The 65,690-nt window shown below is 44.9% G+C and overlaps 2 protein-coding genes across 2 annotated transcripts; both read right to left on the reverse strand.

Annotated features, from left to right (window-relative positions):
• Positions 1-3,325: 3,325 nt before the first annotated feature.
• On the reverse strand, positions 3,326-34,123 carry grin1b (glutamate receptor, ionotropic, N-methyl D-aspartate 1b; the record flags this gene model as incomplete). The annotated part of the gene is made up of 21 exons (XM_079161469.1): positions 3,326-3,391; positions 8,115-8,260; positions 8,344-8,453; positions 10,319-10,480; positions 10,564-10,721; positions 11,081-11,229; positions 11,316-11,428; positions 11,519-11,637; positions 12,487-12,651; positions 13,295-13,422; positions 13,622-13,757; positions 15,280-15,366; positions 15,764-15,914; positions 17,111-17,285; positions 22,154-22,275; positions 23,723-23,820; positions 24,595-24,654; positions 29,148-29,324; positions 30,561-30,695; positions 33,683-33,939; positions 34,099-34,123. 21 exons carry the CDS (start codon positions 34,121-34,123, stop codon positions 3,326-3,328), a joined length of 2,739 nt encoding a protein of 912 aa, XP_079017595.1.
• Positions 34,124-46,153: 12,030 nt separating this feature from the next.
• On the reverse strand, positions 46,154-57,416 carry dok2 (docking protein 2). Its single transcript, XM_079161724.1, has 8 exons — positions 56,887-57,416; positions 55,919-56,044; positions 54,399-54,566; positions 52,799-52,907; positions 50,953-51,122; positions 50,394-50,672; positions 49,858-49,965; positions 46,154-48,448 (listed from the first exon to the last, which is right to left on the reverse strand). Exons 1-8 carry the CDS (start codon positions 56,944-56,946, stop codon positions 47,636-47,638), a joined length of 1,833 nt encoding a protein of 610 aa, XP_079017850.1. The 5' UTR covers positions 56,947-57,416; the 3' UTR covers positions 46,154-47,635.
• Positions 57,417-65,690: the final 8,274 nt, after the last annotated feature.

Genomic DNA, 65,690 nt, shown 5'->3' on the forward strand with positions numbered 1-65,690 from the left:
GATCGTCATCACGTCAGCTGATCGTCATCACGTCAGCTGATCGTCATCACGTCAGCTGATCGTCAGCTGATCGTCATCACGTCAGCTGATCTCACACTGAAATCAATATTAAAAATGGATCGTCTCTGTCTGAACCGACCCGCAGAGTTCAGTGAAAGTCTCTCTGGAGGATGAAAACGCTCCAATAAACCGAAAGAACAGAGAAACTGTTTATTCTGCTCCGTGGTGTTCACAGGAAATATCATTTCATTTCAAAATAAAAGTCCTCAGGTGATGAAAACTCTCTTTCTTAAACTCTGCTACTTAGTTATTATCAATATTATTATTGTGTGATAATATGACTCGATACGAAGAAGAAAAACAAATACATTTCAGAGTAATGATTCACATCTAGCTACAGTTAGCATTTAAGCTTCTTTAGCATTAGCATCATAAATAACCTCATTACTATATTTTAGTGATGGGAAACAAACGTTTAGCCTCATCTTGGTCTTTAGCATTAGCATCAGCGTTAGATTGTTCTCATGTATATGAATGCTGTTAGTTATTTTTTGTACAACAGTGCTGCTCAATAAAATGCAGAAAGTATAAATGTGGTTCACCTACACGTTAGCCTGTTAGCCTTATCCGGTACTTAGCATTAGAAGTGTTGGTCTTACCCAAAACCTTGTTATCATTGCCGTTTTAAACATTAACTTGTTAGAATCTGGTACACAGGATTAGCATTAGCTGTGTTATCTCTGTAGTAAATTACAACTACAGTTAGCCTTAGCTGCTACAGTAGTAGGCTACTAGCATTAGCCGGGTTGGTCTTCATCAATTTAGCAAAAACAAAAAAAGATTTGACTAGCTTGTTAGCGTTAGCTGCTATCTGAGCATTAGTGTTAGCCAGTAGGTCTAATTATATCTTAACTGTCATTCAGAGACAGCTAACAAATTACTAGCTGGTTAGCGTTAGCTGCTATCTGAGCATTAACCACGTTGATTTTCAGTCTCGTTTTTTGGGATATTTCCATATTTTTGAGTGTTTTTCTTTCACATTATAATGTTACTGTCTGTAAATAAACTGTTGATTATGTCATCATGATGATAAAGAACCTTTGACTAAAGATACGGCCGTATAGTTCGTCTGTTCCAGCACTTTAAAATGACTCATATTTACGTTTCTGGCTCGGCAGAGACCTCTAGTGGTCGTAGCGATTATGACGGGATGAAAAGAGGAAGTCAGGTGACATAAAGAGAGCCGGACTCTGCAGGGTCGGGGTCAAACAAACACAGGACCTTCACCCAGGAGACAAACTCAACGTCCTCTTAAACGAGCCGTTAAAGCTCCTGAAGACATTTTCTTTGTTCTCACTTTAATGAATGTTTCATACACGTGTGTTTGTTTGATTTTTTACAGAACAACCTTATTTATATATAAACTTTAAAGAGACTTCTGCAGCGTGAAAAGCTCTGAACTCCACCAGGTCTGTGAGGAGTTGGGAGGTTTTCACAGGACATCAGCGTCTGTTATTGGTGGGTTCATCAGCAGGGACTACATGTCCCATCATGCCCTGGGGTTGTCGGGGGACGGTGGGCGGAGCCTTTGGTGCAGGGAGTATTTTCTTAATGTAAAATTCAGATTATCATAAATATAAATTTACTATATAAAACAATTCAGTTAAATACAAATTAAATATTCATGTCATTAAAATGAATAAATAAAGAGGAAAAAACGTTAATAATATAATAATAAATAAAAATGTATTATTACACCAAATGAATTTACTGTTCCTTTCAAAATAAATGTGTAACTTTACAAATTCAAAACAAAAGTCATTATTAAAATAAAAACAACTGAAAGAAGTTCATTTTTAACTGATGAATTTAAAATATAAATATCTAAATATCATTGTCGTGATTTTTAAGCGTTAATGAGTTAATTAAACCGTTTTCTACATTAAATATCTGGTTCTGATCTTCAGTGAAGTTTAATAACTCATTTATTGTTTTCATGCCAAACAGCATTAACAGCACCAGTGTGGTGATTAGTCCTGATTATTGACTATTGATTATTGATTATTGACTATTGATTATTGATTATTGATTATTGATTATTGATCATTGATTATTGACTGTTCATTGGTCTTGTATAATAAGTATATTTGATCTTATAGATATTATTGTAACTAGTTGAACACATCAATTACTTTTATACACAATAATGAAAACATAAATGAAACTATAATAACAATTAAAATCTTTTGTTTAAATAAATAAGAAAGTTAAAATATAAAACTGGGATTAATTCCTTCATAATAATACTCTATGAATACGCTGCTCTCTATTTAACATTTATAAGCAGTATAACACTTAATAAAGTGTTTATAACACAACAGATGTGAGGACTTTATAACTCAAAGTCTACTTTCTCTGCCAGAGCTTTCAGCTGCATCTCATGGCTTTCATCAGCAGACGGAGTTTTGCTCAGTGAAGAAGAAATACTCGATGATACTCGATCGATAAAAGAAACGTCCTCACGTCTGCAGAAATCCCTGTGTTATAAACATTTACTAATTCTTCTTATGCTCCTCATAAATGATAAACACTTCTAGTTCCTACATTACCCATGAGCCTCGGCTGCACGGTAAAGAAAGTACTTCCTGTCCCAGAGGCCCGGCCCACCCGCTGCTCTCTAACGAGCGACCGGGTCCCCAATCGACCGACGGGTTCCCGATCGACCAACAAGATCCTGATCGATCACGAAGGTTCCCGATCGATCGGCAGGTGATCGGAGCGCTTCAGGAGCTCGAGTTCAACGCCACGCGATTCAGAGGAGATCGAGATCAATCGACCAATCGATCAGCGAGACGGACAATAACACCGCACGACATCAAAGACATCTACCAAAATAAAAGCAACAGCTCTTTCAAATTAAAAGACCTTCTCTGGTTGGAGGAGGCCGACGGCTACAAGCAGAGCAAGGCCAATGTGTGTGTGTGTGTATGTGTGTGTGTGTGTGTGTGCGCGCAGTGGGTTTAGGATGACAGATGGTGTGTGTGTGTGTGTGTGTGTGTGTGAGTGTGTCACAGTGTGATGCTGTCCTAAAGTCCTGATACCATCAAATTCTACTTCCTGTCTCAGAGGACGCTCAGTCCGTCCATCTGTGTGTTTAATGTGTGTGTGTGTGTTTAATGTGTGTGTGTTTAATGTGTGTGTGTGTGTGTGTGTGTGTGTGTGTGTGTGTGTGTGTGTGTGTGTGTGTGTGTGTGTGTGTGTGTGTGTGTGTGTGTGTGTGTGTGTGTGTGTGTGGCTCAGCAGCAGCAGTGTAGCTCTCTCCCTCTCAGACGACGGTGCTGACGGAGGGATCTGATAGGTTGAGCTGCCCGGTGATGTCAGTCGGGTACGGCTGCAGAGAAACAGAGGAAACACACACACACACACACACACACACACACACACACGGGTTATTAATACACACACACACACTGAGGAGCTCAGATGGTGGACGTCGGATTCAGATTTATTGATCAGTGTTGAAGACTTTAATGTCTCGCTGTAACTCAAATATTATGAATAAAACAGAATTAAACTGTAATTTAAAAGACACTAATATGACTTCAAACTGGGTTTCATCATGACATCATCTTCTATCATGTGACATCATCGTCTATCATGTGACATCATCATCTATCATGTGATCTGACCTCAGAGCTGCCACTCAGCATCAAACTGAGCAGCACTGACGAGGTCGCGGGTTCAAGTCCCCGACGGACCGGCTCATGGAATTCATTACGGAACAAAGGACTTTATTTATTTATTTAAAAATGTATTATTTTAAACCAAACTATGATGATTTACTTTGAAGTTTAGTTCAGATTTACAACGTTAGGAGGAAATATGTAATAAAATACGTAATAAAGAATAATAGTTTATTTGTAAGTGAAGCTGTTTAAATGGTTAATTATTCTCTTTTTATTGATTTGTTTGAAGCTGTAAACATGAAATGTGAAACGAAATGAAATGAATTGATCAGTGGATCGATCGATCAGTGAACTGAATGTTTTTAGGTTTACTTAGTGACCCTCTGAAATACCACCTTAACCCTCTGAAATACCACCTTAACCCTCTGAAATACCAGCAATGAAACACGACAATCTCACTTTTTACGATGTTGGACCTTTAAAAACAGACTAAAAGAATAACTGGAGCTGCAGAAGACTAGAAGAAAACTTATAAAGAGCTGCAACTATCCACAGGGCGAGCTGTGCTAACAGTGGCTAACAGTGGCTAACAGTAGCTAACCGTGGCTAACAGTGGCTAACCGTGGCTAACAGTGGCTAGCTAACGGAGGATATACACGTTGTATTCTGGCATCAAACAGTGACCGTCCAATCACAGCCGAGCATTTCTTCACATGTTAAAGGTGTTAATGGAGCTGAATACTAAAGTCTACGACCGGCTACTGTTAGCAGGTTTGTGCTAATCGTCCTCCGCTAGCTAACTACTACTACGTTGTACTTGTATCTCATACTACTACTACGTTGTACTTGTATCTCATAGTACTACGTTGTACTTGTATCTCATACTACTACGTTGTACTTGTATCTCATAGTACTACTACGTTGTACTTGTATCTCATAGTACTGCGTTGTACTTGTATCTCATAGTACTGCGTTGTACTGGTATCTCATAGTACTGCGTTGTACTTGTATCTCATAGTACTGCGTTGTACTTGTATCTCATAGTACTGCGTTGTACTTGTATCTCATAGTACTACATTGTACTGGTATCTCATAGTACTGCGTTGTACTTGTATCTCATAGTACTGCGTTGTACTTGTATCTCATAGTACTGCGTTGTACTTGTATCTCATAGTACTGCGTTGTACTGGTATCTCATAGTACTGCGTTGTACTGGTATCTCATAGTACTGCGTTGTACTAGTATCTCATAGTACTGCATTGTACTGGTATCTCATAGTACTGCGTTGTACTTGTATCTCATAGTACTGCGTTGTACTGGTATCTCATAGTACTGCGTTGTACTGGTATCTCATAGTACTGCGTTGTACTTGTATCTCATAGTACTGCGTTGTACTTGTATCTCATAGTACTGCGTTGTACTGGTATCTCATAGTACTGCGTTGTACTGGTATCTCATAGTACTGCGTTGTACTTGTATCTCATAGTACTGCGTTGTACTTGTATCTCATAGTACTGCATTGTACTGGTATCTCATAGTACTGCATTGTACTAGTATCTCATAGTACTGCGTTGTACTGGTATCTCATAGTACTGCGTTGTGCTAGTATCTCATAGTACTGCGTTGTACTGGTATCTCATAGTACTGCATTGTACTAGTATCTCATAGTACTGCGTTGTACTGGTATCTCATAGTACTGCGTTGTACTTGTATCTCATAGTACTGCGTTGTACTGGTATCTCATAGTACTGCGTTGTACTGGTATCTCATAGTACTGCGTTGTACTGGTATCTCATAGTACTGCATTGTACTAGTATCTCATAGTACTGCGTTGTACTTGTATCTCATAGTACTGCGTTGTACTGGTATCTCATAGTACTGCGTTGTACTAGTATCTCATAGTACTGCGTTGTACTTGTATCTCATAGTACTGCGTTGTACTTGTATCTCATAGTACTGCGTTGTACTGGTATCTCATAGTACTGCATTGTACTAGTATCTCATAGTACTGCGTTGTACTGGTATCTCATAGTACTGCGTTGTACTAGAATCTCATAGTACTGCGTTGTACTGGTATCTCATAGTACTGCATTGTACTAGTATCTCATAGTACTGCGTTGTACTGGTATCTCATAGTACTGCGTTGTACTTGTATCTCATAGTACTGCGTTGTACTGGTATCTCATAGTACTGCGTTGTACTGGTATCTCATAGTACTGCGTTGTACTGGTATCTCATAGTACTGCATTGTACTAGTATCTCATAGTACTGCATTGTACTTGTATCTCATAGTACTGCGTTGTACTTGTATCTCATAGTACTGCGTTGTACTGGTATCTCATAGTACTGCGTTGTACTGGTATCTCATAGTACTGCGTTGTACTGGTATCTCATAGTACTGCATTGTACTAGTATCTCATAGTACTGCGTTGTACTTGTATCTCATAGTACTGCGTTGTACTGGTATCTCATAGTACTGCGTTGTACTCGTATCTCATAGTACTGCGTTGTACTAGTATCTCATAGTACTGCGTTGTACTGGTATCTCATAGTACTGCGTTGTACTAGTATCTCGTAGTACTGCGTTGTACTTGTATCTCATAGTACTGCGTTGTACTGGTATCTCATAGTACTGCGTTGTACTGGTATCTCATAGTACTGCGTTGTACTAGTATCTCGTAGTACTGCGTTGTACTTGTATTTCATAGTACTGCGTTGTACTGGTATCTCATAGTACTGCGTTGTACTGGTATCTCATAGTACTGCGTTGTACTGGTATCTCATAGTACTGCGTTGTACTAGTATCTCGTAGTACTGCGTTGTACTTGTATCTCATAGTACTGCGTTGTACTGGTATCTCATAGTACTGCGTTGTACTGGTATCTCATAGTACTGCGTTGTACTAGTATCTCATAGTACTGCGTTGTACTTGTATCTCATAGTACTGCGTTGTACTGGTATCTCATAGTACTGCGTTGTACTGGTATCTCATAGTACTGCGTTGTACTAGTATCTCATAGTACTGCGTTGTACTGGTATCTCATAGTACTGCGTTGTACTGGTATCTCATAGTACTGCGTTGTACTAGTATCTCGTAGTACTGCGTTGTACTTGTATCTCATAGTACTGCGTTGTACTGGTATCTCATAGTACTGCGTTGTACTGGTATCTCATAGTACTGCGTTGTACTGGTATCTCGTAGTACTGCGTTGTACTGGGGTGTTCTCTGGTCTTCTCACTGATCTCAGACCAGACAACAGAAACTCATTCAAGTTTAATGAGAAACACAGAAATGAATTTGTGAGTTTCTTCTTCTTCAGTCAGCATGTCTGAGATCAGCTGTCTCATGAATATTCATGAGACCTCTGGAGCCTCGGCACGTTTTACATCTGTAGGTTACAATCAAATTGTTTTTTTGTTCGATTTATGACACGAGGACCCAATTCATCCCAAAATATTCTGTTCTTTAATAAAATATGAATAAACATGAGCAGTAAACACGCGTTTTTAAATTAAAATCCTCTGACTCGTTCCTCTGCTGCTGAATGTCTGATGTCTTCAGATCGGACCCGTGTGCAAACTAACCGTCCTGTAACTCTACAAGCAAAGTCTGACTTTGATAAAGTGAAGCAGAACAAAGTCAGAGAGGTTTTAGTACACAGAGGTCAGGCGAGGTCACCAGCTGTTCCATTGTAATTTGATCTACTCTAGAACTATTAGTGTCTGTGATCCACGGAGCTTTCTCGTCTGACTGCAGTTTCTCTGAGTCTCTGCAGACGTTGGTCGAGTGAAGCGATCGACGCCTCGTTGGACTCGTTGGAGTCGAGAGAATTCATTCAACACGTGGATGAGAGTGAACCGTCAGCCAGTCAGCATCCAAAACACGCCGTCCCTCGCCAAGCGGAAAATCCAATACGCCGAAAGTCAGATCGTCGCCCCCTCGTCCCCCGATTTATAAAAAAAAACTGTCTTCACGGAAACAGTTCAGTGACACAGGATACACGTAGAACAGATGTTTCAGCTCCAGAACCGGGAGAGTTCTGCCGTTGTCTACATGAAAACAGCGTAAAGGTGACGAGCGTTTCTGATAATTATCACTACAGCGGTTAGTGGTTCTGGTGCTTGTTGGCTGTATCTCTGTAACGGTTTCACGGAGAGAAACATTGAAGATATCTCTGGAATCTGTGTCGAGTTCTCTTGCTTTTTGCTATCTCGGTTGTCTGCGTTAGCCTTTAGCTTTGTGTTGGTAGCTCGGAGTGGAGTGCTTCGCCGGCTGACTCGTGGCGAAATATACGTGATACTAAACTTTCTCCGTAAAATCGAGAGCCCCCCACCTGGGGTGTGTTCGGGCTAGAAAGGCTACTTAGAGTAGAATACAGTAGAGTTAGAGTAGAGTAGAGTAGAGTCCAGTAGAGTAGAGTCTCGTACCTGTAGGTTCTTCCTCCACACGTTCACAGCAGCGAAGGCCAGTTGCATCTGTTTCCTTCGAGCGTCTTTGTGTCGTTTGTAAGCGATCTCGATGAAGATGAGGAAGATCCCGGCGACGATGCCCCCGGCAACCAGCATGAACACACCTGAGGAGGACAGAACAGGTCCTCACCATCCGTTCACAACCACGCGTTCCGGTCTCACACCTGTCTGAAGGTCCGGTTCCTACCTGCCATGTTCTCAAAGGTGAGGGTAGCGGGGGCGTTGCTCCTGGAGTCACACTCCTGGTATCGAACCCACGTCTTGTCTAGATCCTCCATGAAGCCATTCTCATGAGAGCTGAGGAGAGACAACCAAACGGGATGGGGTATCAGTAGGGTACCACAAGGGTTATAGAGGGGACACCATGGGGTATCAGTAGGGTACCACAAGGGTTATAGAGGGGACACCGTGGGGTATCAGTAGGGTACCACAAGGGTTATAGAGGGGACACCATGGGGTATCAGTAGGGTACCACAAGGGTTATAGAGGGGGAACGATGGGGTATCAGTAGGGTACCACAAGGGTTATAGAGGGGGAACGATGGGGTATCAGTAGGGTACCACAAGGGTTATAGAGGGGACACCATGGGGTATCAGTAGGGTACCACAAGGGTTATAGAGGGGAAACGATGGGGTATCAGTAGGGTACCACAAGGGTTATAGAGGGGGAACGATGGGGTATCAGTAGGGTACCACAAGGGTTATAGAGGGGACACCATGGGGTATCAGTAGGGTACCACAAGGGTTATAGAGGGGACACCATGGGGTATCAGTAGGGTACCACAAGGGTTATAGAGGGGACACCGTGGGGTATCAGTAGGGTACCACAAGGGTTATAGAGGGGACACCATGGGGTATCAGTAGGGTACCACAAGGGTTATAGAGGGGGAACGATGGGGTATCAGTAGGGTACCACAAGGGTTATAGAGGGGACACCATGGGGTATCAGTAGGGTACCACAAGGGTTATAGAGGGGACACCATGGGGTATCAGTAGGGTACCACAAGGGTTATAGAGGGGACACCGTGGGGTATCAGTAGGGTACCACAAGGGTTATAGAGGGGACACCATGGGGTATCAGTAGGGTACCACAAGGGTTATAGAGGGGGAACGATGGGGTATCAGTAGGGTACCACAAGGGTTATAGAGGGGGAACGATGGGGTATCAGTAGGGTACCACAAGGGTTATAGAGGGGACACCATGGGGTATCAGTAGGGTACCACAAGGGTTATAGAGGGGAAACGATGGGGTATCAGTAGGGTACCACAAGGGTTATAGAGGGGGAACGATGGGGTATCAGTAGGGTACCACAAGGGTTATAGAGGGGACACCATGGGGTATCAGTAGGGTACCACAAGGGTTATAGAGGGGACACCATGGGGTATCAGTAGGGTACCACAAGGGTTATAGAGGGGACACCGTGGGGTATCAGTAGGGTACCACAAGGGTTATAGAGGGGACACCATGGGGTATCAGTAGGGTACCACAAGGGTTATAGAGGGGGAACGATGGGGTATCAGTAGGGTACCACAAGGGTTATAGAGGGGACACCATGGGGTATCAGTAGGGTACCACAAGGGTTATAGAGGGGACACCATGGGGTATCAGTAGGGTACCACAAGGGTTATAGAGGGGACACCGTGGGGTATCAGTAGGGTACCACAAGGGTTATAGAGGGGGAACGATGGGGTATCAGTAGGGTACCACAAGGGTTATAGAGGGGACACCATGGGGTATCAGTAGGGTACCACAAGGGTTATAGAGGGGACACCATGGGGTATCAGTAGGGTACCACAAGGGTTATAGAGGGGACACCGTGGGGTATCAGTAGGGTACCACAAGGGTTATAGAGGGGGAACGATGGGGTATCAGTAGGGTACCACAAGGGTTATAGAGGGGACACCGTGGGGTATCAGTAGGGTACCACAAGGGTTATAGAGGGGACACCGTGGGGTATCAGTAGGGTACCACAAGGGTTATAGAGGGGACACCGTGGGGTATCAGTAGGGTACCACAAGGGTTATAGAGGGGACACCGTGGGGTATCAGTAGGGTACCACAAGGGTTATAGAGGGGACACCGTGGGGTATCAGTAGGGTACCACAATGGTATCAGAGGGGGAACGATGGGGTATCAGTTGGGTCTTCTTGAGGGTATTTTTACCTGAGAATAGCCAGAGAAACGTTCTGTTTCCACGGACTGTCTTTCCTCATTCCAATCCCAAATCCGGAGCGAAAGAAAAGCTCTCCTGTCGTCACCAGATCGCACTTCTGCGATGCCTCGAACTCCAACACAGCGCTGTCCCAGATGAAGGCATGAAGCTTACTGCAGGAATGAGAGGGGGCGCGTTAAGAACCACAGCTGCGGACAGTGACGTACGGTTCTGAGAGACAGCGTGAAGAGCCTACTTGTCTCTGACGGCCTGGATGGCCTCAGCGGCGCTCTCGTAGTTGTGCTTCTCCATGTGCCGGTACATGGTGCTCAGCTCCACCTGCCGTCTGAAGTAGATATCCACCGAGCTCTGCTTCACTGTGGCGTAGATGAACTTATCCGACGGGTTACGCAGCTAAAAAAACAGAGAAGAGGTAACTTTGATCAAACCAGCAGCAGAGTTCAGGAAGCAGCAGGTCACCTGATGATCGACGTCCACCGTCAGACCTCTGGAGGGGACTTACTGGCTGATTGCTCCCGGTGCATTCTGGGTCAGTAATATGGAGCAAATTGGACAATCAAAGACATGAATGATCTCTGAAGCAGCAGGAATAAGTGTTCTCGTGATAAAACTGTATTTTAAAAGGTCTCTGTGAAGCTCTTTGCTTGACTATATGAAGTGCTCTATGAATAATATACTAATGTGGAAACAGTGGAGACATAGAAGACGGAGCAGACGATGAGAGGTACCGATGGTTGTATGACGGATCTCACCCTGGGGTCATTGATGCCAGTGATGCGCTCCTCAGGCCGGTCCAACACAAGGAAGGCTGCCAGGTTGGCAGTATAGGACGCTACGATTATCATAGCGAAACCTGCCCACACCATTCCCAGAATCCTCGCTGAGAAACTCCTGGGAGCTCCTGTCAGACAGACAGACAGAGAGACGGGTGTTAATAGTGGAGCAGGAAGGACTACGGGACAGGAAGTGAGGTCACAGATCACCAACCTTCTCCGATCCCAGAGTTCAACAGAACTCCCCATGAGAACCACATGGCGGAGGACAGGGTGAGGGCGTCTTCTTCTTCTTCTTCACTGTTCACTTTAAACCTTCCAAACGGGCTGCAGACACATCACATATGTGTGTATTTATATTCATATATATATTTATAAACATACATATATACATATATATATAGTACTGAGACCTACCTGAACCGGTCTAATAGGTAAAGCATCACTGCCACCACGTGGACCGACAGACCGACTAACAGCCACAGTGTGCTCTGGAACGGCTGCATGAACGAGTCCAGAGTGCTGCGAGGGATTTCCTAAAGGACACAGAAGGACACCAGTGGAACCAGTGGAACCAGTGGAACCAGTGCAACCAGTGAAACCAGTAAAACCAGTGAAACCAGTAAAACCAGTGGAACCAGTGGAACCAGTGGAACCAGTGGAACCAGTCCAGTCCCGGTCTGAGGACATCTGTACGTTCTGTTTGATTTGAGGTGATGAAGGAGATGTAAACATCACGTTGTACATTATAAAGTGTGGATCCTCTGATTAAATACAACGTGTACATATAATACATAGTACAGTATAACAGTATCATGAAGTACTCGTACTTGTACTAGAATCAAAGAGTTGTTTCTGTATCACAGCAGCAGGCCGATGGAAACTATCGACCGGCTGTGAACTGGGTCAGTCTGACCTCAAACATCCCAAAATACCCTTCAGAGTCCAGCAACATATTGGTCTAGACCTGGAACCCGGTTCAGCTCAGAACCACAACTGGATTCTCAACTGACATTTTATAATATTATATTATTATATATATTATATTATAATAAAAACATGTTCCAGAACGTCCCGAACCTGAGTGTGAAAAACAACAAAACACACTAAAACACAGCAGTAATATCCCATAATGCATCTCTGTAACGTCAATAACAAAGTTCCTCACTTTCACTTTAAATATCAGTCCTGTAGTTTATGAACCCGTTCAGACTTTATGACAGCGACTCACAGTATAATAACAGAGTAAAACTTTATAACGAGAGAAGAAGAAGAAGCAGCAGATTAGACTCATCGTTTAAAGTTACGTACTGTCGCTTTAAGAATCAGTGTTTTACGGTCTGACTCTTCTAACCAATGAGAGCAGAGACCAGGAGTCAGCTGACCTTCTTCACCAGGATGGTGAGGCCCTGGTACTTGAAGGGCTTGGAGAACTCGATGTACTGAGCTCGCTCGTTGTTGATGGTGAGAGGAGCAACGATCATGTCTGCCAGACCGCCCAGCAGCTCCCCCATCATCCCGTTCCACTCCTTCTTATTGCTGTTGTTCACCTGAGGAGGAGACAGTCTGTTAGGAGGAGGAGGAGGAGGAGGAGGTGTCAGAGGAGGTGTTAGAGATGACTTCATGTCTCTGAGCCTCCACAAGGTCACACTGAGGGACGGAGCTCCGGTCTCCATGGCAACAAGCCTCAGTGATGAGCTGGAGGAGAATCAGTAAACAGGTCACATGACCAGAGCTGGTACCATGACATCACTCACAGAGAGACACACACACACACACACACACACACACCCAGACACACACACACACACACTCACACACACACCCAGACACACACACACACACTCACACACACACCCAGACACACACACACACACTCACACACAGACACACACACACACACACACACACACACACAGACACACACACACACACACTCAGACACACACACACACACACACACACCCAGACACACACACACACACTCACACACACAGACACACCCAGACACACACACACTCACACACACACACAGACACACACACACACACACTCAAACACACACACACAAACACACACACACACACACACACTCACAGACACACACACACACACACACACACACTCACACACACACACACTCACACACACACACACAGAAACACACACACACACACACACACACAGACTTACGCGCTCCTGCGTGCCAAATTTCCCATCAGCCACCAGGTGAACCTCGTAGGTGAAGTTCATGCTCATCGCCAGCTTGATGAGCAAGTCGATGCAGAAACCATAGCAACACTGAGGGACGATGGGCTGACCTGGAGACACACACACACACACACACACAGGGTCAGTGGCGTGCACGTTTGTGTGCACCTATCAGTGTGATCTTCTATCCTTGTGAGGACCAACTGAAGTTTTAGACTAAAACTCTTTCCTGTCAGTCAAATACATGAAATATTGATGCAGGAGAAACATTAACTGTGTGTGTGTGTGTGTGTGTGTGTGTGAGAGTACCTGGTGTAGTCCCGTTGGGTCCGGTACAGATCACCTTCTTGATCAGGACTCCGTTGACGGTGAACTCTTCTTTACACGTCCCGTCAGTCTTTGTCGGCTTCACGTAAACAAACGGCTCCTGATGGATCGTCACAATCTGAACACATTTCATTTATTGATGAGAACAACGATACGAGGACACAAATACTAAAGTAGAAGACAAGAACTACATCATGGACCAGAGACAAAGGTCTGCTGCATCAACGACAGCAGAGACAACACTGTTCTTTGCAAGCTGTTGTGACCCGAGGCCTAAATACAGGCTGACACATGACCAAACGAGCACCCTGAACCTTTAACAGCAACAGTAGTCTAACTAGTATCAGCAACAGTAGTTTAAGTAGTATCAGTAACAGTAGTTTAACTAGTATCAGCAACAGTAGTTTAAGTAGTATCAGTAACAGTAGTTTAAGTAGTATCAGTAACAGTAGTTTAACTAGTATCAGCAACAGTAGTTTAAGTAGTATCAGTAACAGTAGTTTAAGTAGTATCAGTAACAGTAGTTTAAGTAGTATCAGTAACAGTAGTTTAAGTAGTATGACTAACAGTAGTTTAAGTAGTATCAGTAACAGTAGTTTAAGTAGTATCAGTAACAGTAGTTTAAGTAGTATGACTAACAGTAGTTTAAGTAGTATCAGTAACAGTAGTTTAAGTAGTATGACTAACAGTAGTTTAAGTAGTATCAGTAACAGTAGTTTAAGTGGTATCAGTAACAGTAGTTTAAGTAGTATCAGTAACAGTAGTTTAAGTAGTATCAGTAACAGTAGTTTAAGTAGTATCAGTAACAGTAGTATAAGTAGTATCAGTAACAGTAGTGTAACTAGTATCAGTAACAGTAGTTTAAGTAGTATGACTAACAGTAGTTTAAGTAGTATCAGTAACAGTAGTTTAAGTAGTATCAGTAACAGTAGTTTAAGTAGTATCAGTAACAGTAGTTTAAGTAGTATCAGTAACAGTAGTTTAAGTAGTATGACTAACAGTAGTTTAAGTAGTATCAGTAACAGTAGTGTAACTAGTATCAGTAACAGTAGTTTAAGTAGTATGACTAACAGTAGTTTAAGTAGTATCAGTAACAGTAGTTTAAGTAGTATCAGTAACAGTAGTTTTAGTAGTATGAGTAAAAGTAGTTAAGATAGTATGAGAAACAGTAGTACTAGTAGTATCAGTAACAGTAGTACTAGTAGTATCAGTAACAGTAGTTTAAGTAGTATCAGTAACAGTAGTTTAAGTAGTATCAGTAACAGTAGTTTTAGTAGTATCAGTAACAGTAGTTTAAGTAGTATCAGTAACAGTAGTTTTAGTAGTATCAGTAACAGTAGTTTTAGTAGTATGAGTAAAAGTAGTTTTAGTAGTATGAGTAAAAGTAGTTAAGATAGTATGAGAAACAGTAGTACTAGTAGTATCAGTAACAGTAGTACTAGTAGTATCAGTAACAGTAGTTTAAGTAGTATCAGTAACAGTAGTTTAAGTAGTATCAGTAACAGTAGTTTTAGTAGTATCAGTAACAGTAGTTTAAGTAGTATCAGTAACAGTAGTACTAGTAGTATCAGTAACAGTAATACTAGTAGTATCAGTAACAGTAGTACTAGTAGTATCAGTAACAGTAGTACTAGTAGTACCTTCAGTTTAGTCGACATCTGGTATCCGACTGGTTTCTCTGTCTCCCCTCCAGGCCAGATGATCTTCCTCTGAGGGTTCATCACAACCTGAACACACACACACACACACACACACACACACACACACACACACACACAGAGGTTGTAATGTAGTTGCAGGTCTCTCTGTGGCAAGCTGACTAAATGACAACATCAATACTTCATCTGTACATCAATAGTTAAGGAGGTAGGAGACCAACACACATGCTGACGTTAAGTGAACAAACCTGTTAGCATTGAGTCATCACAGTGTTCTGAGTCCTCAGAGCTTCACTGACTCACCAGCATAAAGGAGTTATTGTTAGAGAAACAAATTAACAAAGCAGGTGGAAATATCCTGCTTTTAGTCCAATAACCAGCTTTAACCAGCTTTACTGTATAACCAGGTGTTTAACCAGGTGTGTGACCAGGTGTGTGACCAGGTGTGTGACCAGGGGTGCTGTACCTGGGATCCGTTGAAGACTCCGACTTGGACGAGGCGACCTGGCTTCTGCTGGTAGTTCAGGATGCTGTAGGTGGCGAAGCGTCGGTCTCCGTCATCGTTAAACTCGATTCGTCCGGTCAGACCGTCGGGGTACTTGGATGACATCAGCACTCTGGAGATCCAATCAGAGAGCAGGAAGAGCGAGAGCGGTTTAGTATTGATTGTGACCTGAACGTGAAGACGAGGTCCCGTGACCTCGCTGCCCGGGATACTGGACCACATAAACAACAGTGATCCTAACTGGACTCGATGGCGTATGTAGGTCACACATAGAGAAGAGCAGGAGTGACGGGGAGCTTTATTATCATCCCGGTGGAGAAGCCGACTCCAGATCAGACCAGTGGAGCTGAAGGTGGAGGAGACGAGTCCATCCTGATCTCAGTGGACAGCAGAGAGGGTCCGATCCTGTGAGACCAGAGACCGGAGCCCGAGGGCTCCACTGATGGTAGTAAACTCTGACTCCTACTCTCAGTGAAGCTATTTAAATCAAATACAGCTCCATCATTAGTTTGATTCCAGCATGTCAGAGGAACTGGTTTTAAAGATCCAGTAAAATACAGCAGAGCTTTCTCTCTTTTCCTTCTGTAAAATATAACCAATGACTCGTTCTTTATCTGGGTTATCACACTTTCACTCTCCACAGCAGCTGTGGTATTTTGATTAAACACACCTTACGGAGGTCTTCAAACTAGACTTAGACCTTGAGCATCATCATGTCAGAAGATGCTGTGAACAACACCTCCACAGCTACGTGAACTCTAACGACCTCAAACTAACGGCCTGATATCAGACCTGGAGGTTTTGGGGGTTTGTAATCCAGCGTTGGCCAGATGTGTGGAGGTCAGCTCTCTACTGTCTCTGTTGAATACATCGAAGCAATGGTTTGTTAGTTATGAATCTCACTGCTCTTCTTGGTGAGACACGCCCTAGTGAGCTGGTTGAGGCAGAGACGACTAGTTAAGGTTACTTGTTAAGTAGTTTGGGTTCAGGACAGGAGGAGCCGAACAAGATGGGTTACCAGATCCTCAGTGAGCACGAACGTCGAGCCAATCCTGGCAGTGAGATTCATAAAAGCCTCATTTTGAACTGGCACGTTGACAAGATAACGTCACAGGTGATTGGATGAGCCATCTGTCAATCAACCTTCAGTGTTGTTCTGCTCTTCTTTCAATGAAGAAGTGCTCTCTAAGCCCCGCCCCTTAGCTCCTCACAGGACTCTGATTGGTCCGTGCTCTGGCTTACTGGACAGAAACACACGACTTGAAGCCCGGTTGACCTCTGACCACGGCCGCCGGCGGCGGTACTGACCGTTTGAAGAGCGGCCCCGTCCTCCAGATGTTGGTGTTCCCCACGCAGCCCCGCGGAGGCTCCGTGATGTTCTCCTTCTCAAACAGCTCCTGCAGAGACTGAGCCACCACGGCCACGGCGTCCGCGATGTGAGCCGACTCGTTCTTACCGTTAATCAGCTGGAGGCCCAGCAGGCCTGCACCACGCGCAACACACACACACACACACACACACACACACACACACACACACACACACACACACACACACACACACACACACACACACACACACACACACACACACACACACATTCACATGCATGCACACACACACACACACAGACACACACACACAGAAGAGAGAGGTTACACACACACACACAGCAGGAGGCGTAATAGGCTGCAAACTGAAAACTGCCCTCATTCATACAGTTAATTAAACGCTCACACTCACTTTAATTAATCTTACGGATGGAACTAAAAGAGTACTTCAGTGTCAATTAAACACACACTCGGGGTTTCAGGCGTCAGGTCAGTGTTCACTACCACCAAACTGCATGCTGGGAGTTCACTCTGAGAATCACAGCCGTTTGTCTCAGGACAGAAAAAGCCTCACTGAGACGTTATGAACCTTGTTTGGTGTTTTCCTTCAGCAGAAACTCGTCACACTGCAACAACAAGTATCTCCATCTGCCTCCATCTGACTGACTGCAGCTGGCTAACACTGTTAGCATTCCCCAAGCAAACTACTGAGAACAGCTGGCTAACACTGTTAGCATTCCCCAAGCAAACTACTGAGAACAGCTGGCTAACACTGTTAGCATTCCCCAAGCAAACTACTGAGAACAGCTGGCTAACACTGTTAGCATTCCCCAAGCAAACTACTGAGAACAGCTGGCTAACACTGTTAGCATTCCCCAAGCAAACTACTGAGAACAGCTGGCTAACACTGTTAGCATTCCCCAAGCAAACTACTGAGAACAGCTGGCTAACACTGTTAGCATTCCCCAAGCAAACTACTGAGAACAGCTGGCTAACACTGTTAGCATTCCCAAAGCAAACTACTGAGAACAGCTGGCTAACACTGTTAGCATTCCCAAAGCAAACTACTGAGAACAGCTGGCTAACACTGTTAGCATTCCCAAAGCAAACTACTGAGAACAGCTGGCTAACACTGTTAGCATTCCCAAAGCAAACTACTGAGAACAGCTGGCTAACACTGTTAGCATTCCCAAAGCAAACTACTGAGAACAGCTGGCTAACACTGTTAGCATTCCCCAAGCAAACTACTGAGAACAGCTGGCTAATGTTTGGTAATGGATCTAGTAGCTAGCGCTGTAGCTAGATAGTACTGCTAAGCTTCATCTCATTAAACCGAACGTGTTTCACTAAAGCAGAGCTCATCTTTTCTAATGACGGATGCTAACGGCGTTAGCAGACTGTTGCTCCGTTAGCTGAAGCACCAAATGCAGATTTGTTTTCCTCATAATGTGACAAGTGTCTGATGAAGAGAAAAACAACATTAAAATCCATGATGTCACAGTAGTGCTTCATCGGTTTCTTTTCAGGGAATCTTCTCAGAAACAACCTCGGCACCATAGACAGGGGGTGGACACAATAACAGGAACACTTGCACTATCTAATGCAACACAAAGTAGATCTAGTGAGAGGCTGCAGCGTGGTTGTTGTATCGGGTTGTATTGTTCTTCAGCTACAGGTGTTCACGTTATTCTGTATACAAAACCTGGAAAAGTCTTTAAGAACCCTGGAGAACTTTGGGGAGGTGGAACGTTGTGGTCTAAGTATTCTGGTCCAGGTCTACAGGAGCCTCCACCTGGTCTTTCACCATGAGGTGAACACCTGCCTCTAATATCATCATATTATATTATTGTCATGTATATATATATATTATATTATAATGAGGAATCACGTGCACCTGCTCAGGAACAAATTCTGATGGCAAACTGTATTTCAAATAAAAATGTATAATAATAATACAAATAATAATATAAATATAATAATCAGAGCTTAAATTCTGGCTGGTTTTGTTCTGTTTCAGACGAATATCTTGCCTGTAAATTCAAACTTGGTGTAGAAATAACCAACAACAGTCTGATGACATTCTGGCAAAAATAATTCTCAACTCAAGGTCCACGTGATAGATTTCTTCCGGACCTTTCTGCCACGTCTCTTGCCTTCATCAGCCTCCAACGGGATGTGGCTGAAAGCTCTGCAGTAAATGGAGTAAGTGGACCTTTGAGTTAAGAATGAATCTTCCAGTTCAAACCTGGAGATAATTCGTCTGAAAGCCTGAAGCAGGAGATCGCGATAAAGTCTGAAATATGAGCGCTGTGACCCAGGAGAGTTAAAGTCAAGAGTAAAAAGGCTTCAATCTGAAACGCTTTCCCTCAAAAGAAACCTTCAAAGTTCTCCGACAGACAAAAGCAGCTGTGAGGGATATCGTCAGAGTTCGGTCCTGCTGCACTCTTAACATCATGATGGATGATTCTTTGACTCATCGATGGGGAGAGACGGGACGTGTGCAAAAACAACACATCATTTTTAAGAGTGCAGCAGCTGGTGAGGATGTTTATTCTGAGACAAACGGAGCGGGGAGCCGATTACCCAGCAGCCACTGCTGTTACTGGCTCACAGGAAGTCCGAAATTTGGGATCCCAGAGGATCTTTACGTGGCCAAAAGTATGTGGACAGCCTAAGAGTCATGTGACACCAGGTTCATGAATGAGCTGCTCTGATAGGGAGGGGGGGGGGATCAGGTCTGGGTCCCAGTGGGAGGTCTGGCTCAGTAAGAGGACGCTGAGGTCAAACCAGTTCTTTAAGGATCTGCTTTGTGTTGGGGGGACGATCTAAACCAGACCAGGAACCAGACCCTGGCCTCCTCTAGAGGGGCGTCCACATACTTTCATAGTGTAGCTCTGTTTACGTCAAGACGTCGTCTGGCCTGCTGGGTAATCAGCTGACTCAATAAACCCCACCCCCTCCCTGGCAGGCGGGCAGGGCGCCATGTTGCATGTGGGCGGGGCCTCTATTGGCCAATGGGCAAAAGCATCAAGCAGGAAACAGGAAGCAGCGGCGGCATCTTACCAGTGTTTGTTCAGACACACGTCACAGTAACCGTAGCAACACTAGCTGTTATCAAACAACCCCCCCCCCCCCATCGAACCTGAATAAAGCCCCCCCCACCCCCATGTTATAGTACTGAGAGAACGGGCAGACGGGCGGGCGGACGACACACACTATAGAAAATGAAACAAACAAAAAGATGTTAGACACATTTAAAGCCACACAGTTACAATGAGCCAGAAAAGAAAAGAGCGGTTAGGAACCTTTAAACACGTCGTCGGTTCTGCTCTGAATGTTTAAACGTTCAACCGGCAAGTTAGAAGAAAACAGAGAGAGAAAAACACACCAGGACGCTGAGGAGCTAACTGACTGTGATGAGGAGGAGCGTCCTTCATCAGAGACCTACAGCACGAGCAGACAGAGAGAGGCAGAGACAGAGCGGCCATGTTTCCATCCGACCGCCTTGTCGAATGATTGTTTCATAGGGTTTGTTTGTACGCTGGTGGGCTGTGATTGGCTCTCCCTGCCTGAGGCGGGCCTTCCTGTCTGACGAGCCGGGGATCCTGATTGGTTTAAATTGATTGAGCTGTTTTTGATTTCCAACAACTGACTGATAGCGAGGTTTTTATTTACATTTCTTTCAGCCATAGCTCTATTTTTTTAGTTTTATGTATTTTAAAAAATGACCTTGCCCTTCTTCTTTAAACCAGACGCCTGTTCTTTAAGCCAGACGCCTGTTCTTTAAACCAGACGCCTGTTCTTTAAGCCAGACCCCTGTTCTTTAAGCCCGACGCCTGTTCTTTAAGCCAGACGCCTGTTCTTTAAGCCAGACGCCTGTTCTTTAAACCAGATGCCTGTTCTTTAAACTAGTCGCCTGTTCTTTAAACCAGACGCCTGTTCTGTAAACCAGACGCCTGTTCTTTACACCAGACGCCTGTTCTTTACACCAGACGCCTGTTCTTTAAGCCAGACGCCTGTTCTTTACACCAGACGCCTGTTCTTTACACCAGACGCCTGTTCTGTAAACCAGACGCCTGTTCTGTAAACCAGACGCCTGTTCTTTACACCAGATGCCTGTTCTTTAAACCAGACGCCTGTTCTTTAAACCAGACGCCTGTTCTGTAAACCAGACGCCTGTTCTTTAAACCAGACGCCTGTTCTTTAAACCAGACGCCTGTTCTGTAAACCAGACGCCTGTTCTTTAAACCAGACGCCTGTTCTGTAAACCAGACGCCTGTTCTTTAAACCAGACGCCTGTTCTTTAAACCAGACGCCTGTTCTCAGTGAGAATCATCAGCTGATACTGACATCATACCAGCACCAGCGGTGATGAAACCGGTTTACGGAGGCCTTGACTAACAACAGCTCAGTAATCAGCAAACAACACCTAGAAACCAAAGGGATGCCGTAGCAACCATATCCTGATACAACCAAAGCTATTATTAATGACTCTTTGGTGTTTATAATAATATAGTAATAGTAATATCTGGTTAGTGAAGTGTTGCTAAGTCTCTTTTCCTCGTGTAGTTTCTACCAGGTTTGTCTTTACTTCCTATTTCCTGGCTGCCCTTTGCAAAGCGACCTTGTTTACGCGTCGTCTGCATGAATCAAACCTTCAGATGTGCAGCGACATGCTGATGTGTCTGAAGTCAGATCAGTGAGAAAAGCTTAAAGCTGACGGTACAAATATAGAAACAACAGGAGCGCAGCTCTTGAAGACTTTGTGTTTATTCTCTGATGAGCTGCGTCTCGTGATTCGGCGTGTGACGGCCATTTTAAGAGCTTCATCACAGCTAACTGTGACTGATACAAACACCTCCACTCTAATTTGACTTTTTGGCAAAACTGTCAGACTTTGTAGAGAATTATCTTGACAGTCGGATGGAAGCAGAGCTGAGAGACGGAGAGAGAGAGAGAGAGAGTTCCAGAGGAGTGAGGAAGAAGAGAGGTGAGGAAGAGGAGGCACAGGCTGATGTACCATCTGGAGCTTCACTCAGAGCTTTGCCGGTCATCTCTCTCTCTCCGACCAGCCAGACGTAACCAGAGCCGGTCATGTTGAGCTGACGGGCTGCTTTATACACAGCTGCAGCTTCATCCTCACTGCAAACACACACAAACAACCGTTCACACAAACACAGTAGAACTACGAACAATGATTAATACAGCCTGGTGACCCTCTCATGTACCCTAACCCTCTCATGTACCCTAACCCTCTCATGTACCCTAACCCTCTCATGTACCCTAACCCTCTCATGTACCCTAACCCTCTCATGTACCCTAACCCTCTCATGTACCCTAACCCTCTCACATGTACCCTAACCCTCACATGTACCCTAACCCTCTCATGTACCCTAACCCTCTCATGTACCCTAACCCTCTCATGTACCCTAACCCTCTCACATGTACCCTAACCCTCTCACATGTACCCTAACCCTCTCATGTACCCTAACCCTCTCATGTACCCTAACCCTCTCATGTACCCTAACCCTCTCATGTACCCTAACCCTCTCACATGTACCCTAACCCTCTCATGTACCCTAACCCTCTCATGTACCCTAACCCTCTCATGTACCCTAACCCTCTCATGTACCCTAACCCTCTCATGTACCCTAACCCTCTCATGTACCCTAACCCTCTCACATGTACCCTAACCCTCACATGTACCCTAACCCTCACATGTACCCTAACCCTCTCATGTACCCTAACCCTCACATGTACCCTAACCCTCACATGTACCCTAACCCTCTCATGTACCCTAACCCTCTCATGTACCCTAACCCTCTCATGTACCCTAACCCTCTCACATGTACCCTAACCCTCTCATGTACCCTAACCCTCTCATGTACCCTAACCCTCTCATGTACCCTAACCCTCTCATGTACCCTAACCCTCTCATGTACCCTAACCCTCTCATGTACCCTAACCCTCTCATGTACCCTAACCCTCGCATGTACCCTAACCCTCACATGTACCCTAACCCTCTCATGTACCCTAACCCTCTCATGTACCCTAACCCTCTCATGTACCCTAACCCTCTCATGTACCCTAACCCTCTCACATGTACCCTAACCCTCTCATGTACCCTAACCCTCTCACCCTGGTCAACAGGAACCAGCACACACACTAAATATGAGGTAAACATTTAGTAACAAGCGGACGTCCTCAGATATCACTCAGCATGAACAGAATTTAATAACAGTCTTTGTTAAGTTGCATGTCTCTCTGATAATCCTCCACCTTGCATGTGGACGTTCGGTCGCTGCTGCTATCTTGACCCAGAAGGCTGAGTTCTGCTGCAGGCCTGTGCCAGCGATGCCTCCGTGTCCCAGGATGCATTTCTCTGCTGTACCCTCTACACTAACGACCTCATTTCTTCAGCGTCGAGCGCTGCTCCGATAAATGAAGCAGAATAAACGCAACATTGAAGTCACCCCATTAGCTATGCAAGTATACAGCAACAGCCCAGCAAACAGCCCATAATATGGCTGGCTACCTTCCAGATTCACCATGGAAACAACCTGGCAACCAACCAAAACACAGCACAAACCTGGCAGAGAGGATGATGACTCGGGCCTCCAGGGCCTTGGCCTCCAGCAGCAGAGCCGTCAGGTTGGTCTCCGGGCTGAACAGCAGCACCTTCTCCGCCTGGGGGGGGGGGGGGGGGGGGGGGGGCACCACGCAGGGCGACAGGTGGCAGCGCGTCACATCGTGGGACATCGAGAAACACGGCAGAACAAAACACCACAGGACACATCATAGGACACGCATTATTAGCTGTGAACCAACCCCCCCATGACCCCATGACCCCATGACCCCGGCCTCAACCATGCTCCCTCTCCCCACGCCACCATGGGGGGGGGGGGGGGGGGGGGGGGTCTGCTGCTGAACTGAAATAAAAACTCAAAAGTCGAAGCTTGAACACAAAGAAAGGAGGGGCAGAACGGTGTGCGTGGTGTGGTGGCACATGCAGACTGAGGCGCTTTCAACCAACCAACCAACCAATCAGGGACGTGCATGTTGGAGAGCGCTGATGCAACCGCAAATAATAACATAAAGAGAGTTTGAGAGGAGACGAGGAAGAAGGGGGGAGGAGAGAGGTGGATAGGAGGAGGAAGGAGAAAGAAAAAAGGAGGTTTGATGTTGCAGAAGGAGCACGAGGATCCTGGTGGGCGGCGCTTCCTCAGATCTGCATACAGAACCAAGCCTCAGCCTGGCTGCATGCAACGCTCCCCCCCCCTGTGCAGGAGTCATGAGAAATCAAAAGAACGTGAAGAGATGGTGGAGAACAGACGAGCCACCAGGATAAGAGTCTATCTCTGGATCGGATTCTGGGGGGGGGGGGGAGGGGGGGGCGGTGCCACCACTACCGAGCGAGCTCATTGGTTGGGCGGCGTGCATCAGCTGACCATGCATTTATACCTTGGGCGTTCTCCTGAAGTCAAAGTGCTGGTCGAGGTTTTCATAGTTCCTGTTTTTAGTCTGATGGTGAATGTTGCACAGAGAGAATACGCAGACACAAAGATTACAGACAGTCAGAGGAAATGAGGCCACAGAGCACCCAACAAGACCCGGTCCAAGACCTGGTCCAAGACCCGGTCCAAGACCCGGTCCAAGACCTGGTTCAATGTGACGGAACCAGGAGACGCAAACACACCACAGTCTGTCCACCTGTCTGTCTGTCCACCTGTCTGTCTGTCTATTTTTAACCCTAAACATGAAGACGTTGGTTTTTTAAAACAAACTTATTTTTTGTCTCAGACATCAAAATGAAGCTGAAAGTTATTTTTAGAGGCGACGGAGAACAAAGGAACAAAGAAACCAGGAAGCTGTCGACTCAGCGACATCACAGACGCGTTTGATCACGTGACCTCTGGTGACGACGCGTCACGTGACCAGTTTAGTTATTTCTGTCACTCGGCTCCGTGTAGTTTGGTCTCTAGCTAGTTTGAGGCTATACGCCAATAAACAGAGTTAATTATGATGATTATTATTATGAGACACAAGTTCAGGTCCGACACCGGCGGTTTGATTCCCTCTGAACACTCTGATGTTGAGTCACTGTGGTGGAGGAACGTCCCATTAGTCCTCCATTCAATCCGCTCCAGATGTTAATCTCATTAAATATACATCACACACACACACACACACTACCTTTATAAAGCTCTTTACTTCCTGTGTTTCAGGCTGAACCTGTTAATGTGTGAAGGCGGTTCTTTAAAGTTCTCCAGAGCTTCACGTGTTAAAGCTGCATTCTCTCTAGTGTCCACCAGGGGGCGACTCCTCTGGTTGTATAGAAGTCTATGAGAAAATGACTCTACTTCTCTCTTGATTTATTACCTCAGTAAACATTGTAAACATGAGTTTATGGTCTCAATCTCTAGTTTCAAGTCTTCTTCAACACAGCATGATGTTCATTTAGTGAATGATGGTCCATTTAGAGTCACACAGACCATAAAGCAGGGGATGCTTTAGGGGCGGGGCTACACGGTGATTGACAGGTCTCTACGTCGCTCCTCCTCAGTCCAGATAGTCAGACAGACCAGAACCTTCTGTAGCACCTTTGACTGGATTATTTGACCTCATTCAGGCCTCAGATAGGTTGAACCGGGTCTTGAGAGTCCAGCTCTCTCAAGGTGTCACTTGAAGGTGAGATGGTGGTGGATCTCCTGGACAGGATGAGTAAAGGTGGAGGCTTCATCACTCCAGTACGGAAAGCAGAACCGCTAACTCTGGACCACATCAACACTAACCGGTCTTTAATAGTCTTATTGGTTCCCGTTTAGAACCAAGAGTCTCTAGTGATGAAAATCCTCTTCATGTGGTCTCTTGAGCTGGACTGGAGGGTCCTCCTTGATGCTCTTGATGAGGGTGCACATAGTGTAGAGTCTTGGATGTCCCCTCCAGGATCTGGTCTACAGCCTGACCCCTCCATTGTCTCCATTGTCTCATTACTACATTATGAATCAGAGAGATGTTTAATTCACTAACGCTGCGTTGAGCTCAGCAGCTTTAACTAACGCGCTGCAGTATTCATGATCCTCCTCCAACATTCATGAGTCTCACTGAGCAACTTCTTACTTTGATCAACTTTTAACTCGACTGGACTCGTTTGACTTCCTCTGACTTCAGAACGGGAAACTGTTTAAACGTCTTTCAGTTTAAAGACTCAAACATTTAGATTCATGAGACGTCCTCAGCACAAACAATACACCATATAAAGAACAAAGTCATAATGAATCCATTCAAACTCATGAAACTCATTTATATTCTCACGTTTTATCTCATTTATGTTCTACATAAGAAGCACTTTTTCTTTTAGTACTTTAAGTATATTTTGATGATAATACTTTTGTACTTTTACTTGTAATGGAGTATTTCTACATTGTGGTACTTTTATGGCATCAGATCAGAGTATAAATACATTTATTGATCAACGGATCATTCATCACTTTCTTCTGTCGTCTTGACGCATCAGAGGAAATCTGTCTGTCTGTCTGTCTGTCTGTCTGTGTGTCTGTCTGTGTGTCTGTCTGCGCAGACGAGGACAGACAGACAGTGAAGCAGGTCGACAGCTGAGACGTGTTTGACTCCTTCAGTGACGAGGAGGTGAAGAACATGACATCATGGAATACAGTGAAGATGTTGAAACTGAGGCAGAAACTTGATTTAATATCTACAGGTTCTTATTGAGGACCATGAACGTTGTAAATTGTTTAATTGATGTGATTTACTTTGATTGTGATTGTATTGAAACAGGAAGTGCTTTTACTTTGAAGCCAGGAAGTTGCTTGATACGGGCTTCTTCATGCTAATGACGAGAACGATAGTGTGGAAACGTGGATATGTGGAGTTTCTGTTCACATGAACAGTTGTTCTCCTGCAGAGAGAAGTAAAGTGTTCCCTTCAAATCCTCTTTAGAAGCTCCACTACCATGACACACCTGGTCAGTCAGGAGGCTCAGGTCTACTGTCACATGTCTGGAACCAATATACACACATATACACACTATTATCCATCAGTGGAGCCTCTGTCACAGTTCAGATGTCTGAGTAACAAACTACAAAAAAACATTCTTGGTGGAGATCAAAAAACAAAACCAAAGAAGAAGAAAGTGATGAAAGAGAAGCTGCTTTGAAGCCAGAAAGAATATAAAAGCCAGGAGGAGGATGGAGGGATGAAGGATACATGATGGAGGGATGAAGGAGTCATGAAGGAGGGATGAAGGATACATGATGGAGGGATGAAGGAGTCATGAAGGAGGGATGAAGGAGCCATGAAGGAGGGATGAAGGATACATGATGGAGGGATGAAGGAGTTATGAAGGAGGGATGAAGGAGCCATGAAGGAGGGATGAAGGAGTCATGATGGAGGGATGAAGGAGTTATGAAGGAGGGATGAAGGATACATGATGGAGGGATGAAGGAGCCATGAAGGAGGGATGAAGGATACATGATGGAGGGATGAAGGAGTCATGAAGGAGGGATGAAGGAGCCATGAAGGAGGGATGAAGGATACATGATGGAGGGATGAAGGAGTTATGAAGGAGGGATGAAGGAGCCATGAAGGAGGGATGAAGGAGTCATGATGGAGGGATGAAGGAGTTATGAAGGAGGGATGAAGGATACATGATGGAGGGATGAAGGAGTCATGAAGGAGGGATGAAGGAGCTCAAGATGAAGAAGATGAAGGAGGGATGAAGGAGATGAAGAAGAGCAGTTTCAGTTCTACAAACATCTGTTGATGTAAAACATCTCAGGGAACAAAGGAAGGGACTTGTTCACTAAAGGGACCCTGAGACCTGGTTGACCTGGTTTATCTGGGCCAGTAGATCAGGAGACCAAGAGACATTCACTGACCCTTTATGAATCAGCCAGAAAAGAGCTGTAGCACCTTGACCAGGAAAGTGAAACCAAGACCCCCTTCTGGATCCAGACCTGACGGGGAGCTCACCGGGCCCACCACTCGCTGGCATAGGCATTGCGGTAGGATGCAATGTGAGCCGGTTCAAAAGCCAAAAGCAGGGACACGGACTTGCGAACCCCTGGCACCGAAGACTGTCTCTACAGACGTGGACCATCACCTCTCTGGTAGGTTCTATAGACATAGCACTGGTTCTGGAACCAAACCCCTGGAGAGGGGCTGGACTCTAGCCTTTTCCAAAGATGCCCAAGGAAAGAGGTACCAGGCGGTCTGAGGATCCTCACGAGCCCCCGGCCGAGCGACCGCTGTGGGGGAGTTTACCCCGAGGAACCAGAGGGTCTGTGAGCTCTATGAGACCCAGAGCCTCTCAGAGGACGTCTGCTGTTTGGACTTCTGCACTGGACAGCGGCTCAGAGTACCCGGTCTCTTTGGAATCTCTGGGTGGTGTTCTGGATCAAGACTACGGGGCGAGCGTCACGTTGAACTAAAGACGTTTAAACTGCTGGATGTTCATAAAGACACAACAAATACAAACATCCACTCAGCTGTTGTTTCTTTACAACAGTTTCTAGAAGTGAAACCGCCGTCTGATGATGGAGCGAAGTGATGGAACAACACACACACACACACACACACACACACACACACAGTGTGCATTGTCATGCAATGACCAGCAAACACACACCTGGATTAGAAGAAAGCACAGAAACACACATGACGCTCAGCACACACACACTGTGAGCCTGTGTGTGTGTGTGTGTGTGTGTGTGTGTGCTCGTTTAGCTCACCTTGGTCTCCCTCTCCTCCTGTGTGTGTGTGTGTGTGTGTGTGTGTGTGTGTGCTCGTTTAGCCCACCTTGGTCTCCCTCTCCTCCTGTGTGTGTGTGTGTGTGTGTGTGTGTGTGTGTGTGTGTGCTCGTTTAGCTCACCTTGGTCTCCCTCTCCTCCTGTGTGTGTGTGTGTGTGTGTGTGTGTGTGTGTGCTCGTTTAGCCCACCTTGGTCTCCCTCTCCTCCTGTGTGTGTGTGTGTGTGTGTGTGCTCGTTTAGCTCACCTTGGTCTCCCTCTCCTCCAGCAGCGTCTCCAGTCTCTTCTGAGCGGCTCGTCCTTCGTGGTCGTCGCTGACGATGAGGATGATGTGGTTCCACCTGAACTCCCTCATCAGGTCGAACCAGACGTGGGCCTGGTGTGAGTACGGAGGCACCGTCCTCAGGAAGGACAGGTGGATGCTCTGAGGAGAACAGACCAGAGAATGGAGGTGAAACTATCTATACTATGGGTTTAAACACAGGTGAGAGTAACTGAGGAAGCGTGGGCAAGTGAATGACAAAATAAAACAGGAAGTGAAATTAACGAGCGTTAATGCGAGTCGTCACAGTGATGAAGGTAGAAAACAAACAAACATGAAGAATTATGTTTCTGTCTAAAACTGCACGGAGTCAAAAGGTAACGAGTGTGAAATGTTAATATTTGAGTGTTCTAATGAGGACATCATGTTGTCAGAGAACCAGTCAAACCAGTAGAGACCGTTTTAAACCATCAGGAGTAATTCAAACCATCTGATGTGTTTGTGGTTGAACCAGCTCGTAAAAGTCAACCTGCTGCTGGTGTTAGAATCAAACTCGCCCTCACTTCACCTGATAAACATGTACACATTTCATCAGTTAACGGGAGAGTAACTCGAGCGCTGTTCACAGGGAGTGCTCTGATATTCTGGGATGTTCTGGGACTGATGACGCTCTCAATTATTTCATCAATATTCTAAAAAGTGAGAGAGACTCTGAGAGGTTTCCAGTGGAGAATTAGGACGAACTGGGCTGAATATTGAGCATGAAGGCAACACAGGAGAGTCTACATTTATATATGTTATAAACTGTACAAACACCCGGAATATAAACCATAAAGGACGTCTTTATATTCTTAATAACACAACAAAATGAATCTGTTCAACAATAAACAAAATAAATAAGCATGAAGAAGAGAATACAGAAAATAGTCAAACAAAACACCAACAAATGTTCAGTTTGTTACAAAATACTGAAAGAAGAGAGATATAATAGAATATTCTTTAAAATGAGTCCAGACTGTAAATATGTTTCAGAGGAAGATGATGTTATTCTCACTGAATCTCATGTTCAGACTCAAACCAACAACCTTTGAGGCCTTTACACACCGGGGAACTTAATTCATATGTCCGTATACTGTTTCCAGATGTTGTTGTTGCTGCTTTTACCTGCTCTAGAATAGAAACAATGCTTCTTTATTTGAATCTGTTTCACTGCTGGAGGAGTTTCCTTTGCCGGGTCAGTGTTTGGTGGTCGGTAAAGAACGTGAGAGGACCCGGGATGAAGCCCTGAGGAACACCACCATGTAGAAACCCTTCACCTGAACGCACCGTGAAGGTGTGAAACCGTCTCAGGATGTCACAGGTGTTCCTGTGATGCTGTAGAAACAGGGGTCGGGTTACCTTGTCAGAGTAGATGGACATCCGTGTCGTCAGACCGACCACGGGGATCCGGTAGAAACCGGCGGTGTAGGAGACGGGCGTCGGAGTCAGGTGGTCGTTGGACTGAGGAGGGTGGCTGACCAGGATCGCATACACCTGCAAAGGAAGATTGATTTTAGTTATATAATTATATATAATATAATATATATATATAATAATGATATAGTAGTGGAACAAGAACGGAACTAATTATATTAACATAAGTACTAATTAGACTTTTGTCATTTATTTGACAGCTTTAGTTTCTTTACAGATTAAGAATTTAGAAAAGTTCAGCTGAAACCATTAGTAAATCAATTAATTAATAAATGTAAAAATATTGTTATAGTTGGAATGTATCAGTAATAATGTTAAACCTAAAAGCCTCTGCTTGAAAATTGCATTCCCATACTAAAAAGACTGCAATTCTCTAACTACAAGGTCTATTTTAATAATTGTGATGTTATAATAAAGATAACACTTGTGAGATTTGTTCAGATGTGTAAATATCGGTGTATATTTTACTGGTTAGGAGTAAATGAAGATGGCACACAGCTCAAATTTAAGTTTCAGGTTTGCCTGAAAGAAAAGCCCTTTTATTGTTATTATTTCTTTGAAATGAGGCAGTGGTTACCCTAAAACATCTCCCAGATCATAGCACAACATGTCAACAGTCTCTATGCAAACTTTGACTTTGATAAAGTGAAGCAGAAGAAAGTTAGAGAGGTTTTAGTACAGAGAGGTCAGGCGAGGTCAAGCTAAATTGTCATTTTTGAAGCAGCTGTTCCAGCTGTTCCATTGTTTGGCATCATTTTGAGAGCCAGAATCCTCTCTGAGCCTGTGAACCATGGATCCATCCTCGTCTGACTGCAGTTTCCCTGTGTGTATGTGAGGCTATCTCAGCCTATGATTGGTCGATTCCAGTGAATGAGCCCTCCTTCGACGCGTCATAGTCCAGAGAAATGAGTGGGGATAACGTGGGCTTGATTGACAGAATCGTTAGCCAGTCAAAATCAAAAATGCGCCGTGTCTCACCGAGCGTAAAAACGGATACGCCGAAAAGTGAAATCCCTACCCCCCGGTCCCCTAAGCTTGGTTGACCCCCCTTTCTTCAGGAAACAGTTCAGAAACACACAGGATATATGTCAAAGACATATTTCAATCAAAATAAGTGGGGATTTATCCGTTCTCTTCAAGAAAATCAGCTCACGGTGAGGAAGAATTTATGATTTTTTGCGGTGAAGCGGTTTGTTGTTCTGGTGCTCGTTGGCTGTATCTCTCTAATGGTTTCACGGAGAGAAATTCTGAAGATATCTCTGGATTCTGTGTCAAATTGTCTTGCTTTCTGATGTATTGGTTGTCCGTGTTAGCTTTTAGCTTTGTGTTCGTAGCTTTGTCCGGAGTGCATAGCTCGCCGAGTCATGGCGAAAAATACGTGATATTGTGGTACATCTTCTAGATGATTATATTAGTTTGGGTATAATTGTGTTTGGAGTGTGTAACATGGCTGGGATGATATTTTTGCCCAGAATCTCTTCGTTAAGTGGGTATATAACATGTGTGTAACATTCATTACATTAGTTTCTGAGAAGTGCATTCTACGACACTCTCTTCGCTAAACTTTCTCGCTGGATGTATCAGTAATAATGTTAATAATGTTAATGTATCAGTAATAATGTTAATGTATCAGTAATAATGTTAATGTATCAGTAATAATGTTAATGTGTCAGTGATAATGTTAATGTATCAGTAATAATGTTAATGTGTCAGTGATAATGTTAATTATGTTAATGTATCAGTAATAATGTTAATTATGTTAATGTATCAGTAATAATGTTAATGTATCAGTAATAATGTTAATAATGTTAATGTATCAGTAATAATGTTAATGTTCAGTAATAATGTTAATTATGTTAATGTATCAGTAATAATGTTAATGTTCAGTAATAATGTTAATTATGTTAATGTATCAGTAATAATGTTAATTATGTTAATGTATCAGTAATAATGTTAATGTTCAGTAATAATGTTAATTATGTTAATGTATCAGTAATAATGTTAATGTATCAGTAATAATGTTAATGTTCAGTGATAATGTTAATAATGTTAATGTATCAGTAATAATGTTAATGTATCAGTAATAATGTTAATGTATCAGTAATAATGTTAATGTTCAGTGATAATGTTAATAATGTTAATGTATCAGTAATAATGTTAATGTATCAGTAATAATGTTAATGTATCAGTAATAATGTTAATGTTCAGTGATAATGTTAATAATGTTAATGTATCAGTAATAATGTTAATGTATCAGTAATAATGTTAATGTATCAGTAATAATGTTAATGTTCAGTGATAATGTTAATAATGTTAATGTATCAGTAATAAACAAACATTGTGAAAAGTGTCACTTTGGGTAATTCTGATTTCATTTCTCACTATTTTTACAAACCAAATAATAAATCGATTAATAAAGAAAATAATCTGCAGATTATAGTTCAAATTATCTTTTATTACTGTGTGGAATTAGTATGTTATGATTTGATGTACCAGAATAAAACTGTGAAATAATTTCTACATCACATGTAGGGAAACAAAGAGTGTGTGTGTGTGTCTATAATCCCTCATCTCTCCTCTGGGAGGATGGAGGGATTATATCTCACTTTCTGCAGAGAGAGGATGTTAAACGGACGTCCATTTCTGTCTGTCTGTCTCCCTGTCTGTCTGACTGTCTGACTGTCTGTCTGTCTGTCTGTCTCTCTCTCTAGAACAAAGTGTCTGGTCCATTGACGCCATGTTGGCCTAATTTATTCGACAAAGGTAAAACGTTCCTGAATGATGTTGAATGAGAAAATCTTTCTGTTTCTGTGTTTGTTAATATTTCTGTTTTATTGTTGTTATGAAATAACATTTTGGATGTTAAACTACCGTCAGTGAAACTGAACATTTCCTACAAAATAAAAGCCTTGTTGTTAGATCTCCTCTTTAATAGAAGAGACCAGTAAAGACTGACGGGTTTCATGAAGACGTCCTGTGACAGGACGGGTCACGTGACAGGACGGGTCACGTGACAGGACGGGTCACGTGACAGGAGCAGGTCTCACCTGGTTGGAGATGAGGTCCTCACAGACGGACAGGGCCATCTGGATGGCGTTGGGTTTGTGGGTGACGGAGATGGCGTTCATCTTGAACTTGTCCTTCCCGTACAGCGTGTTGGCCTGGGTCACCGCCTCCTTGAACACCTGCTCGTAGCGTTTCTGACTCAGCACGGCGCCGATGTTCACCAGCCGAGGCTCACAGCCGCCGCGAGCGACGGAGCAGCACTGCAGCACGGCGAGGAGGAGCACGCTGCGAAGCTCCACTGAGGAAGACGAGGAGGAGAGGAAGGTCACAATAGACTCCAGTGCTCTGAGCCAAATGCTAACATTAGCATAGCAGGTATGACGTTCAACAACATGAGCTAATGCTCAGTAAACACAGCTGAGGCTCATGGGAAGTCTTTGATGATGAAAGTATTAACACATGAACGTGTTGATGAACCACATCGTAGTTCAGTCGTGATGCTAACGTGACTACAAACATGGAGAAGAAACATCAACACGTGACACAACCAGACCAAAATACAGAATCAACACACAACAGACACGATGTTAGAGCCATGGGTAAAAGTAGATCAATGAAAACAACAACAGAAATGTAAATGTTTGGATCATATTCTGTATACAAGTCGTGGACGTCTCTCGTAGGTTTGTGGACGTTATGTTCGGCGTTTTGTCCATCGCCATCTTGTTTTTTACCAACCAGTGAACAGGAAGTGACCATATGTGGACTGAGGAGGAGTGACGTAGAGACCTGTCAATCACTGTGTAGCCCCGCCCCTAAAGCATCCCCTGCTTTATGGTCTGTGTGACTCTAAATGGACCATCATTTACTAAATGAACATCATGCTGTATTGAAGAAGACTTGAAACTAGAGATTGAGACCATAAACTCATGTTTACAATGTTTACTGAGGTAATAAATCAAGAGAGAAGTAGAGTCATTTTCTCATAGACTTCTATACAACCAGAGGAGTCGCCCCCTGGTGGACACTAGAGAGAAGTAGAGTCATTTTCTCATAGACTTCTATTACTCAGTGGCAGCCGTGCATGTTCTAGCTGGGCCTTCAGTGCTGTCTTGCAGCTGAAACACCACTTTATAACCTCATGATGCACAGCTACGGTTATTATTCGTTTCTAGGGCTGTAACAATACACGTATTCGTATTAAACCGTTCGGTACGAGGCTAACAAACCGAACAATACGTTTGAACAATACTAGTGCATTTGGAAAATGCAGAAGCTTAAATTGTGGGAAATATAATGTTTTCTGCGCTCACTAGTGTGAAAAACAAAAACAGCTGGGGCTCTGCAAGTGTTCTGGGAGGCTAGGCTAACTAGCTTAATGAGAAAACAACATCAGCAACACGCATTCTGCTACACACTCGAGGGCCGTTCAGATATTAGATGTAAAAACACAAACTCAGTTCACTTACCAAATGCTGTTCACTTAAAGACAAACTCCATCCTCCTTTCTTTGTTGACAGAGTTTAATCTCACGGTTAAATCCCAACTCACTAATCTGTTTCTCCTCCTTCAGACATTGAGTGTTAAAAAAACAAAGCTAGGTAAAAAAATAATAATCTACACCAAGAAAAATTTCATTATTTCTTCCATATCTTTCAATTTGAACTCTTACTACTCCGACTAAGCCTCTGATTAAGTTTCGTTTCACAATAGTCATGTGCTCACCCACTGACCAATCACAGCTCACGCTGCACCTCACTGCAGAGCTGCACCTGAAAACTGAGCTGTGTGTTAATGCTGACGTAGCTGTAGGCCAGCTAGCAGCTCTGACACGTCAAAGAATACGCCCAACATGTCAAACTAAAGATCTGATTGGTTGAACACTATGACGATCAACAACATCGTCCCCATTCACTTAACCTGCACATGGATTCACTGGTGAGTCTGCAGGCCTGGGGCCTCTCTTCTACCTAGAGACACAGAGGTGAACTCTGATTGGATCAAAGCTCTACTTAAAACAAGCTGCACTGAAGCAGAGCAGCTGAGGAGCACAGTAGCTGTGCAATGAGAACATAAGATAATGAGACAAATATCTTTATAAATTATAATACATGTAGTGTATTTAAGAAAAGTTATTAAATTATAAAATAGCTCTAACTTTGTGATTCTGTTTAGGCCAGCAGAGAAGGCTTTGCAGGCCCACCACTGTTATACAACCAGAGGAGTCGCTACATACTAAACGTGTTAAAGCTGCATTCTCTCTAGTGTCCACCAGGGGGCGACTCCTCTGGTTGTATAGAAGTCTATGAGAAAATGACTCTACTTCTCTCTTGATTTATTACCTCAGTAAACATTGTAAACATGAGTTTATGGTCTCAATCTCTAGTTTCAAGTCTTCTTCAATACAGCATGATGTTCATTTAGTAAATGATGGTCCATTTAGAGTCAAACAGACCATAAAGCAGGGGATGCTTTAGGGGCGGGGCTACACAGTGATTGACAGGTCTCTAACAGAGACGTGTACGACGTCTCCACGTCGCTCCTCCTCAGTCCAGATATGGTCACTTCCTGTTCACTGGATGATAAAAACAAGATGGCGACTGACAAAACGTCGAACTAAAGGCTTGAAAACGTCTCCAACCAATGAGAGACGTCCCAATGACGATATCCACTTCAACGATAGCTTCCTCCATTTTGGACTCGCCGTCCAATCAGAAGACAGCAAACCACCAAAGTTGAACATTAAAAACATTCATCACGTAAACCTAACCTCAAACCAACAGATGTCAAAGTGAAGCCACGCCCACCACCTGCCGTCTGATTGGTTCTAAAACAAACTGTGACAATAAACTGCTTATTGTGACTTTAATCTTCATGTTTTTGGGAAGTCCAAAATCTCTGATCTGAGTTCTGATTTTTATATTTTCATTTCTCACAGTTTTACATTGATTGTTTTCATGTATTTTAATCTTCTTTGAGTGATTATATAACAGAATATTTAATCTGAGTTATAATCCTCAAAGAGCAGAAGAAGAACACAGAGGATGAAGCCATGAAGAGAACAACAGGATTCTGTTTCACATTCATTCATTCATTTAGTTTCTGTTCACATCAGTGACGTGTCTGTTTTAATGGAGGTGATGATGGCTGCATATTAAATGAATTATAATAAATAGAATAACAGTAAAGATAAGGATAATAATGATAAACATTATAGTAATGATGATGATGATGAATAAAATGAAGGCGGACTCACTGTTCTCTCTGCGGACTCTATGGAACCCTCTGGTTCAGGTCTCCGTCGGTCTCCTGTTGATCGCACCGTCTGTGATGTGTTGATGTGTTGATGTGTTGATGTGACCGGGGATTCCTCCCGGTGCTCCCGGTGCTGGACCAGAGCCCGTCACATGTCCTCTCTCCGGTTCTGGTTCTCTTCTGTTCTTTTCTTTTTATTAGTGAATAAAATGACGTCGTGCTCCTCTTCCTCACCGTCTCCCCGGAGGACCGAGCACTGATTTCTTCTTCTGTGGTGATGAAATGTTTGTTCTCAGTTTAAACGTGACATTGTTGATTCCGTCTCGCGCCTCGTCCTGTTGATTCACGCGCAGCTTCATTCAGCAGAAATAAATCATCAATAAATATGATTTTTATTTCCCTGCTTCATTAATTCATCGGTTCTGATTTTTAAAGCTCGTGTCCGCTGCTCGGGTTTCTCTCCTTCTCACGCTCGCGGACTTCCAGATGACCTGAAGCTCGCGAGCCCGCAGGTCCGTCCTTGGAACCTGACGCTCGCTCCCGCGCGCTCTCAGCCCGGAGGAGAGGGTGCGCGTGGCCGCTTAGAGCGTGTCACGCGCTTCATCTCCGGTGGTTGAATTAATGAAGTGACACGTGCTCGTCGCGGCTCGCGCTCACAGACATACCGACACACTGTGAATGTCACATTGAAATTAAAGATTCATATTTAATAAATGATGTCAGTTTGTATCCGGATACAATCATTCCTTCATTTATTTAATTATGAATCAGTTCAATATTATCAATCATAGATATTTACTTTGATCAGTTAACAAACACGAATAACTTAAAGGTCCAGAAATTCATGTTTCTACTCGTGAAATGTTTCATGAGTCGTAGTGAAAGTAGAATATTTGTGTTTCTCTGTTTTATGTGAAAAACTGTGAGATTTAGATTTATTAAACAACTTTGTTCTGAATAAACTGTCAAAGAAATATATAAAGAATCAGACAGCTTCAGGTGGACAGACAGGTTCAGGTTCAGGTAGACAGACAGGTTCAGGTTCAGGTAGACAGACAATCTCTGTGATCAATAATCAATGAGAGCTCCTTCTTCTCCTCCTTCTTCTCCTCCTGGTGAGTGTGAGTGTGGAGGTGGAGGTGTGAGTGGCTCTAGCTGTGGATGGTTCCTGGTCTTCGGGTCTTTCACTGGTTCTTCCTCTGTTGAGGCGGATGATCAGCTGAGTCTCTTTAACGGGTTCACTGGTTTGTGTGGTGAGTGATCACGTTTGTCGAGGTGTTTTCGGGAGGAACGGCGTCCTCAGAGACGCCTCCTCCGTCTCTCCGGCAGGGAGTGAGGATCGTCCCCCCGGATACCAGCGTGACGGTGGAGGAGGTGTTGCCGGCTGTGGGTGAGCAGGTGGGACACGATGAGCTCAGCTTTGCCTCCAGAATGAACAAAGCAGTGGTGGTGTTCCTGAAACAAGAGCCTCTAGTCTACCAGCTGATCGAGAGCTGGTAGACTAGAGGCTCACCGTGTCCGGTGAGCCGCCATTTATCCAGAACGAGCCGTGAGAGAAAGAGCTCCGGAGGTTCGGGAAGTTTGCCAGCGGACTAAAAACAGTGAGTCTGGGATGTAAAGACCCTAAACTGAGGCACGTTCAGTCTCTGAGGCGGCAGCTGTTCATGTTTCTGGACTCACCGACTCAAACACTGGAGGTGTCCGTCATGGTGAAGCACGGTGACGGCTCCTACGTGGTGCTACGCCAGCTCCGCACAGCTCGAGTGTTCGAGTGCGGAGGTGTGGGACAAACGGTTTGCCTGTCGAGAGCTACGCCCGCGTATGAAGAACCGGTGGCTGAACCGAAGGGTGACGGACCGCCAGTCCGGGGCGAGATGAGGAACCGTGCCATGGAGTTCTACGCTGACCTCTTTGGGGCGGAGCAGTGCAGCACGGAGTGTTCTGGAGGAGCTTCTGGAGGGGCTTCCTCAGCTGCTCTGGATTGTGGGCTGACTCTGGAGGATTTGACGGTTGCTGTTAATCAGGTGGCATCGGGTAAGGCCCCGGGGATCGATGGCCTCTACGCAGACTTCTACAAACGCTTCTGGAACATACTGGACATGACTTGCATGGTCTTTTTTTTGGAGTGTTTGGTAACCGGGTCTCTTCCTGTCTCCTGTCAGCGAGCGGTGCTTTCCCTGCTGCCAAAGAAAGGAGACCTGGTGTTACTCAGGACCTGGAGGCCGGTGGTCCTCCTCTGTACTGACTATAAGGTGCTGACCAGAGCCTTATCAAAGAGACTCAAGGGCAACCTGGACTTAGTGGTACATTCAGACCAGACATATTGTGCACCTGACAGGACAAGTATGGACACTTTGGACTTGTGCAGGAACAATAATGTAAACGCTGGTGTTGTGTGTTTGGATCAGGAGAAAGCCTCTGACAGGGTGGATCACTCATATCTGTGTTCTGCACTTCAGGGCTTTTGGTTTTGGTGATGGTTTTCTGGCTTGGGTTGGATTATGGTACAGTGGTGCTCAATGTATGGTGGAGACGGGGGCGGGGCTGAGTCGACCAATCCCTGTACAGCGAGGGATAAAACTTACCCCCGTTGTCGTATAGAGGAAGAGTTCTGGTTGCCAATAACTTAGTTGCCTCGACTCTGTGGCACAGACTCAACGCTCTGACGCCACAGAGAGGCCTGATGGAGGACGTCCAGAGATCCATCGTAGACTTGTTCTGGTCTGGCAAGCACTGGGTCCGGGCAGCAGCTCTGTACCTGCCTGTTGATGAAGAGGGACACGGACTGATTGACATCCAGTCCAACATGGCCTCCTTTAGACTCCAGACAGCTCAAAGACTCAGCTCGACTGCTGCTGAGGAGAGCTGGGCGGTCGGGCTACGACAAGCAGCTGTTCCTCCTGCAACCAGAGACTTTGGACCTTACGGGACTTGCATCGTTCTACAGCGCTGCACTGCAGGCGTGGAAGATCTTCAAAGACCACGCGGGCCACAAACGAGGTTCCTGGAATGTGGTTGTTTGAGGAAGCGAGTCTCAGAGAGGCTGGCTGCACCACGCTGAGCCGTCTGATGAGGATGACAGCGACATCGATGGACGTCCTGAGAGACGACGGCAGCGTCACCTCAGCTGATCAACAGAGCGGTGGAGGAGGTCTGTGCCGCCCTGTCCAGACCCCAGAGAGAGGTCTCTGCACAAGCTGCCTGTTGAGAAGCAGACAGCAGACCTCCAGTGGAGGGTCGTACACGGGGCGATAGCCACAAACGGGTACAGAGCACCTTGATCCGGAGCTAGGAGTGTTCATTCTGGTCCTTCAGGGTCCTCTTTTGAAAGGTGGTTCCAGGGTCTCTGGGATGTTTTTACGTTTGTCTTGTTTGTCTTTGGTCCAAATACTCTGAGAGGGAAACTGTTCACACGTTGGTGAACGGTTTGTCCGGTACGGCTAAGATGGCCGTCTGGTTAACACGCAGGAACCGGTGTGGAGCTGGTCCCGGTTCTGAAGGGACCGCTAAAGGCCAGACTGAGGAACACACTGACTGTAGAACGATGGAGGACGTGGAGCAGAGCTGATGGTTCCTGTGGTTGGATGAGTTGTTTATTAATCATTGATGTGATGATCTGGTGTCTCCTGGATCAATAGAAGGAATTTAAAAATCTAAATCTTCTTCTTCTTCTTCTGTGGTTGTTTCTGTTTTTTAATCACATTCATCACCGTCTACTGCCAGCATGCACTGTTGCCACGGGAACGGGGATGCAGCCCCACATCCCTACTGTGGTTGCCATGGAAACAGGCCTTTCATACCCTCGTTCCCACTACCCCCCCACCCAACACACACACACACACACACACACATACACACGCACATACATACACATACACCCAACACACACACACACACACACACATACACACGCACACACATACACAAACACCCAACACACACACACACACACAGACACACAAACACACATACACACACACACACAAACACACAGCTGAATACAAACATGAGATTCAGGACTTTGTTCGGTGAGGAGAACAGAGGAGATGGTGTTCAACAACAAACACACTGGAGACCCTCACCAGCGGTGATCCAACCACAGCACAGGTTGACTCCTACAGACACCTGCATGGGCAACACACTGACCATAAACCGACATGGAGTGTTCAGGTAGTGTGTGTCTGCACTCGGGTCCAACAGCGGCTACACGTCCACGCTGAGGGTCTTTGGCGTCAACCAGCACGTGTTGCTCCTCTTCTACCACCTCAGTGTACAGATCACCTGATAAGAACTGTAAACTGATGATGACAAACACAAGCTGAAATACACTATCGACAGTATGTATGTTCTCCTCTCACAGGTCCGAGCTAGTCGGGTTCTGAAAAACAAAGCTGCCGCGATCTGAAGAAAACTCCTGAAAACGTTGTTCTTTATATCGCCTGAAAGTCGGAAAGTGTCAAAGCTGTCCCAAAACGTGTCGTGTTGTTCCCTCCTTGTATCGATCCGTCATCGCTCCTGATGAGCCCTCGTGGTCATCTTGACCAGTTCCTCTGCGACCGCTTTGATGTCTCTGGTCCTCGACCTATTCCCTTATATGGTCGTCTCTCATCCTGTCTCCCCTGCTCTCTCTGCCTCATGGCTCAGAACCCCCCAACTACGTGACTGTACTTTGGTTCAATACTTAACAATGATTATGTTTAAGACTTCTACAAGTAAACTTATTGCAAACATATAATATCTTCTATAAGTAAACATCCTGTAAACCTATAATACATTCCATAAGTAAATATATTGTGACTCTTAACATAATTTACATTCTTATCATTGTGACACTTTTATTCACCGCTAGGGGTGTTTAATTTGACTAAATAATGCTTTTAATACTTAGATTCTTCACATTAGCTTTAGTCCGTTAGCTTCCATCTGTTAGCTTCCGTCTGTTAGCTTCTGTCTGTTAGCTTTAGTCCGTTAGCTTCCGTCTGTTAGCTTTAATCCGTTAGCTTTTGTTAACTAACTTCTTTCTGTTTGCTTGTGTTTGTTTTCTTCTGTACGTTAAAATCAGTTTGTTAGAATTCGTCGTTTTTTTTTTGTTAGCTTGTGTCTTTTAGCTTCGGTCTGTTAGCTTCGGCATGTTAGCTTCCGTCTGTTAGCTTCCGTCTGTTAGCTTCGGCATGTTAGCTTCCGTCTGTTAGCTTCGGCATGTTAGCTTCGGTCTTTTAGCTTCGGTCTGTTAGCTTCGGCCTTTTAGCTTCGGTCTGTTAGCTTCGGTCTCTTAGCTTCGGTCTGTTAGCTTTAGCCTCCCAGTGGAAGCTCCTTGATGACATCACTGTGCTGATCTCAGCTGTGAACATGAAGTAGGACATGAGTGAGCTCACTGTTTTATCTCTCTGGTGCTCAGTATCATGAGGAGAGTTCAGCTTCCAGGCCAGTGAGTCCAGACACACACACACACACACACACACACACACACACACACAATGATGCTCTTTTTGTTTCCAGCTGAGCGTGTTGTAAGGTGAACAGAGAGATGCATGCTGGGATGCCTTTATAGCGCGCTGAGTCCCTGGGGGGGCCATGTCAGTGTGTGTGTGTGTGTGTGTGTGTGTGTGTGTGTGTGTGCATGTGCATGTGTAGCTGGTTGCACAGTCAGAAGTGTCGGACAGCATCACAGTCACACAGCAGCCTGCAGCGTCTCCACCACACAGCTCTAATGTAGAGAGCTCAGTGTACCAGAGACCAGCTGAGGGCGGAAGGACTGTAACTTAAAGGGTAAAGCATTAGTTCATATTTAGGAGTCAGTGAAAATAAATTTAAAAAAAAAGCTGTTTATTTCTCAAAATCATTTGTTGCTATTTACGTTATTACGTGTTTGACCGCAGTGATTCTGGTGGAATCAGGAGACAAACCTCCGCTTCTTTAAAGTTCTTCAGAGCTTCATGTGTTAAAGCTGCATTCTCTCTAGTGTCCACCAGGGGGCGACTCCTCTGGTTGTATAGAAGTCTATGAGAAAATGACTCTACTTCTCTCTTGATTTATTACCTCAGTAAACATTGTAAACATGAGTTTATGGTCTCAATCTCTAGTTTCAAGTCTTCTTCAATACAGCATGACGTCTTCTATCGAAGCGTCGTCTAGCGGAGCGTCTTCTATCGGAGCGTCGTCTAGCGGAGCGTCGTCTTCTAGCGGAGCGTCTTCTATCGAAGCGTCTTCTATCGGAGCGTCGTCTAGCGGAGCGTCGTCTAGCGGAGCGTCGTCTAGCGGAGCGTCTTCTATCGGAGCGTCTTCTATCGGAGCGTCGTCTAGCGGAGCGTCTTCTATCGAATCGTCGTCTAGCGGAGCGTCTTCTATCGGAGCGTCGTCTAGCGGAGCGTCGTCTTCTAGCGGAGCGTCTTCTATCGAAGCGTCTTCTATCGGAGCGTCGTCTAGCGGAGCGTCGTCTTCTAGCGGAGCGTCTTCTATCGAAGCGTCGTCTAGCGGAGCGTCGTCTAGCGGAGCATCGTCTAGCGGAGCGTAGTCTTCTATCGGAGCGTCTTCTATCGGAGCGTCTTCTAGCGGAGCGTCGTCTTCTAGCGGAGCGTCTTCTAGCGGAGCGTCTTCTAGCGGAGCGTCTTCTATCGGAGCGTAGTCTTCTATCGGAGCGTCGTCTAGCGGAGCGTCTTCTATCGGAGCGTCGTCTAGCGGAGCGTCTTCTATCGAAGCGTCGTCTAGCGGAGCGTCTTCTATCGGAGCGTAGTCTTCTATCGGAGCGTCGTCTAGCGGAGCGTCTTCTATCGGAGCGTCGTCTAGCGGAGCGTCGTCTTCTAGCGGAGCGTCTTCTATCGAAGCGTCTTCTATCGGAGCGTCGTCTAGCGGAGCGTCGTCTTCTAGCGGAGCGTCTTCTATCGAAGCGTCGTCTAGCGGAGCGTCGTCTAGCGGAGCATCGTCTAGCGGAGCGTAGTCTTCTATCGGAGCGTCTTCTATCGGAGCGTCTTCTATCGGAGCGTCTTCTATCGGAGCGTCGTCTAGCGGAGCGTCGTCTTCTAGCGGAGCGTCGTCTAGCGGAGCGTCTTCTATCGGAGCGTCGTCTAGCGGAGCGTCTTCTATCGAAGCGTCGTCTAGCGGAGCGTCGTCTTCTAGCGGAGCGTCTTCTATCGAAGCGTCTTCTATCGGAGCGTCGTCTAGCGGAGCGTCGTCTTCTAGCGGAGCGTCTTCTATCGAAGCGTCGTCTAGCGGAGCGTCGTCTAGCGGAGCGTCGTCTAGCGGAGCGTAGTCTTCTATCGGAGCGTCTTCTATCGGAGCGTCTTCTAGCGGAGCGTCTTCTATCGGAGCGTCTTCTAGCGGAGCGTCGTCTTCTAGCGGAGCGTCTTCTAGCGGAGCGTCTTCTAGCGGAGCGTAGTCTTCTATCGGAGCGTCTTCTATCGGAGCGTCTTCTATCGGAGCGTCTTCTAGCGGAGCGTCTTCTAGCGGAGCGTCGTCTTCTAGCGGAGCGTCTTCTAGCGGAGCGTCTTCTAGCGGAGCGTCTTCTAGCGGAGCGTCTTCTATCGGAGCGTAGTCTTCTATCGGAGCGTCGTCTAGCGGAGCGTCGTCTAGCGGAGCGTCTTCTATCGAAGCGTCGTCTAGCGGAGCGTCTTCTATCGGAGCGTAGTCTTCTATCGGAGCGTCGTCTAGCGGAGCGTCTTCTATCGGAGCGTCGTCTAGCGGAGCGTCTTCTATCGAAGCGTCGTCTAGCGGAGCGTCTTCTATCGGAGCGTCGTCTAGCGGAGCGTCGTCTTCTAGCGGAGCGTCTTCTATCGAAGCGTCTTCTATCGGAGCGTCGTCTAGCGGAACGTCGTCTTCTAGCGGAGCGTCTTCTATCGGAGCGTCTTCTAGCGGAGCGTCGTCTAGCGGAGCGTAGTCTTCTATCGGAGCGTCTTCTATCGGAGCGTCTTCTAGCGGAGCGTCTTCTATCGGAGCGTCTTCTATCGGAGCGTCTTCTAGCGGAGCGTAGTCTTCTATCGAAGCGTTGTCTATCGGAGCGTCTTCTATCGGAGCGTCTTCTAGCGGAGCGTAGTCTTCTATCGAAGCGTCGTCTAGCGGAGCGTCTTCTAGCGGAGCGGCTTCTATGGTTCACATCTGTATTAATTCAGTTCACAAAGACATGAACTCACTTCTTCTTAAAGCTGGCTGAGCTCAGATCAGCTGCTGAGGTCTGATTGGTGAATCTGTGCATCTGTTTAATTCTGAGCGTCGCTGTCTGTTTAATTATGCTACGCTACCGTGTGAAACAGGATCCAACCGGTCGTCCATTAACCCAGATTCAAGAGATTACAGACCTCTTTCTGTCACATCGGTCTGTTCCAACATGAAAGCCTTTACAACACTCTGAGAACAAACAAATCCTTCTTTTTATGAACTGTATTTAGATTTATCCATTCAGGTGAAAACCATTTCTATTGACTCTCAACAGCTCTCAACATGGCGACAGCTACCAGCTAACAGCTAACAGTGTTGACCTCAGGGGGAACCAGAGGAGAACTCCTCTCTGTGTTGTAGATCGGGGGCCAGATAATATAATGTGAAAACAGTCCCTGCTGACATTATGTTAAACAATAATAAAAGTTGCCTGTAAATGTTATTTCATAATTTTATTTTCAATGATAGCAATGCAACCAAATGTGAGCATTCAGGAGAGAACACACCTCAACTCATCTGCCTTTCTTCATCATGAAGAACAAGCTGAAAGCTAATTACCTAGAAACTGATAAATATCTTAAATATGACGAATGAAACGTTTAACATTTAAGTTAACCACAAGCCTGATACCGATGATCCTTATTGATCCTCTACCATCAAAGATCAGAAGGGAGACCCGAATGAGTCCACGTACCAGAGGGACGGGTTCAAGTTACAGACCAACGAGAGAAATGAGGAGAGGTGAGCAGGTGGGCGGGGCCAATGAGTCACCAGGTGAACAACATGACGTCCAATCAGAGTGAAGTTACAAACTCTTTGTGTCTGGAGTTTACATGTTCTTTGATCTTTGGCTTTATATGTCCTCAACTTGTGTTCATGTCACAAAGACCTGAACCTGAACCTGAACCCCAGGATGAATGTAGGTTTCTAAATCTGGAGAGGAAGTCATGAAGTCTGCAGCTTTCTGATGTCACACCTCCAAGTGAATTGATATATATATACTGTATATATATATATAATCATACATTTTAGATTTACAAGCTCAACACAGCTGTTTACTCTGAAAACATCTGTTCACAAACTCAGAGAGGAAACATGTTTTGCAGAATAAAATATTTTATTTCTCAAATTCTACTCAAACATTAAAGTTTGAACACAAACTTAATTAATAAAACCAAAGAGTTTAATTCTAGTCTGGTGATGATGATCTACATTAATAATAAACTCCTGCTGCCCTCTGCTGGAGGGAGCCGCTCACTGCAGATCTGAGGTCAGATTCATTCAATTACATCAATAAATCATTTCTTCCTCTTGATCACGAATAAAAGAGGAGAATGAACTAAACGTCCTGAGTTTTGTTGACGTACCTGATAAACGTGGTGCGTTTAAAGAAGCTCGGACATCTGAGAACATGAAGTCTTCTTCTCTTACATTAAAGGATTAAAGCTGATCTACCTGAGCTCTGATCAATAACATCATGAAGCTGATAACAGATGTTTCACTGAGTTCATATTCATACAGTAAATAAACACTAATCTACCAGCAGGAATGTTATTATAATAAATGACCTGTTCACCATTAAGGTCTTTAACTCTACCACCAACCAAACTCTGAGGACAGCAGGAACTATGTCAACAGGCTAACAGGCTAACAAGTCAACAGGCTAACAGGCTAACAAGTTAACAGGCTCAGGTTAACAAGTTAACAGGCTATCAGGCTAACAGGTTAACAGGCTAACAAGTTAACAGGCTAACAGGTTAACAAGTTAACAGGCTATCAGGCTAACAGGTTAACAGGCTAACAAGTCAACAGGCTAACAAGTTAACAGGCTAACAGGCTAACAGGCTAACAGGCTAACAAGTTAACAGGCTCAGGTTAACAAGTCAACAGGCTAACAGGCTAACAAGTTAACAGGCTAACAAGTTAACAGGCTAACAGGCTAACAGGCTAACAGGCTAACAAGTTAACAGGCTCAGGTTAACAAGTCAACAGGCTAACAGGCTAACAAGTTAACAGGCTAACAGGCTAACAAGTTAACAGGCTAACAAGTTAACAGGCTAACAGGCTAACAGGCTAACAGGCTAACAAGTTAACAGGCTCAGGTTAACAAGTCAACAGGCTAACAGGCTAACAAGTTAACAGGCTAACAGGCTAACAGGCTAACAAGTTAACAGGCTAATAAGCTAACAGGCTAACAGGCACCGAGGCTTTTGAATGAAGGCTAAGACACATGCTCAGTGGAACCATCTTGGTTTTTGTCATTTTCTCTTAGACTTCTATAGAACCAGAGGAGTCGCCCCCTGATGGAGATTAGAGAGAATGCAGCTCTAGTATCTGGTCTCTGGTCTCAGAGTCTCTGTTTCACATCAGAAATCAGTCCTCTTGGACTGTGATGGACATGTTATGACTGTTTTCTTACATTTTATAGACTAAATGACGAACTGATTATATTGAACAAAGAAGCGAGCGGAGCAGAAACTGTAGTATTTCTGAGTAAAAGAACACTGTGATGGTCCGAAGGAGACGTGGACCAGGACTCCGGCACAAAGAGACTAGAGGTGGAGGATCAGAGCTGCTTCCTGTCTCCTCTATGCCATCTTCACCATCACGTTGTTGTACGGTGAATCCCGCTGCTCCTCCTCCTCCTCCTCCTCCTCCTCCTCCTCCTGTAGCTCCTCCTCCCCATCTTCTTCTTCTTCGCTGGTGCTTTGTGGAACAGGAAGCGCCCTCTGGGCTCGTTTGGGCACGGCGTAGTCGTCCACCCGGGGATTGTACGGGTACTCGTGACCTTTGGGGTCGGCAGCCATACCCATGATCCTCCAGGCGTCTCCTCTCATCTCCTCCGGGTCGTCGTACAGGGAGGTGGGGGTTTTCAGCGGTGGGAGGGCGGCGGCAGCGCAGCCTTCGGGCTCGTCGTAGATGTGTTCCACCTTCCTGACGACCGCCGGCCCGACGACGGCGGCGTCGTTCAGGAAGACGTTCCTGATCTTCATCTCGTCGATGCTGTCATAGAGCGGATCGGCGCCGCACTCGGCCCCGTGAGCCTGATGGGAGCTCAGGATGTCGGACGCAAAGGTCACGGCGATGGTGTCAAAGGGGAGCGAGTACTCCGGCTCCTGGGGGGAGACGTGTGCGGTAGAGGGGGGAGGCACGCCGCCACCCCTCTTACTTGCCGCCGGCAGGACGATCTGGGAGTACGTCTCGTCGGGGTTTGGGCTGGAGCTCGGTTTTGGGTTGTGGGCGGAGCCAGGGGGGCCCTGGGGCTCAGGGCCGGCGTGAGGCAGAGGGCAGCTGGAGATCATCTTGACCTGGTTCTTACGGGGGACCGAGACGCCGCGGGGGTCCAGAGTCAGACTCTTCACAGCCGTCAGCATTTTGTCGACCGGAGGCTCCAGATGAGACTGAGGACAGAAGAGAACCGATCAGGGATCAATCATCTACCTTCAGATCAATTATCTACCTTCAGATCAATCATCTACCTTCAGATCAATCATCTACCTTTAGATCAATCATCTACCTTCAGATCAATCATCTACCTTTAGATCAATCATCTACCTTCAGATCAATCATCTACCTTCAGATCAATCATCTACCTTCAGATCAATCATCTACCTTTAGATCAATCATCTACCTTCAGATCAATCATCTACCTTCAGATCAATCATCTACCTTCAGGTCAATCATCTACCTTCAGATCAATCATCTACCTTCAGATCAATCATCTACCTTCAGATCAATGATCTACCTTCAGATCAATCATCTACCTTCAGATCAATCATCTACCTTAAGATCAATCATCTACCTTCAGATCAATCATCTACCTTCAGATCATTCATCTACTGTCAGATCAATCATCTACCTTTAGATCAATCATCTACCTTCAGATCAATCATCTACCTTTAGATCAATCATCTACCTTCAGATCAATCATCTACCTTCAGATCAATCATCTACCTTCAGATCAATCATCTACCGTCAGATCAATCATCTACCTTCAGGTCAATCATCTACCTTCAGATCATTCATCTACTGTCAGATCAATCATCTACCTTTAGATCAATCATCTACCTTCAGGTCAATCATCTACCGTCAGATCAATCATCTACCTTCAGATCAATCATCTACCTTTAGATCAATCATCTACTGTCAGATCAATCATCTACCTTTAGATCATTCATCTACTGTCAGATCAATCATCTACCTTCAGATCAATCATCTACCTTTAGATCAATCATCTACCTTTAGATCAATCATCTACCTTCAGATCAATCATCTACCTTCAGATCAATCATCTACCTTCAGATCAATCATCTACCTTTAGATCAATCATCTACCTTTAGATCAATCATCTACCTTCAGATCAATCATCTACCTTTAGATCAATCATCTACCTTCAGATCAATCATCTACCTTTAGATCATTCAAAGTCTTCAACCTGTAGTGAATCAAACTGACCAGCAGATGAAGAAGTTTCACTATTAAATAAATACTTTATACTGCAGCTTCTCCTAAGTACACGCTGTTACACACGTTACACATTCAGTCTGGAAGAATTACTTCATCATAACATGGTACCTTGACCGTTGACCCTCCTGTAGTACAACATCCTGGTACTTTACTGTGTTTGACACACGATGTACTGGGATGTACTAGATAATAAAGTAATAGAAGTATTGGAACGTTTGTTCTTCATGTATCTTCTAACTAGTATCCTGATGTCTCCATTAAAGCTCATCAATGAGCCTCACTGTTGTTTCATCATGCCCATCATCATCATCGTCATCATCATCATGGTGTTTATGTTTCCTACCAGCTGGAGGCGTTGTTGTTGTTGTTGTTGTTGTTGTTGTGAAGGAGTGGAGCTCTCTTTGTCTTTGTGATGACTGTCAGTCACCATGCTGTAGACGCCGTCAGCTGCCTGCACACAGAAAACATCACAGTTCAGAGTCTGAAGTCTGATGGAAGACGCCCAAGAAATAAATGAAAAGAATTAAACTAAACTGAAAAAATGATGATAAAATCTTGTACTCTCTGAATCTCTCTTTACCAGAACTATGAGCAGGGTTCAGTGACATCTCCTCGTTTGTTTTCTTAAAGCTTTACTCAGTAGTGATTTTATTCTGAAATTATGGACAATTGTGACTTTAAATTGCTGCTGCTACAAACTAATTTCCCCCTGGGGATGAATAAAGTTTATATCTATCTATCTGGCTTAAATCCTATTATTAAAGAATCCTGAGTTGATTCTTACTTTATTTTGAAAATTCTGCCTTAAATCCTCTCCGATTCTAAAAGCTGTGACTTTATTTTGAAAGCACGGACAGATAACCTGCAGTGTGAGCTCACCTGAGCAGCAGGGGATTGTGGGACATGGCTGCGGAGCTGAGGCAGCGGGGGCGTCCTGGTCTGGACCAGAGGCGGGTTGGGGGGCAGCGGCGGCAGGTTCTTGTCCTGGGGGGTCTCTGGACTCGTACCACTGGAGGTCTGCCTCTGGGGGAAGGAGATCCGCTGCAGGTTGATTGCCGTTTCCACGGCCTGAAACAGGAAGTTCCCCTGTTTGGTGTCGAACTCAAAACTGCCCTCGCCGGACTCGCACCTCCGCCCGGCCTCGAAGGAAAACGTGGACTGAAGGACAGGAAACAGATCCAGATTAGAGTCCAGATTAAAGACTTTATTTTCTCTTTAAAGTGACTTTATTCTTTCTTTATTCTGATTTTATTCTCACTGTATTATTAATTTATCCAGACTTAATCCAGACTAGATCTTGACTTTATATTTTCTTTCTTAGGACTTTATTCTGATTTGATCCTGACTTTCTTTCTTTCTGCTGTTTATGGAGTCTAATATTAACTAAACACAACCCTAAGATGAACCAGGTGTGTGTGTGTGTGTGTGTGTGTCTCACCTTGTCCCGTCCGAAGCGTCTCAGGTACCTGTAGGGCCAGGTGGACACCACGTCCCCGGTCTTCCCCAGCAGGAGGAGAGCATCCACGTCAGCTCTCAGGAATCCGTCTCCTTTCAGTCTGCAGCGATCAGACGCCTCCGTCCTCCGAACACACACTCTGAAGTCACGCACTAACACACACACACACACACACACACACACACTGTCAGCCCGGTGTGTGTGTGTGTGTGTGTGTGTGTGTGGCTGCAGGTGTTTGTGGGGACCAGCAGCATCTTGCACATCGTGACCTCGATCCTCCACTGAACGTTACTACATCTGTCTGTAGTACTATTTATACCTCCTGTGTACTCATGAGTACTGTGTCTCTGTGTCACAAATGAACGATGTCATAAACGCAAATATAAATGTTACATGAATGACATCATCACACGTGTAAAAGAGTTGATGAAGATCTCTGTTTGTCACAATGTGTCGTACTTGTGTTTGATGGTATTATGTGTGTATATAAGCTGTCTGTGTGTATTTCTGTGTGAAGTATTTTTATATATATATATATGATATTTATACACCAACCAGATATATAGTGTCAATCAGAGCAGCAGCTCATGTTCAAACCAGTGGAACCAGTGGAACCAGTAGAACCAGTGGAACCAGTGAAACCAGTAGAACCAGTAGAACCAGTAGAACCAGTGGAACCAGTGGAACCAGTAGAACCAGTGGAACCATTAGAACCAGTGGAACCAGTGGAACCAGTGGAACCAGTGAAACCAGTAGAACCAGTAGAACCAGTAGAACCAGTGGAACCAGTAGAACCAGTAGAACCAGTGGAACCAGTGGAACCAGTAGAACCAGTAGAACCAGTGGAACCAGTGAAACCAGTAGAACCAGTGGAACCAGTAGAACCAGTAGAACTAGTGGAACCAGTGGAACCAGTGAAACCAGTAGAACCAGTGGAACCAGTAGAACCAGTAGAACCAGTAGAGGATCGATGGAAACATTTCAGACCTCACAACTAAGAAACAACACGCTGCTCAACTTCCTGTTAAGAAACAGGAAGTTTGTCCTCTGAAGATAAAAGACGAAGTCACCCGACCACATTCACACACACACACACACACACACACACACACACACTAGTTTCCACTATACAAATACACAATGACTGTATTCGAACTAAAAATACTTTATGAGTAAAACCTGCAGTTTTCTCTCAGCTCCACTAACAATACTTAACGTGTGTGAGTAGGACTGAAACATTTACTGAGAAATTTAAAATTGCATATTATATTATTCTATATCATGTTATGTAATGTTATATTAAATTATATTGTATTATATCATATTTTAATTAGTGCTGGGCAAGTTAACGTGTTATTATCGCGTTAACGCAGGTTTTTTTTGTTCGTTAAATTCTCAGTAGTGATAACTAAATGATATGCTTATTATACATATTCCAAACAAAAACACCTTAAAAACTAAAATAAACTAATTTAAATGAATCATTTATTTGTCTGTCAGGATGCTAATCGGCTGGTCTGGTCCCAGCTATGAAGGCCTCCTCTCCTCTCTGACTAGTCGCTGCTTTGCTTTGATTGTTTAGTTTCTTTAGTTCAGTTATTGGTACTTTAAATAAATGTCTATTTATTACTTTCCACTCGTCTTGTCTCCCTTTTGTTACAACCATGCAGCCGTGTCGTGACTCTATGATAATATAAAATGAAATAAAATAATATAATGTGGCCTGATTTTCAGGTACATATCCTAGTACTGTACTACAGTACTGTACTACAGTACTAGTACCCTAACAGAGTATTTTCATGCAGACTCAGATGATAGTGTTGTCTACCTTTCTCGGTGCCACTGTACAGAGAGTTGTCCTCCATTCCTGCGTCTTCATCTGCTCCTCTTCCTCTCAACAGGCTGCCTCTCTTCACTCCGGGTTCAGTCCAGTTCATCTGTCACATATTGATGAGATCATCACTGTGAGCACACTGTGACCCCATTAAACACCATAAACACCATTAAACACCATGAAATACCATTAAACACCATTAAACACCATAAACACCATAAACACCATTAAACACCATTAAACACCATGAAACACCATTAAACACCATAAACACCATGAAACACCATTAAACACCATAAACACCATTAAACACCATTAAACACCATGAAACACCATAAACACCATGAAACACCATTAAACACCATAAACACCATTAATGGTGTTTATGGTGTTTAATGGTGTTTATGGTGTTTAAACACTATTAAACACCATTAAACACCATGAAACACCATAAACACCATTAAACACCATTAAACACCATAAACACCATTAAACACCATTAAACACCATGAAACACCATGAAACACCATGAAACACCATGAAACACCATGAAACACCATAAACACCATTAAACTCCGTTAAACACCATGAAACACCATTAAACACCGTTAAATACATAAATAAATGTAAATATAATATAACAAAATATAACATAAAAGGTCAATAACATTTGGTTTATAAACACTTCAAACTCAGGTTTGTTCATGTTAACAGCAGGATTCTCTTCACACAGCAGCAGTTATAACACAGTTATAATGATTCTGATAATAGATATTCAGCCGGTGTTCACAACTTTATCTTCATGTGTGTAAGAGATGAATTTAAATATACATATACATAAATATATTATAATATAATATATCATTCATCTCTTCGGACGTTTCCAGAGGAACTGGTCTCAGTCAGCCCACTTCAGATCCAGGATCGGTTGGTTGGGACCCATCAGGGACTGGAAGTTAGTGAACGTATTGAAGTGTTCACTTCCTGTCACACAGAGACAGGAAGTGGAAGAGGAAGCATCGCGGTGCTATTTATAACCTCACCAACCACTTCACACTAGTTCACTGACTTTTACTGTGTGCTTTTATTTTGAAAAGATTTTGAGTGAAACGTGATCAATAACCACAGTGATCGGTGTGTGTGTGTGTGTGTGTGTCTTTGTGTGTCTGTGTGTGTGTGTGTGTGTGTGTGTGTGTGTGTGTGTGTGTCTTTGTGTGTCTGTGTGTGTGTCTGTGTGTGTGTGTGTGTGTGTGTCTTTGTGTGTCTGTGTGTGTGTGTGTGTGTGTGTGTGTGTGTGTCTGTCTGCGTGTGTCTGTGTGTGTGTGTCTGCGTGTGTCATGGTGTGCGTGTGCGTGTGTGTCTGTGTTAATATGTCTCTGTGTGTGCGTTTGTGTGTGTATGTATGTATGTGTGTGTTTGTGTGTGTTTGTGTGTGTGTGTGTGTGTGTGTATGTATGTGTGTGTTTATGTGTGTGTCTGAGTGCGTGTTTGTGTGTGTGTGTGTGTGTGTGTATGTATGTGTGTGTTTATGTGTGTGTCTGAGTGCGTGTGTGTGTGTCTATGTGTGTGTGTGTATGTGTGTGTGTGTACCTACAGGGAAGGCGATCTCACACAGCTTGTGGGTCCAGTCCTCCAGCTGCAGTCGGTCTCCAGCGAACACGTAGATCTTGTCGGTGGTCTCGATCAGAAAGGGTCCCGTGTCTCTGGGACATCCGTCCAGCTCCACCTCAGAGACCCGGATACAGTCACACAGACGGATCACCTGGAGACACACACACTCATCACCACGCAATGGAGGACAGTAGAGTCCAGTAGAGTAGAGTAGAGTCCAGTAGAGTAGAGTCCAGTAGAGTAGAGTAGAGTAGAATAGAGTACAGTCCAGTAGAGTAGAGTAGAGTCCAGTAGAGTAGAGTCCAGTAGAGTAGAGTAGAGTAGAATAGAGTAGAGTCCAGTAGAGTAGAGTAGAGTCCAGTAGAGTAGAGTCCAGCAGAGTAGAGTACAGTAGAATAGAGTAGAGTACAGTCCAGTAGAGTAGAGGACATAGTAGAGTCCAGTAGAATAAGCGACAGAGTAGAGTCCAATAGTAGAGTAGAATAGAATAGAGTAGAAAAGTATAGTAGAATAGAGTAGAGAATAGAGTAGAGTAGAACTGAGTGCAAAAGTAGAGTACAATAGAACAGATGAGAATAAAATCTAGTCCAATGGGTATAAAGTAGAACACTAGAGTACAATAGATTGAGTTCAAGTAGAACAAGGTAAAGTAGAATATTGTTTAGCAGAGTACAGTAGAGTACAGTAGAATAAAGTGAAGGTCGGCCAAGCAAAGAACAGGATAGAACACAGTAGAGTCCAGTATTTATGTATTCATTTATTTATGAACCAACAATCGTCTGCAGCTTTAAAGTCAAAGAGATTCTATTAGTAAAACTCAGTCAATTGAAGTAGAGTTCACTAGAGTCCAGCGTAGTTCTATAGAGTTCAATGGAGTACAATAAATAAATAAATGAAATAGAGTCCAGTAGAGTGCAGCAGAGTCAAGAAGAGTCCAGTAGAGTTTGGTAGAGTTCAGTAGAGTTTGGTAGAGTCCAGTAGAGTTTAGTAGAGTCCAGTAGAGTTCAGTAGAGTTCAGTAGAGTTCAGTAGAGTTCAGTAGAGTTTGGTAGAGTACAGTAGAGTTCAGTAGAGTTCAGTAGAGTTCAGTAGAGTTTGGTAGAGTACAGTAGAGTTCAGTAGAGTTCAGTAGAGTTCAGTAGAGTTTGGTAGAGTTCAGTAGAGTTCAGTAGAGTTCAGTAGAGTTTGGTAGAGTACAGTACAGTTCAGTAGAGTTCAGTAGAGTTCAGTAGAGTACAGTAGAGTACAGTAGAGTTCAGTAGAGTTCAGTAGAGTTCGGTAGAGTTTGGTAGAGTACAGTAGAGTTCAGTAGAGTTCAGTAGAGTTCAGTAGAGTTTGGTAGAGTACAGTAGAGTTCAGTAGAGTTCAGTAGAGTTTGGTAGAGTTCAGTAGAGTTCAGTAGAGTTTGGTAGAGTACAGTAGAGTTCAGTAGAGTTCAGTAGAGTTCAGTAGATTTCAGTAGAGTTCGGTAGAGTACAGTAGAGTTCAGTAGAATATACTTCACCTTCTTGTGTTCTTGCTGCTTGCGACTTTTCTCAACACTTCCTCCGTCTTTACACTCAAAGAACTCCAGTCTGGAAATCGAACAGGAACTTTCTCTGAACAGGACGCACCAGACACGCTTCCACTTCTACACACACACACACACACACACACACACACACACACAGTCAGTCACACACACAGACACACACACACACACACACACACAGTCACACACACACACACACACACACACACACACAGTCACACACACACAGTCACACACACAGTCACACACACACAGTCACACACACACAGTCACACACACACACAGTCACACACACAGTCACACACACACACACACACACACACACACACACAGTCACACACACAGACACACACACACACACACACACACACACAGTCACACACACACACACACACACACACACACACACAGACACACACACACACACACACACACACAGTCACACACACAGACACACACACACACACACACAGTCACACACACACAGTCACACACACACACAGTCACACACACACACACAGTCACACACACAGACACACACACACACACACACACACACACAGTCACACACACACAGTCACACACACACACAGTCACACACACACACACAGTCACACACAAACACACACACACACATACATTAGCATTGTTGCTAGACTTACAGTGACATCACACTGACTTATCGTGCTAGCATTAGCTCTGTGGTGCTAGCATTAGCTCTGTGGTGTTAGCATTAGCTCTGTGGTGCTAGCATTAGCCCTGTGGTGTTAGCATTAGCTCTGTGGTGCTAGCATTAGCTCTGTGGTGTTAGCATTAGCTCTGTGGTGCTAGCATTAGCTCTGTGGTGTTAGCATTAGCTCTGTGGTGCTAGCATTAGCTCTGTGGTGCTAGCATTAGCTCTGTGGTGCTAGCATTAGCTCTGTCGTTAGCCGTGTTCATACCTTTCCAAACCTCTGCTGCTGCAGGTAGAGCATCCCCTGTTTCCTGATGTCCTCCTCCATGACGACGCTGCAGCTCCTCCTCTCCTCTTTGTGCTCCACTTTCCTCACCACCTCCTCCTCCTCCTCCTCCTCACTTGTCTTGCCTCGGTCTATTCACCTCCTCTCTGACTTTCTGCTTCCTCTTCTGCTTAAAGTTGCCTCTCACCTCCTCTTCTTCTTCTTCCTCTTCTTCTTCTTCTCTCCTCCTCCTCGTTGGCTTTGCTCCTCGTCACCTCCTTTCTTTTTCCTCAGCGTTGTTTTTCACACTTCTTTCTGTTGCCCTTCTTCTGCTCTGAGTCCTCCTTTCGCCTCCTCTCGTTCCGTCTCCTTCTTCTTCTTTTCTTCTCCTCGTTTCCTCTCTGGTCTCTCGGAGAGGTTCTCCTCTCTCCTCCTGCTGTGGTTCACCTCCTCATCTGTCCTCTCCTCTGTGTCCTCTCCTCTCTGTGGTCTCGGTGTGATGCAGAAAGACGTCATCTGTGCTTCCTGCCTTCAGTCTGTTGCAACATGTAAAGCAGAACTAAGCGTGTGAACTCCTCCTTCCTCCTTGTGACACTGTAAAGTCAGCCGCTTGGTTCTTCTAGCTCTTGTTTCTATTGCTCTACTTTGTTTCTACTCACCACCACCTGTCCCTCCGTGTCCTTGTGTCCTCATGTCCTCCTGTCCTCGTCTCCTTGTGTCCTTGTGTCCTCATAAGAACATCATGTGTATATACTGTGTATATACACATGTATACATATATACATGTATACATATATACATGTATATATGTATATATATATTTTTATTTTTCCGTTTTTTGTTGTCTGAGTCCAAAAACAAAATAATAACGAACCGATTTTAGTTTTTGCCTTTGAAAAGAGACGCAAAGCACGACAAGTAACCCAGAACTAAGATTATTTCAAAATAAAGGTCAAGGCACTAGAATGACCGTATATAGTCGGCGATGCAAACACATACCAGGGTAACATTAGAAGAAAAGACGTTGTTGGGAAAAAATCTAAACGACTAATTAGTATGCGTTTAAATGAAGTAATGTTATACATTCAATAACAGCTCATGTCCTCTGTCGGTGTTTACGGCCTGTGTCCTTGTCTCACACTAAGCGTCACTGCTGTGCTGTCTATTAGATATGAGCTGAACACGTACAGCTGCTCGTCCTAAATAAGCTGCAGACGGCGTCAATACTTCCATGACGTCTTCCGATTACGATAAAAGTGACCTTTGTACGAGAACGAATTGTTAAAGTGATGTTCCAGCTACTCTACGTAGACGCCTGTTATCCTTTGTGACGGAACTTACCCTGTGCCAATCCTACATGTTGTTTACTCAGTATATATACCAGAGGCTGATTTTTCTAACATACATTAATGAAAATAAATAAATAAACATGTTAGCAACAGTAGACGACTGCAGTTTGATCGTCCATCAGGGCCTCAAAGCCTTCTCTGCTGGCCTACACACAATCACAAAGTTAGAGCTATTTTATAATTTAATAATGTTTCTTAAATACACTACATGTATCATAATTTATAAATATTTTTCCCATTATCTTATGTTCTCATTGCACAGCTACTGTGCTCCTCAGCTGCTCTGCTTCAGTGCAGCTTGTTTTAAGTAGAGCTTTGATCCAATCAGAGTTCACCTCTGTGTCTCTAGGTAGAAGAGAGGCCCCAGGCCTGCAGACTCACCAGTGAATCCATGTGCAGGTTAAGTGAATGGGGACGATGTTGTTGATCGTCACAGTGTTCAACCAATCAGATCTTTAGTTTGACATGGTGGGCGTATTCTTTGACGTGTCAGAGCTGCTAGCTGGCCTACAGCTACGTGATTGGTCAGTGGGCTAGCGTGACATGTTGGGCGGTGACGATCCCAACATCTGCTGCCTCTGTGGAGCGACATGTTCAGCCTCAAACGCATTAAAACGTGTTCAAGAAACACAACTGAGGAGGCTCGACTGTCTTCACTGGCGTCCATGAATCCAGAAGGACTTCTTACTGGAACTAAAACACACGGATGTACTGAACAACGTGAGATTAAACTCTTTATTAACAAAGAAAGGAGGATGGACTTTGTCTTTAAACAGTGAACAGCAGCTCTGGTAAGTTAAATGCGTTTGTTTTTACATCTGCAGCAGCTTTAATATGCTTGATTATATATTATTATTTGTACAACTTGTTTTTATGAAGATGGATTTCTGTTTGGTTTAATATGTGATAGGAACCATTGTTACGTCCAATGTTGTTCTGGGGACACATTTAGTCGGTGCACAGCAATAAGAAGACACGGGAAGCGGCAGAAGTCGATATACTACAAGTCAAAGTGTTTAAGTTAAAGAGTTAAAGTGTTAAAGTGTTAAAGTGTTAAGTTGAAGTGTTTCAGTGATGATCTTTGAGATGTGTGTTCCAGTGGAACAGGAACGATGGTTGTGTGTGTTTGCTGGAGGAGTGATTCAGCGTTCCTGCGTCTCTGCGTCTCTGCGTCTCTGTGTTCCTGTGTCTCTGTGTCTCTGTGTCTCTGTGTTCCTGTGTCTCTGTGTCTCTGTGTCTCTGTGTCTCTGTGTTCCTGTGTCTCTGTGTCTCTGTGTTCCTGTGTCTCTGTGTCTCTGTGTCTCTGTGTTCCTGTGTCTCTGTGTTCCTGTGTTCCTGTGTTCCTGTGTTCCTGCGTCTCTGTGTTCCTGTGTTCCTGTGTTCCTGTGTTCCTGCGTCTCTGTGTTCCTGTGTTCCTGTGTTCCTGTGTTCCTGCGTCTCTGTGTTCCTGTGTCTCTGTGTCTCTGTGTTCCTGTGTTCCTGTGTCTCTGTGTTCCTGTGTCTCTGTGTCTCTGTGTCTCTGTGTTCCTGTGTTCCTGCGTCTCTGTGTTCCTGTGTCTCTGTGTCTCTGTGTCTCTGTGTTCCTGTGTTCCTGTGTCTCTGTGTCTCTGTGTCTCTGTGTCTCTGTGTTCCTGTGTTCCTGTGTCTCTGTGTCTCTGTGTCTCTGTGTCTCTGTGTTCCTGTGTCTCTGTGTTCCTGTGTCTCTGTGTCTCTGTGTCTCTGTGTCTCTGTGTCTCTGTGTTCCTGTGTCTCTGTGTCTCTGTGTTCCTGTGTTCCTGTGTCTCTGTGTTCCTGTGTCTCTGTGTCTCTGTGTCTCTGTGTTCCTGTGTTCCTGCGTCTCTGTGTTCCTGTGTCTCTGTGTCTCTGTGTCTCTGTGTTCCTGTGTCTCTGTGTCTCTGTGTCTCTGTGTCTCTGTGTTCCTGTGTCTCTGTGTCTCTGTGTCTCTGTGTTCCTGTGTCTCTGTGTTCCTGTGTCTCTGTGTTCCTGTGTCTCTGTGTCTCTGTGTCTCTGTGTCTCTGTGTCTCTGTGTTCCTGTGTTCCTGTGTTCCTGTGTCTCTGTGTTCCTGTGTTCCTGTGTTCCTGTGTTCCTGTGTCTCTGTGTTCCTGTGTTCCTGTGTTCCTGTGTCTCTGTGTCTCTGTGTCTCTGTGTTCCTGTGTCTCTGTGTCTCTGTGTTCCTGTGTCTCTGTGTCTCTGTGTCTCTGTGTCTCTGTGTCTCTGTGTCTCTGTGTCTCTGTGTCTCTGGTGGACGTTGCTCCTCTGATGTGAATAATATCTGAATGGAGCTCTTCAGTGTTTTAGCTCCGCAGTGTTTCATGTATTGTCTGTTAAAGGTGCAGAATCCCGTCATATTCACGTTATCTGCTCTCTGACGTCAGCGTGTTTATAGGTGTTGAGCTTCATCTTTACACTAAACTAATAATAAGTCACAACGAGGTTATGAGGAGGTTCAACTGTAGCAGTGAAGGCCCAGGTCTGAAGTACACGGCCCAACACTGAGTTTGATATTTATTTGATCCAAATTTCCACTCATGGACACCTTCATCTTCGGTCCAGCACAAATCGACACAGCCAGCGACTGTGTGCACGATTCCACCGCTTCCAGTCCTGCTGCCGACGCCCCTCATCCGATCACAGAGCCTGAGGCTTCCTGGCTACGGCTCGGAGCTAAGGTTGGTTAGCTCCACTCCATCCCGTCCTGGTCCCTGGTCCCTGGTCTCCGTCCCTGGTCTCCGTCCCTGGTCTCCGTCCCTGGTCTCCTTCCCTGGTCTCCGTCCCTGGTCTCCGTCCCTGGTCTCCTTCCCTGGTCTCCGTCCCTGGTCTCCGTCCCTGGTCTCCGTCCCTGGTCCCTGGTCCCTGGTCCCTGGTCTCCGTCCCTGGTCCCTGGTCCCTGGTCTCCGTCCCTGGTCTCCGTCCCTGGTCCCTGGTCCCTGGTCCCCGGTCTCCTTCCCTTGTCTCCTTCCCTGGTCTCCTTCCCTGGTCTCTCAGTCCCTGGTCTCCGTCCCTGGTCCCTGGTCCCTGGTCTCCTTCCCTGGTCTCTCAGTCCCTGGTCTCCGTCCCTGGTCCCTGGTCCCTGGTCCCTTGTCTCCTTCCCTGGTCTCCTTCCCTGGTCTCCTTCCCTGGTCTCTCAGTCCCTGGTCTCCGTCCCTGGTCCCTGGTCCCTGGTCCCTGGTCCCTGGTCTCCTTCCCTGGTCTCTCAGTCCCTGGTCTCCGTCCCTGGTCCCTGGTCCCTGGTCCCTGGTCCCTGGTCCCTGGTCTCCTTCCCTTGTCTCCTTCCCTGGTCTCCTTCCCTTGTCTCCTTCCCTTGTCTCCTTCCCTTGTCTCCTTCCCTTGTCTCCTTCCCTGGTCTCCGTCCCTGGTCTTTATACCCTGGTCTCTGTTTTTACCTTTAAAAAACATGACAGGAAGTAGAAATATTTCAAAATAAAAGTCAAGGCAATATAAATTCTTCTCTAGCCTGATGCAAACACATACCAGAGCAACATTAGAATAAAGTACATGAATGAATCTAAATAAATAAAGGAGGTAGATGGAGCGTGTTAGCAACAGTAAACATGCAGTTTAATCTGTATTTATCATGTACTCATCAAGAATCTAGTTTTCTATTAATGTGAGGATTGTTTGATGTGATACAGTTCATCATATAGTTTCATTAAAGTCATGTTGTGTTCACATTGATATTTATGTCTCCACATGTTGTGTTTCAGTGAACTCAGAGCTCAGACTGTAGAAGTTAACGTGTTTCTCATTTCTCCCACTAGATGTCAGTAAACGTGGATTTAAAGCATCGATTTACTCATATTGACCTGTTCTTTGTTCGTGATCCAGGTTATTGATACAGATGTGTTTAATGATGTTTATTTCATCTCATACTTCATGTTCATGGTTAACTTGTAACCTAGTGATAAACATCATGTATTTACTTGTTATTTCTGTCATTTTATTCTTATTAAACATAATGTAACTACCTCATTGGTCTATTTATCCTGATTGAATGGTTAAACAGAAGAGGTCAAAGGGCCACAAAGAGAAGATGTAATGTTGGTCAAATACAGAAAGTTTGACTCCAGAAAATGTTCAATTATTTTTCCTAATCTCACAAAACCAGAACACAAACCAGATGAATTGGTTCTGTTCTTCGCTGCTTCGCTGAACGTTCTTCTTTCCCTTCCACACCTTCTAGCTACGTGAACGTTAGATTTTATAGGAATGTTTGAGCTTCTGTTCAGTGACTTTGATGAATCAGCTTTAATTACTCACAATTCAGTGAGACGGTCGTTTCATTTGCTAACTGGGGAATGATCACCGGTTTATGAATATGCTTGTTAGCTGTGTACATATAGACTGTGTATTGTTAGCAGAAAATATAAATTAATCGTACAAATACAACCCATTCTGCTCTCACACCAGGAGAGTCTGTGGACGGCGCCTCTCTTTCTGGGTGGTGTCCTCAGGTGATCTTTGGCAGAGAAGGCAGCACCACCACGTTAACTGTGTGGACCGGCATTTCATTCCCCAAATCACCTTCGGCCACGGAGACCGCTAACCTCCTGGTCCTCCATATCTTACGACTTCACGGCATTCCCCGGGACATCGTGTCTGACCGAGGGCCACAGTTCTGGTCTCGGGTCTGGAAAGCCTTCTGCCGGGCTCTGGGTGCCACCGCCAGTCTCTCCTCTGGACGCCATCCTCAGACTAACAACCAGACGGAGCGGGCTGGAGACCTGGACTCGGCCTTGCCTTGTGTCACTGCTCGCCACCCGTCCTCCTGGTGTGCACACTTGCCGTGGATCGAATTCCCCAACTAGCACCGCCACCGGTATGTCCCCCTTCATGGCCTTCTCGGGGTATCAACCGGCCCAAGAGAAGGAGGTGGCGGTGCCTTCGGTCCAAGCCAACCTCCGTAGGTACCGACAGATATGGAGGGAGGTCCAGTCGGCGCTCCAACGTCCTGCCTCCCGGAACAAGCGCCTCTCTGACCGTCACCGAACCCCTGCACCCTCTTATCGTCCTGGCCAAAGGGTTACGCTTTCATCCCGGGATCTACCCCTTCAGGAGGAATCCCTCCGGTTGGCGCCCCGTTTGGTCGGACCCTTTGAAGTGGACAAGATCATTAATCCCTCTGCGGTCCGGCTGAAACTCCCATCCTCTTCACAAGCCAGTTTCCTCCAGTCCTCTGTGTAAAACAGTTTATAATCAGTTATAATACGTGTAAACAAGTTATATATTGTGACAGTTATACAAAGTGAACACACTATATGTTGTAATGGTTATACTTTTATGCTTTCATATTCTTCTACGATCTCTCAACACCTCCTTTAGTAGAGGACACTTCTACAGGGTTCAAAGCAGCACCTGTCCATGTTGCATCACTAGTGGTCCTAATGGTTCCTGGACCTCCCACAGCTCTGCATCAAGGAGAGCGTTGCATTCTGGGTCAGCACCTCGTGGTCTGGAGGTTTAAGGGTGAGACTGAGCGACCTGGGTCTCCCGGTCTCTGTTGTCTACACGTATCAGAATGCACATGTGTCCTCCCGTTAGAGGGATGACTTGACTCGTTGGTGGACTGATGCAGATGAAGGGCCTCGCTCCTCCTTCCTGCTCCCTTCAGGACATCTTGTCTTTCCTGCAGGTTGTTGTTGACGGTGGTCGTGTTGTTTCCACCTTGGGGGTGTTTGCTGCAGGAATTACAGTTTGTGTTCTACATTCGGTCAAATCCTTCTGGTCTCCTCCTTCCTGTCTCTAACTGCAGAGTTGGATTCCAAGATGGCCGCCGAGGACAGGTGTGGTGTGTTGGGCTCCACGCCAATCCTCTTATTTAACATTTTACTCCAGATTAAATCAGTTTTAGCCGATGCTTTTCAACTCAAAGAAATACTTAAATCAAAGACAAGAATCAATTAAAGCTACAGAGAAAATGGAGGTGTTTGGACACTGTTATTCTGCTCGTGGTGTTTGCTTGTTCCACCTGCTCGAGGCCTTTGTCTGGCTGGATATCAATCAATCACTCCTGGACATTCTGCACTTTTGAATAACTCACCGAGATTGAATTTCTTCGGACACGGATATTTGACTGCTTATTCCATTTTCTGGCAGAAAGAACATTTCAATGGAATTTCTAGTAGAGACAGATGTTGAGGCTGAAGCTAGTGGAGGAATCGCAAGGCCGCTGCTGTGTTTACTTCTTTCTGCGCAGGCGCATCATAAAGTAACTCGATCCGGTCCAAATTCAAAACAGTATTTAATTAAACAATGACGACTGTAAACTGATGAATACAATTACAATCTATAATACACTATCGATAGTATGCATCTCGAGAGCAGAGACCACGTGCAACTCCCCTCACAGGCCCGACCAAGTCGGGTCCTGCAAAGCGAACTACCATGGCCTGGCGCACGTCCTCGCAAACAGTCCTTTTATGTCCTTCGATGGTCGGAAAGTGTCCGAAATCTGTCGTAAAACACAAAGGCCGTCTTTTGGGGTCAGTGATTGGCTTCCAATCGCTCTGACGCCTCCTTCATCGATCCGCTGCTCATCTCAATGGCTGGCTCCTTGTGACATCACCTCTGACATCACCTCTGACCTGCCCTCTGTCCTGCGGCCGCATGGTCTTACCCAGGAGTCCTCTCTGTTGTTTTATGGCAGTCTGCTTCCTCATCAGTTGTCTCCGGTTCTCCTCCTCCTCTGTTGGCCATTTGTCCAGCTCCTCTGTGTCCCCTTTGATGTCTCTGGTCCTCGACCTATTCCCTTATATGGTCGTGAAGAGCCGGTCCTCTGCATTCCTCACTGACCCTGTCTCCCCTTTGATCTCTCTGCCTCATGGCTCAGAACCCCCTAACCTATGTGACTGTACTTTGGTTCAATACTTCCAATGATTATGTTAAAGACTCCTACAAGTAAACTTATTGCAAACATATAATATCTTCTATAAGTAAACATCCTGTAAACCTATATTACATTCCATAAGTAAATATATTGTGACTCTTAACATAATTTACATTCTCATCATTGTGACAATTTTATTCACCACTAGGGGTGTTTAATTCTACTAAATAATGCTTTTAATTCTTAAATTCTCCACACAGCAAACAACACACCAAGAGAAGCAACCAAAGGTATGTTTACAGCACTCTACTGTTTCTGCTGTTACTAAGTGGGGACATACAACTGAATCCTGGTCCGCTAGCGAACCTTATCCTAGACCAAAGAAGTCCTTTATCCAAGGATTGTCTTCATGAATCAGTGCAAGTTTGGCATGATTGTACTGGAAGGAAGGAACCAACAGATATTTTCCCTTTGGGACTGCTGGCTACTGATCAACAGCAATGCATTGGTGGCTCTACTCTTCATCCAGAAACATGTGAACTACTGGATGGAAGAAACAAACTTTCTGCCACCTCGAGGTCTGGCCCAGGCCCAAGTGGCAGAATGCCAGCTACCACCAGGCTGGGCCCACGCC

Source organism: Pholis gunnellus (assembly GCF_910591455.1).
Source record: "Pholis gunnellus genome assembly, chromosome: 6".
Lineage (NCBI taxonomy): Eukaryota > Metazoa > Chordata > Actinopteri > Perciformes > Pholidae > Pholis > Pholis gunnellus.

Coding starts and splice junctions, on each gene's coding strand:
- dok2 (XM_079161724.1), bottom strand. CDS start 56,946: ATGGAGGAGGACATCAGGAAACAGGGGATGCTCTACCTGCAGCAGCAG. Junction 54,567..55,918: donor AGCAGCAAGAACACAAGAAG/GTGAAGTATATT, acceptor GTGTGTCTCCAG/GTGATCCGTCTGTGTGACTG. Junction 49,966..50,393: donor CACAATCCCCTGCTGCTCAG/GTGAGCTCACAC, acceptor TTCTGTGTGCAG/GCAGCTGACGGCGTCTACAG.